The sequence below is a fragment of the Rosa rugosa genome, chromosome 3 (genome assembly GCF_958449725.1).
Source record: "Rosa rugosa chromosome 3, drRosRugo1.1, whole genome shotgun sequence".
NCBI classification, from domain to species: Eukaryota; Viridiplantae; Streptophyta; class Magnoliopsida; order Rosales; family Rosaceae; genus Rosa; species Rosa rugosa.
This window is the reverse complement of record NC_084822.1, coordinates 16727798-16797844: the sequence shown is the minus strand read 5'-3', so window position 1 is coordinate 16797844 and position 70047 is coordinate 16727798. Positions and strand designations below refer to the sequence as shown.

The window sequence follows — 70047 nt, the reverse complement described above, 5'->3', positions numbered from 1 at the left end:
CGTCATCCTCAACTCCTTCTGATTGAAATTATGGAAAAATTAAAACAGAGACTATTTAGGCCCAAAAACCCTAGATTTGGTCCTGCAGTGACAAATTTTGATTTTGGACCCATTTCAAAAATTTCGGTCCCAATCCCGGCCTTAGTGAAAAAGAGGTTGGGTCAAGCTCGTCCCCAGCCCTAGTTCCAGCACCCACATCCCCCTCCCCCCACACTAGGGTCAGAAGCTCGAGTAACCAAGCTTGGCAAAAACTCGAGATTTTGGTCATATTTAAGAACAAGGATGTCTAGATAATCATATAGAACTGGAAATTCTAAGATTTCATCTAAAGCTAAGAACTATTTCGTAACTAATGAGTAGTTATATAGTTACATAAGTTTTGTATTCCAATAGTACCAACTGGGACCTAACATAGATAAATTGCCATGTTCAGTTTTTAGAAAAACCTACTCATAAATGTATCCTATAATAAGAGATGGTTTGCTTAATAACCAAGTTATCAGAATGATGATAATTCAATTTAGTCAGAGTCTTCAAACATTCTTGCTAAAGGTTTGAGCGTGCCTCACATTATATGCTGCATACACAATCTGCAACACAACTATAGCATGAGAAGCAGGGCAACTCAATGAAGGTGCCAGTTTGATCCGTTCCACTTTCTACATAGCTAATTTACTGTACATTGTAATCCGGATCCGGCTCCTCTAAAGTGAGGAGAGTGTGAATTTACTTCAATTTCATAAAATCTGGACTCTCCGTCTAATCTAAAGGTCCTGGAAATTGACACATCACTCTTCCACCAATTTTTGATTTTTCGTCTAAACCACCGTTAACTTGCCGTTAGCCAAAAAAGAAAAAAAAAATTAGGGATTTGGCTTGGGGTTGCTGCGCGCGTTTGCTTCTCTGTTCTTCCATGGCAACTCATCCATGGTTGAAGAAAAGAAAGAAAGAAAAAATCGTGCTAGCTGTTATTGACTTACCATTCAATTGTTCATTCTTTCTAGAAAGCAAGAAGACATTAAAATAGTAGTTGACAAGGTCCTTATGTGCTCGCAAAGAAAGAGCCAGTGAGAGATTATGTAAGCATCTTTAGCAGACTCTCTATTTTGGCTCCTTAGCTATTTTGGAGAGCATGTTTAGCTTTTTATCTATTTTAGCAGCTGCACCAGACTCCTAAGTGGCTCTCTATATTATAACTTTTAGCTATCTCGCTCCTAAATATAGAGAGCGGGATGAGGCTCTCTATAATTTAAAACATTCCTTTTAAGTTATTTTATGTAATTTATAAATACATTTAAACTATTTAATCTTCATTTAAAAAATAATATAATTTCAAAACTAGCTAAAATAGAGAGCATTGATGCAGATGTAATTCTAAAGTGGCTAGCTAAAATAACTTTTTAGCTACTTTAGCTAAAATTTGACTCAAAAATGGCTAGCATTGCTAAAGATGCTCTAATGATGCCAACATTAAGCATATGCACAAGAACACGCCTATCTTTGAAATCGAATGAAACCTGCTAGATTTCTCATTGGCTGAAAGAAACTCTGTAAGAAGATGAAACTCAATAAAGCTTGAGATACAACAAGAAACTCAAGAATAGGTTAGCCCCAATAAAAAAAAAAAATAATAATAATAATAATAATGTGTGTTGAGCAATATTAAAGGAGCTTAAAGTGAACTAGTACATAGCTCTTTCGATCTGCAGATACTAGCACTTGATTCAGAAAGCGGATTTACAAACCAATGTTAGAAACCGGGGCTGGGGTTAAATGATATTCGTTAATCATTATGGGGTTATTTTAATCTGTCAAATATATTAGCATCCATAAACTAATTGCAATAGCACTAGAAAACTGCTTTAAATTGATCAGATCGACTTTATCAGTCTATCATTACCACCTTAATTCCATTACTCTCTTTGACTTCAACTGCAGGCTTCTGCAAGCATGGAAAAGATGCATCCACTAATGAATCTGCTGCGGGCGATTCAAGAGCATCACAACCAAGCCTGATCAAGTCGAACTCATCCTCATAGAAGTCTAATTTCTCAAAGCCGATGAGTTTCATATAATCGAAGTCATCACTGATCCCTAGAGTATGACTGTTATGAGTATCATCATATATCCTCTCTTGATCATTAGCTCCATGCTGCATTTGACTATCAATGCTGCAATCCAATAATGAGGATTCTATCATTTCTGGACCAGGTTGAACATCATTGTTGCCCTTAACACTGCTCTCTTTATCTTTATTAGTGGACTGAATCGTCTGTACTGTTGTAAAGGACTTCTGCAGTACTGAATTGGCTTCATCATCATCATCATCATCCTCAAGATTGATCACGCTGCACACTTCGTCGTCGTTATCATCATCATCATCATCAAGAAGATTGATCACGCTGATCACATTGTTGTCAAACTTGGTTGAGCTGAGCCCATCGTTCAGGAAAAAGTCAGCGAGTTCCTTTATGTCCAAGCCATAATCAAGTTGGGTTTCATCAAGAACAGGTTCGATGTCATTCTTCCACTCAACGAGAGCTGTTGGGTTTGTAAGGAAATGTGGTTGAACGAGAGTAGTAGCAATAGAAATAACAACATTATCTTCATCGGATGATGGCAACGGTGCCGAGCTGCTATCATGGTCACTACTGATTTCATCAAAAGATGAGAAATCAAACAAGAAGGTCTCAACAAGATGTAATTGGTTTTGATCTTGTACGGTTAGATTGTCATCGAGCTCAAGATAACTTGCAGCATGAGTGAGATTAGTTGGGTCTCTAACAACCTGTTGACTGAGACTAGTCTCTGTTACTTCAGACATGGAACAAAACTCCTCATGCTCTACTCTTTGAACCTTGTTTTGGGAGTACAGAGGAGTATCATCATGATCACTCAGCTTTCTCTTTTTGTAACCCACCGCAAGATCAAGGACAGGAGCACAAGCCGCCATAGATAGAATCTCTGAAGTCACTGGTTTTCTTGAGAAAGATAAAGAATGACTGATGAAATGCGTCTTCGACTCGGTCTGTTGAAGAGAATCAAAAGTAGAGATCAACCGTGAGAGGAGGAAGTGATGGGTTTGTTGATGATCAATATAATGGAGACTTGATGAAATCAGTCAAGAAAGAGGTGAAATCTTCTTAGAATCAAGATCGGGAAGTGAAGAAAAATTCAGGGAAAGTAAAGTGAATAGACGAAGAAACTTTTTTGCAAGAACGTAGAGGAGGTAGGAGTTCCAAATAGAAAGTTTTGGGGCTTTCGAAGATTTCTTGAAAACAAACACACGCAGCTTGTTTAGGGATTTCAAAGAATTAACTTTTGAGAAACAAAGACGTAAAGTCTCAGATTTTCAGGGATGTCGAAGAACGGGAGAGAAGCAAAGACTCGATCAGGAGAACTTTGGATGTGGTGGAGAGATTGTTGGGGTTTTGACGAGTGAAAGCAATTTCTATTTGCTATCGGCAGTCTGCGTCTTACAACCTCAGTTTTAATTTTTACTTCTCACGCACGCAATATATAGCGAATGGTTTCAACTTCAAAGTCCTATACTAATTGGGTATGGACTCTTACCTTTGTGGTTTCTTAACTAAAGTGGGTTCTGTTTTCCCTGGGTTACAATATTGAATCCGAGTTTTTATGTTTTGTGATTTTTCTTTTTCTCACACTCTAGGCAGCTCTGTTGTTCTCCATTTCTTTTGCCAGTTTTTTCCCGTTGGACCAACGTCATTGTAGACGAATGTCCCTAGCTCATGGAACATACAAATGGCCTTCAGACACGCATACAAGTTTAGCTATTTCTTTGTGGCAAAATGAATATGATAAAAATTACTTGCCAAACTAGCTCAATGAATATTAATACTGAAAGCCTCTACAAAGGATTGAAAGCAACCACCGTGTCCGCCCTCTTAACTTATTTTTGTACATCTCGCGGAACTTAATGTCTTATATGTTCCTCATTCTACAAGAACTGAAGGATGTTTCTAGTTGAAAGTACAGGAAGAACTGAAACGTGATACTTGCCTATCTAAAGACAAAATCTGGCAGAAGCTATCCCCTAGCTGCCAATGCACACTGATTTTCCAGTTCTTTTGCCAAAACCAACTATAACCACGCGCTGTCATTGTACTTGAGAAAGTACGATCCATTTATATAACTTTTCCATCTTCTATTGTTGCCTTCTCCACAACAATAACAATTCCCTCACGGATGTAGAACCCCTCTTCTGGCCTGTCTGCTTCTTGAACGCCCTGCACAGCCAAGATGGATTGTAAGATTGAATGTGACACTATATACTTCATTGAAAACTTTGTCCAGAAAAAGATTTGTTAATAGATCAAAGGAAATGATGAATGCATCCAAGTTAGACCATGGATAGCCATGCTTACATCTTTGTTCATTATCATCACGTCCTTTCCAATCTTTGCATTCTTGTCGATTACACACTTCCTTCAATGATGAATAATGAAGATAGAATTAGACAACTTAACATTCTAGTTATTTTATCAGAAATGAAGAACTGTTTCTCAAATCACGAGCATACCTGATCTTTGTATTCCTTCCAATACCAATTGGGACCTTCCCACGTGCAAGCAAAGCTGCAATCTCAGGTTCAGTTTGGTAACTGTCTGCACCCATCATTATGGTATCCTGTAACAAAACGTGGCTGCTCAGTAAACCATGTCACCATAGAGAAGTATATGAAAAAGTCCGGTCTTCAAAGTATTCATTTTGAAAGTTATGATAATTCACCTTGAGCTCAACACCATAATTTAACCGTGAGCGTTCACCCACTATTGAACGTTGGACAAGACATTCTTGCAAGAAACATCCATGTGAGATTATTGCATCCACAACCTGCAAAATAAACACAAAGCATGAGAACCAACATGCTTGATGAAGCTGCCAATACACCTAAGTACATTAGCATACCCGGCACTTGTCAATCTTGGTTGGTGGTAAGAACCGAGGAGAGGTGAAGAAAGGTGTCTTTGGGTCATAAAACTGAAACTTCGGAAACTGCAATTTTGCAGACATTAATCACATATCAAGGAAACAAAAGGCACTTATAGTCTGTTTACAAAAATTATTAGTAAGATAGTCTTTAAGATTCTAAACCTTTACAGGGATTCATTTCTCCTGTGTGCGGTTTGAATAGACTGGATGCCCAACAAAACAGAACGGAAAGGCATGCTTATTTCATAACAAGCGTAAGTAATATCCAATTTACCCTTTCTTGGTCTACATGATTCTGTTTTGAACTAATAGTATATGCATATCAAACTCAAGGAATCAATGAAACCTACCTCTTCAGTGAGGGCCAAGTTAGCATCATAAAAAGACTTTATACGTCCAATGTCCTCCCAGTAGTCTCTGAATATATATGCCTGTAGGAGCAAAAGACAGCATATAATTTCACTTCTTCACTATGATCTCTAATTATAAACAGATGAGTACGCAAGTAGAGAACACGAAAAATTTATGAACCATTCATGCAAATAGCTGCAATTCAATTGTCTAATAGTTTAGCCTTCACTCTTCTTCTTTTTCATCCCAAAATTGGGTTAGTCAAGCTCTAATGGTAGAAAAACCCACCTCCTACCAAAATAGGGGGAAACTGAGAATAAGTAAATGAAGACACTTAAACTGTGCTATTTTTCTTACTTGGACATTGCGCTCTTTCACTGCTGCAGGAATTATTTCAGATCCAAAGTCGTTCGATGTTGGATATCTCGTTTTCAGAAGCTCTAGTAAAATTTCCGTCTTAAATACATACACTCCCATCGATGCAACATATGGGGATTTTAGAGCATCTTGTGGAGACAGTCCAAGAAGTGTTGTATCTGCTTGCTGTATAACATCAACCAAGGGTAAAAATTGTAACTAATATAAATGTTCATAAATTCATGTAATCTTGCAAGTCTAACTGCATGGGTAAATGCTTGAAAATAGGAACATCCAAACAAGATGAATATGATAAGAGAATTTCATATGCATAACTTCATGATGCCATTTTCATCCCTGTAATCAGAGTTTACTTCCAAATCATCAGCCCGTTATGCTCGTGACAATGCTACAATTATGCACTTCAATAGCACAATGCAAAATTTATTTTCAAAAGGGCAGAAAAAGTATCAGTGCATGGTACCTCACTAAAAGTGAGAAAAATAAATGGGCTTAGCATAAAATCGCTGGTTCTTGCTCACCATTGCTCTTAGATTAGCTCCCCTTGGTTTTTCAGCAAACTGGATGATTCTACCTCTGCTGTCTATCTTCACCAATCCATAATCAGATGCACGGCTGGAAAATGTGGATTCCAGTTTAGAACAATTTGATAGATCTAATTAGGACAGCATAAAAAGGGATTGGGTGGAATGTGAATTAACAAAACCTCTACCCATTTTAGTTCTTGGTGCCAATAGTTAGCTTTAAAAAGTATAGCATGTACAAGGAAACTGCTACAAATGTTTGATGTTCCATAGTCTTGAAATACCAATTGTTAGGACTTAGGACACACCCTCATAATTGTATGTCAACATCCCAACAAGAACAACTTAACACGAAATAAACATGGGAGATCCTGAGGAACATCCAACTTATGTTGAATATGACATATGGACTCTAATTTCTGAACTGATATTTTGAATTACATCCCAACAGTTTATACTTTTGGAAGTAGTATAAAAGTTGAAAAACATTTTTGTCAACAAATAGAACAAACAGCGACTTACAAAGTTCAAAAGTTTTATGAAGATTATCAGTAGCCAAAACACACCTGTCACCCACAGCTGCACATGAAAGTGTGATATCTGCATTGCTATCAACGTGACTCTGTTACATAATAGAGAAAATGTAAGCAAAGTTCAACAACAATCACAACAATAAGAAGTCCTTTAAGAAGCGAAATGGTTACCTGCACAAAGTCCATATAGTCCATTCGATAAAGATGATCACCAGACAAAATCAGTATATTTTCAACATTGCTATTCTTAGCATCCTACAGGAACCAGTGTCATTTAGAAAACAGCTCAAGTGCAAATCAAAAGAACCAAAGATGCATTCCTATAATTTATATCTCTTCCCTCCCCTGTTTAACTTAACGCATATCTAGATTGAAAACTTCTTTACCCACCTCAAATAACCATACAAATTGCCTCACAGCATCTGCTGTTCCTTGGAACCAATTCATTCCCGCTTCCCCAGGTGTTTGAGTGGCTGCCAGAACCTGCTCATGAGGTGTTCTTTCAGTCATGAAGAATCAAGGACTTGAAACATAAAGACTAAACAGATATGCGTTGGAATGGATGTAACTTTTTACTTTAATCCTTTGAGAGGTAAATTATTATTATTATTATTATTATTATTATTATTATTATTATAGCATGAGAAATAATTCATTTAACTAGAAAAGAAGATGAAGCTTCCTTATATCAGAGACTAATTTGTCAGCTCTAAACTTCATAGTTGCATTTAGCCCAAAAAGAAATTTAAATATAACTTCATAGTTTCTGTAATCATTAACTGGGAACTAAATAGTTCTTCCTTGTATAACTGGAAAACTTCAATCTCGAACAATATAAACTCACAAAATTATACATGTATTCATTACCTCCACAAATCCATCCCCGAAGTTGATACCATGTCCAAAATAGGTGCGAGCAAGGTGTCGATTGAGAGAAGCGGAATTAAACTGGGTTAGCACGAAAATTTTATTTATGTTGCTGTTGATGCAATTGCTCATCGGAATGTCTATAAGCCGGTAGCATCCACCAACCGGAACCTGCAATAGGTATTCAACATAAATTTAAAAAATTTGATAAATTAACAAATTTGGAACCAGTACAAGCCCAATATGATAACTATTCTTACTGCGGGTGTTGCTGCTCTGCTGGTAAGAGGAAAGAGTTGAGTCCCTGCCCCTCCTCCTAATATGATCGAAGCAACATTCTTGGGGTCTACTCTTCGTCTGTGGTAAGTCTGGACTTTCAGGGTCTGATCCAACCCAAGATCAACGATAACAGTGTTTTAGAAAACAGAGTCACAAAAATATCAAACAAAACTCTAAAATTTATGATTACCATACACAAATGGCAATGATCATAACAATTTCATAACTCAGGTGATTGATGCAGAGGAAATGGGAATTTCAAGTTATATCAAATGGATCATAGAAACGATTTAACTCACCATAGCCTCCTCCAGGTCCTTCGATGTCAGAACAGAACGAACAACACCAGGTCTTGCCTTGTTGACACTCTTCTCAGTTCTCAAAGCCTTGGACACCCGATTTTCCCAAACCCTGTTACTAAAACTCTCTCTGATCCTCTCACCCAAAAAACCATTAGCCCCATTACAAAGACCACCCTGAGTTGGTTTTCTCAAATGGGTGTTTGGTTTCAAGGTCACACACAAAGAATCCATTTCAAAGTTGTCTCACTGATACGGCTTGTAACTGATCAGTAATTAACTACTCAAACACAAACACAAACACACCTGTAAACCCAAATCCCCGTAAAGTGAGAACTGTAATTCAAAGTCACCCGGTAAAGTGTAGATCACACAAAGATATGATTAAGTGACACTTAATCACATGCTCAAGTCATCAACCTTAGGAAATGTGGTAAAGGGTTTTCGGCAAATTGAGAGACTCTGGATAATGATCCAAGTAGCCAGATGTCGAAGAACCAATATTGGTTTTAGAGTGAGAAAGCCAATCAGAGTAGATAAGCAGAACAAAAGTGGTATTTTTTGAGGTTTTGGAGTTGGAAGTACCGAAATTTTGGGAGTTGGAGTGAAGATTAGAAATGGTTTAGTGAGTCTGTTAGATTGTTCAAAAGGGAAGTGGGAAGACGAGTGAAATGCGTGAGTGATCTTGAAAGAAAGTTTCGAGCTTTATTGGCTGGTGAGAGCCCCTACACGAGAAAACCTGCAAATCTAGTATTTATAGTTACGATATGTGAGATAATAAATGGTACAGTATCCTTCAAAAAAAAAAAATGGTATAGTATCCATAATGTTGTTATTGTCCTATAGTTAATAAATTAATAAAAGAAAAAATATAATGGACGGTTATGCCCGAGTCCGAGTTTCTAGGCTACTCCTGCATGATTATCAGCCGCACACCTGCACATTTTAAATTTAAAATATGCTTAAGAGATCGTATATTTTATTATAGTGTCAACTTTGCTATCTTAAATTTTATTTCTACCGATTTATTTTCTTATGTTTTCATGGTTAGTAAGTTTGTTAGTATTAACTATGCTAATTTGCTACTCTATATTTTCAAACCATTTCGTCATATTAATTCCTCCATTTCTTCATTCCTCCATCTAAATATTGATTACTTTTAACAATTTGGGGTAGCAAATGACTAATCTTAAAAGTTTAGAGAATTTGAAAGTCTTGAGTAGCAAAGTAGGATAGCAAATTGGCTAAAATAAAATCTAACGTAGCAAATTGTCTAATTTTGAAAACTTAGGCTAGTAAATTGTCTAATTTTAAAAATCTAGAGTAGCAAATTAGCTGAAATAAAATCTAGAATATCAAATTGACACTAAGATGAAACATAGGGTGGCAAACTGGCAATTAAGCCTTAAAAACGTGGATCTTGCGGTGCATGTTACTTGGCTCGACCCATCCCCATAATTTCCAAACAAGATGCTTCTTCTTACCAAAATGGGAAAGTAATGAAGGGACCTTTGTGCTTGGAATGTATACGTCTCAATATTTAAGCAACACACGCCACATGCATGTTTCATGAGCTGCAGATACACACAGACTTGCTGTGTAATAATCCCCCAACAAATTCATGAGCCAAGAGCCAAAACTCTCACGTGGACGCCTTGGAAATTTTAGAGATACATGTTGAGAACCGATGACAATATCCGGTGGGTGCATCCATGACACAATTTTAACAACAGAAAATCATCTTTTTTTAGTCATTTAGTTGTCTGCTGTTATGTATATATAAACGAAGAAGAGGTTCAATAAGGTGGCAGCTCTTGCACCAATTCAGGATCGGCCTTGATCGACGAATTTATATTAGCTTTGTATTTATCCGATTCAGGCTCTATGACGAGGAATAATTGTACTATCAATTTAGAGATATTTACTTTGCTTTTGTTTTCAACCAAATGACAATGGTTTTTCTTTGAGAAATGACACATTGATCGAACTTCACAACTATTCACAACTATAATGTAAGGAGAGAAAATTCAATGAATTATATATAGGTTCCGTCAGATACTAGCATTACTTTGCATAATTATGTCATCTCTTGTAGTCTTGTGTGATATTTTGCAAGGAGCTAGGTCAATTGTTGCTTGGGGGAGCCATGAGCCAATATTCCAAACAAGTTGATCGATATGATTCAATCATGGAGGAGTTGCATGCGGTCAGCTGCTTGTGTTCAATTGTTTTTGGACGCACACCCACCTAACCCCATGGTTCATGGACGGTTCTTATTGCATGCATGTATAATGCCACAGAGGCCCTACTCAGGTTGGAGCAAGTGGCCCGTATCTGTCTAGCTAAAAGTCTTGTGGTTGGTGGACCCTCCACTGATCGGACCTCTGTGTGTGTGTCACGTACGGTCAGTCTGTTCCCGAAGCCACGGAGGAGGAGGAGCTGGCTGTCAACTTCTAGACATGTAAATATAGAAGAAAAGAGAAGGTAGATTACTGGTGGAGTGCTCATCCCGAAACTTGAAGGGAATGAAGGATCCAAAACATTTTGCAATTTTCTATTGGCGTTCATTCACGAGATGAGATGAGAATCATTAGATGGTGTTTATGAAAGGGAATGTATGACGTTCTCTTGTGTTCTGTTCTGCACGATCGAAGATATTTTCTAGTACTCTCAATAAACTATCACAAGTACATCTACAAATTCCACAAATTTAATCATTATTTTTTGCGGCAAAAGATTTGTGACAAATCTATTGTAGTGTAAAACCATATGCTCAAATTTAATTAAGGCAGTAATTTTTCTCTCTCATAAATATTACTCGGGCTTTCTTTGAGTAATAATTTAAGATTCTAGGAGGATCTGCAACGAGCTCTTTATTTGAGCTCTATAGACAACATTTAGGACGAAATTAACTACATACTCCCAATCACACTACTAAATTAGGAGAATCGCTATGACTTCCTAAACTCTTAAGTCTCCTTGTCTTATTTTTTCTCAACAAATATTGCTTTTAAAACAACATAGTGTTTATGGCTCCATAGAGTGTTGAGCATGCTCAAAGCAACATTTGCTAGACTCCCTAGAAGTGTTATTCCTTTTTTTTTTTTTAAGTCAAATAAGTTGTCCATGTTCAAAAAAAAAAAAAATTTCCATATTACATATGCACAATAATGATCTACCTCTAAAAGACCGCCAGAAACACACACCTCTTTGAATAAATTCCAAAATAAAGAGAGCTAGAAATTCTGAATGGAACTAAAAAACTTTTTAAAGCAATTTTTATTTTTTCTTGTGATCCTCCTAACAAAAAGCCATATTATCCCTTCCACAATAAAGAATGAAGGCCCTAACACTAAATGAAAATGTAAAATCCATGGCAACTGTAAAGGCCCAACTAGCTAGGAAAAACCCTAGTTTGAACGTTGGAGGTTTCGCCCTTTCCTAGCATAGTCGTCGACACCGTAAAGCAACCGCCACCATATCTCTCGCTAACCCATGAAGACCAGCTAAGCAAAACCCTCAATGGAGCTGACTCCATCTTCGTCAAACACCGACAAGGGAAGACGAGCACCACTATCAGCAACGCTATCCCCAGCCGCATCGATCTAGACTAATAACCAAATCAGTTAGCCGAGCAACAACAACCCCTCCAGTGAATCACTAGGTCACCACCGATCACCATATTCCAGTCAAAGAGCGAGCCCATGTGAACACCACAGAGCGAGGAGACTCCACCACAATAGCGTCCCCTAAACCAGAAACCAAAAGCATCACTAAGAGAAGATAAGTGAAAGGTGGAGTCAGACAGATTGACATCAAATCAGCCATTAGATGATGTCGGATGTATAGTAGAGTGGCTGCACCGTCTACAAACCCTAGCAGAGCACGCTAGCTAGGTCAGTTTTTGTTGGTTAAACGTGTAATGTCAAATTATAGTTATAATTAACCAAAATGATATCCTAAAACTTTTAGCTATGTAATCTTTTTAATTAATTTGTTGATGATATTTATTGAGGATACCCTAATTATTAGGCTACTCTTTGTCAAGAATCTTGTATACTATGTATAGAATACAAGATATATAATTCGGAACTCATGAGGCACAACGATGTCATTTAAAAGAGGGGATGAAATCTGCTGTCCCCAAAAACCATGTGCCAAGCCTGTCTCTATATTCTGATTGGTCCATTAAGATTAGAAAATGAAAGAAAGATTAAGATAATGATTTTTTTAATCATTCTAAGCCAATCAAAACATGGGGATAGTGTTGGGAGAGGGTTTTTGGGACAGCAGATTGAGTATCCTAGTGTATGCAATTTCGGAAATTCCAACCAACGAAAGGAGTAGCGACCTGAATTAATCCAAAACAATTAATTAATTGCTTAGGAGAGCGTCCTCATGGATTTAATAATCATCAGAGGAAACCAAACGAAACCTAATCAGTACCGCCTACGCACCAACTTCTCCCAAACCTACAACTCCTGGATAAGTTTCATGTTTCATTGTGGTTTGATGAAAAAAAAAAACATAAATACATAAAAAATAATTGTTATGGCCATGTGCTTGAGTTTACGCCATTTATCCCCTAAAACAATTTTACACCATCTTAAAGAACGATTTGTGATGATCCTATATCTTGCCTGTCCTGAGAACCAAATTTGGAAAGTAGGAGCAAAAAGAAGGAAATACTTGTAATCATATTGCATGCCAAAGTTATATTTGTTTTCTTTTTGGACCTTCAAATTTTCAGCCTTATATTTTTACTCATTGATTTCCTTAAACACTTGAATGTTTGTAGATTTTGATAGAACTGGGAACACCACAAGGATCAAATATCATATCTCAGATGCGATCACATATATTTCGCAACATCTTATATATTCTTTTTTTTTTTTAATTTGTATTCTCTCATTTTTATTTTATAGTTCTCTTGATGCAGTGCTCTCACGATGGGGCATGTCCTTTGGAGAAAGCAGGTAAATATTGTCATTTTGTTCAATGTTTGGAGAGAACTTCTACACAGCTTGCATACAAGGTTCTTTCTTAATTCATATGTTGTATTATCTTTTGAAAGATTTATCTAGTTACCATATTATTTGAACCTAAGCAGTTAGTATTGGCATTAGAGGCAGACATCAAATTGTTGGACATATCCAATTGCTAGATACTTGTACAAGGGGAACCTCATGGGACCAGAGTCTGCAGGAGGTTAATATAATAATTCCAGTGCCTGCTGGAACTAAGTCAAGGTATATTGTTTATGAGGCAAAGAAGAACAGTGTGAAGTTTGGACTGGACTGAAGGGTCGGTCTCTTATAATTGATGTAAGTCTGCTGCTTTATTATTCATATTATTAGTCGGCCGTATATCACAAACAACAAGATATGATATGAATGCATAGAGTAGTTTACTACATGGTAACATTTCAAGCAGAACAGTAGATATAGTTAGAGATCCTACACATAATAAAAAATAGTGGCAGATGAGAATGTGTGCGCATGAATTGTACTAAAATGATGATGGTTCAGGTATATACCCCTTCCATTTATTTCTTTAATTTTGATCCTTCTTAATGGTACAGATGCATAGACTGCATGTAGCTGCATTATGCATTAGTGAAAGTACTTGACACCATGAAAAAAACTTGCCTTTCTAATTTAAATGGTGTTTAGTAAACTTGGTGCAACTTTTATAACCTACTTTCCTTCGCTTCGCTCAATCATTGGTTTGTAGAGTTTGCTGCATGGTGGCTTGCAAGGAATATATTTATGCTTGAGTAATCACTCACTTGCGATACTGACTAAAAGTTTTGGATCGTTAGCAGTTAATGTTTTGATTATACCTTGGTGTTAGCAGGATGTAAAAAGATTTTAAATGTTCTGTATCTATGCAGAATTTGTTCAGTTAATCTGAAATGCAATTTTTATTTTCTGTTGTGTTTTCTTTGCACCTAAAGAGATTCTTGACATTTTATATTATGTTTTGGGCAAGTAAAAGCTGCATTACTGAGGCTTTAAATTCCCAAATAGTTTGAGGGTATCATACTGGCAATAAATGACAGGAACATCTATTGAGATTGTGAAGACATCAGATGAAAGAAAGAGCGGTATAAAATTCATTTTTATTAGTGTAATGAGTAACAAAATAATGCGAGCGAGATTGTTTCTATGCCTGCAATTTAACGAAGTCAGATATCAGTTTCCATGCGAATTTGGATAGGACAATCATAGTATGAATTGGTTTCTATTGTTTCTTTTCTTTCAGTTTTGTCAACATCTTCATTCATTTTTTCTGTACTATATGCAGCAAAAAAATACTCTTATCAAGTGCAGGGAAGAAAACGGTGGAGTACACAGTGCCATTAGCAGAGAAGACTAAAGACATGGCCATGTTTGCAGGTAAGACCACTCTGCATTATGTTGGTCATGTTGCGGTGGATTTGAAGGACAAGGCCACTGTGGTAGGTTGGACTGCAGCGCACTACGCAACTGAGGCAGCAGTGGAGGGAACCAAAGCAGCTGCAAGGTTGGAGCTCAAATGCACAGCAAGGAGGGCAAGAATGGAGCTCAAATGCACAGCAAGGGAGGCAGGGGGGATACTAGAACATGATCTACTTAGTGTTTAGTTGTAGAACAGACTAAATCTTTTGTTAATACAATGATCATTTCAACTATATTTTCTATGCTTTTGAATTTAGTACTTAAATAATGTTGTGTTAGTTCCAAAACCGCAGCAAAACTTTCTAGTGTATAATAGTTTTTATCTTTGCATGTTCTTAGAATGAAAATATGGTGCAATTAGCACCATATTTTTTTTTATAAAAAAAATTCCTTTTTTGCTATTGCCGTCGCAAATACCTCCACATTGATTATCCTGAAACAAACAATGCGACGGAAGTCACCGTAGCAAATGGACCGTCGCAAAACAATAAATTTGCGACGACAAGAGAAAACCGTCGCAAAAAAGTATTTGCGACGGAAAATTGCAGTAGCAATTGGATTTTGTGACGCCACCTATTGCAACGCCTATGTTGCTGTCGCAAAAAGCTCAATTTGCCGTCGCAAAAGCAATTTTTTTTAGTAGTGCGTCCGCACTTTAGCGAAAGTACGGACGTCCTTTTTGGAACAGCTTCGATATACAGGCCCATTCCAAAGCGGACGTCCGCACTTCTCTAAAGTGCGGACGGCGGCGCGCGGCTTGCAGGAGGGAGGCCGGAGGCATCTCGGACGGTTCTGGGCAGCGTTCGAGGTCGGAGGAGGTCCGAGTTGCAGGTTCTGGGCAGCAACCCGACCTGTAACTGCAGGTTTTCTGGGTAGCGCTGCAACGACGTCGCCGGCGACTCCACCGACTGCAGACCTCTCTGCCCGACCCCTGGCGTCCTTCCAGCAACCCCCGCCGCTTCGTCGCGCCCCGAGCCGAGCTGCAGCGTCGCCGTCCGCACTTTAGTGAAAGTGCGGACGTCCTCTTTGGAACGGCTCCGTATATATATATATATATATATATATGAGCATATGGGAACTACTTACCATGTTTTCTGTTAGAACGTCCTGCACATCCTTGTGATGCCACAATCTGCTTCGCTTACCGGGCTCTGTAGACTCTTGCCGATCTATATCTTTTCTCATCTCTTCTAGCAAATCATGCATGCAAATACGACCAGATCCACCACCATATATGAGCGCCTTTTCTTCAAGAACTTCAATACTATGCTTGGGGTTGTTGCGGTCACTACCTTCTAGTATCTGTATCACATTAATTGTATGCTTACCTTTGAAGAAACAAGCAATGTCGAGGAAAACTTCTTTCTCTGTTTCTTCCAGTCCATCGTAACTGACTTTGAGAATATCTCGAATGTCTTTGGGAAGATTTCTTTTATAACCATCTAACATAGCTTGCCATTCACGTATAGGTCTACCATATAGATGTGAACCCAAAATTACCAGGGCTAATGGAAGGCCTTGAGCATATTTAACAACAGTACTAACTAAGAGCTTCTCATTGTCATCTAAATTTCTCTTATTCTTGAAGGCATTTGAACTGAAGAGCTTACAACCTTCATTATGATTTAGTTCCCTGGCCTTGTATATAAGGACATTGCCAACAGACGCATATCTCTTGTTGTTATGATAATCCTGCTGCCACGACCAAACCAATCTGAATTTCCAGCTAATGTCTGTAGCTGGTCTGATTTATTCACATCATCAAGAACTAAGAGAATCCCTTTAGATCTCAACGTTTTACGCGACAAAGTGATTCCTTCATGAACACTGTTTATTTTCGATTCTTTCTGCCGCACAATGGTAGAGAGAAGAGTATTTTGTAGGTGGACTAAACCTCCATGTTTCTCTTAACCTTCTCTAACATTTGCCAAAAAGCAGCTACCATCAAACTCATGGGCAATTGTATTGCAAACAGCTTTAGCAATTGTCGTCTTCCCTATTCCGCCAATTCCCCATATTCCTACCACGCGTACATCATTTCTGCCAACACCTAACATTTCAAGTATATGTTGTACCCGAGAGTCTAACCCAACTTGGCACTTTGGCATATCCAAATTGGTAGGTTCTTTTACTTGTGTGGAAATCTCTTCAACAATTGTATCAATAAATTCATATTCATATCTGCGTTTAAAATCAAATGAAGCATTTAATAAAATAAACCTTGTTACTTCGAAAAAGAACAGTATTGTATAATAATCACACACCAATAGAAGAACATAAAACTTATGCTATATTAAAATGAGTAAAATTAAGTGCATGATATACCCGGTGCCCGAGAAATGCCACCCAGCTAAATTTGCTGCTTCTGAAAGAGCTGCTCTCCATCTTGACACCTCTTGGAACCTGCGTTCATGCTGTGCAAATGCCTCACCAAATTTACCTCGTTGGTTTCTTACGTCCGAGGGATCCACTTTGTAAAAGATCGGCCGAACCATTTGGTTCTTTGATCTTTTACATCCAAGGATATGAATCAGTTCCTCCAAACACCACTTGGAGGATGCATAGTTTTCGGAAAAGATAATGAGGGAGAGCTTTGATCCTTCAATGGCTTGGAGAAGTGCTTGTGATATTTCCTCTCCTCTTGTAAGCTCATCATCTATGAAGGTGTTGATTCCCTTCTGAAGCAAATTCCAGTACAAATGACCTGTGAAAGCGGAGCGGGTATCCTCGCCTCTGAAACTCAGAAACACATCGTGTGTGTATGAACCGGTGGAAAAAGGAACAGAAGATAATGAGGAAGAAGCTCTCAATTGGATGGCCATTGAATCTGGCTTTTTGTTTGATTTCATGCACAGCTCGGTGATGGAATGAAGAAGGAGCAGAAGAGGAAGAGGAAGAGGCTCTCAAAAATAGGTACACTGATCACAGTTCCCTGCTAACTTTCAACGTCAATCAGTGGCGGAAGCAAATGGTAGGCTCTATGGGCTGCAGCCTAGACGATATTTTGGGACAAAAACCCTTAAGTATATATATATTTACCTCCAGCCCATACTAGCCCAAAGAAAAAAGAAAAATATTTGTAGGTCGCGTACTCCACAGCAGCTCACTACTCAGTAGGTCAGTGGCTGGCGCTGCTTGATTACTCCCACAAACCGCCGCCAGAAATCGCCGTGAACGGTGAACCCACAATCCGATTTGGTGACCCCTACTTCACAGGTATAGATACTCTATCTTTCATCTTCAATTCTTGTCGATTTGGGGAAATCTCATGAATCTACTCTAAATTTCGATTTGTGCGTTTCGATGGAGGTCAGTGGCTGACTTGCTGGCGGTTTTTGGCTTGCTGCTGCGTGGGATTGTTTGATTTGGATAATTGGATTTGCTGCTGTACGTGATTCTAGGTATTGAGTTTCTTGATTTTTCTTGCCGACTTGACCACATGTTTTGAATTCCTTCGTATATCTCTGTGGCTTTGTGCTCTTCTTATTTGCTCTATCATTGTCTGTACATTAATCAAGCTAAGCACTTCCCCTAGGTCCCGAAATTTAATTATGAAACTATGAAATAATAAAATGAAAATTGTTGTATTTAAGAGCAGGTTCAAAGAGAACAACTTTTTAACAAACTTGTGTGTGCTTTTTCTTGGTTGGTTTTGCTTCAATTTCAATTTCCAACATTGGTAGAATACCGGCTTTCACTAATGGGTTCCTTATTGATTGCAACATGTTCATATGTGTTCTTAGCAAGACTTTACTTTTGGTAATTCTGTTTTCATGTGGGTAGCTGAGAGCATGTTCAAAGTTTGATTGATCAATTACAGAGTTAGAGAAGTTGAAGGGACTCAAGGGAGAGTCCAGGTTTGAACTACTTGCCATTTGTGAGTTGGTGTAGAAGATCATCATATTTCGTGTTCCAAACCTCAAAAAAAATAATAAAAATAAAAAATAATATATATATATATATATATAGAACCTTGCTCAGGTGCGGATATAGCAAAAACGTACGGATTTTGTGTTTTTCCCCACTTTTCGATCACACATTCACATCTTAACCGTTCAGTTTTTAGGTCCTAATGTATAGATCATCTCTGCAAAATTTCAGCCAATTTGGTGATCGTTAAGGCATCCAAAACTGCAATTTACACGAACGAACCGAATCTGTCGAACCGGAACCGTTCGTATATATTGTTGTAATTTGCAGTTTTGAATGCCTTAATGATCACCAAATTGGCTGAAATTTTGCAGAGGTGATCTATACATTAGGACCTAAAAACTGAACGGTTAAGATGTGAAAATGTGATCGGAAAGTGGGTACAAACCGGAAATCCGCACCTAAGCAAAAAGTGCGGACGTCCGCAGCCAAGAAGGGCTGTATATATATATAGTGTACTTCTAATTAGCCAAGATAAGTCTCGGATCCTGAATCCGCCACTGACGTCAATGTAAAGTCTAAGGGCGTATAATTAAGATGAAACGAAACTACCAAGAAAAGGAGAAAAAGAAAAGGTAAAGTGGAAAAAGCAGGAACACATTGTATGTGTATGAACGGGTGGAAAAAGCAGGAACAGTTGTTGTTTGATTGCTGGTGAAATGAAGAAGGTGCACTGATCACAGTTTTTCATGTAAGATGAAGCGAAACTACCAAGAAAAGAAGAAACGGTAAAGGTAGATACCGATCAGTACGTCCAGCCACCCCCGAGAGAGCATCTTATAATGCATGAGTGGAGATATTTAATTTGCCAATGTAATTATTGGTTTGGTTTTTTTTCGAAGAGAATATTGGTTTGGTTGATAGGTAGATGCAATTGCCAGTTTCTCACCGACTGGCTCTTGATTTAGAAGCACATCCTGTAATGAACATGCATGAGTACATGACAACTAAGTGAGACTGGTTATTGAGAGTTTGGTAAAATGAGAGACGACATATACGTATATCAACTGGTGGAAGCAACTGCAATTGACTTCATGCATTGTTTCTTGGACTGAATTGGAAAACTACACTAATTTCATCGATCATCAGAACCATTTGTTTTTTCCTTCAAAAAGGATTATGGGTTGCAGAAGTAGGACTCAATTCCATTCTTCTTTTTCAAGAAACTAGTTAATAATGTCTCCAAAAACATGACACAAGTAGTTTTATCTTTTATTATTTCTATACCTAACTTTAGTTCCATGTGGATTTAAAATTACTTGCTCAGTTATTGATTCTAAAATTAAAAAACTAACTTTATTGTTGATTACTTATGCCACACTTTCAGAAAATTAAGTTCACTGCTGTCTATTGGTTATGTAGATCTAACTTCACGATTGTCACACTACAAGAAATCAGGAAATTAGCGAGGAAAGTATTTGAGAGGATTGATAATTCCTCGCCCAAAATGACAAATTGCGAGGAATAAATGGTCGTCGCTTAGTTAAAGATCTGCGAGGAAAAATTCCTCACAAATAATCATAGTTTGCGAGGAATGTTATGATTCCTTGGTTATGCCAAAAATATCCTTGCAAATAATTTGGAAATTTGTCCCAATCTATTGGGCGGGACAAGATGGCGCCATCCCAAATTTATCAGTGAGGAAATTTAAGAACTCCTCACACCCTAAACACATTAAAGTACCTACCAATATATGAGCACTCTCTACACCTGTTCTCTCTCTCGGCTCGTCCCTTCGTCTCCCGACTTAGGGTATCTCTCGTCACAGATAACTACGGCGGACGGCTGGCCAACCTCGTGCGACTAGCTATCCCTCCTAATTCGATCTTCTCATCCTCCCCAAAACCCCGCATAAACTACATGCTTTGGTTTAATTTTTTCTTCCACTCATCTGAAATTTCATTCGCACTTTTCTGAATGACTGGGTAGTCCATTGCTGAATGACATCGCCGATGCTTTCTTGAAGAGCGCAACCGTATGTTTTCTCTTTCTTCTTTTCCACCCAATGTAAATGTCGCTTTTTGTTTTTCTGGGTTTTCATTTGTGTTGTTTTGTTCAGATCGGAGCTGCCAAAGTTGCTGCAGAGGATTCTTACTATGCCGTCAAAAGGGGTATTCTCATTACTTTTGATTTTAGAAATACCCAGAAAAATTTGACACTGAAAATTGTTGACTAGGATACCAATGCCAAATGATACTCTTGCAGGGAGCGTTTCAAGTCAGGACTTTGAGTACACTGTGAGCAAACCAGAACAGAATTTCAGCATTTCAGTGTTTGATTCAATGGATTCAGAATTTTATTGTTTTCCGAATTTTATGATTTTATTGAAACTAGTGTCTAGTGGATACTTTAAATTATGGTTTCAGTATCTCAATTGGTTTTATACAATATGAGTTTTCGATATTGCTAATCTAGAATACTGTTTCTGTAGTTGAAGAGCATGTGTAAAGAAGGTGCATATTATGGTAAGTCGGGTCATTTCACTGTAAGAAAACTTTTATGTATGGATGAAGTTACTGGTTTGGTATGGTGCAGTTGCTGATTACATTTTTGTCTTTGGGTGTTTATAGGTGGTTTTCTTGTGCTGCCAATTGAAATACTCCCTCATATCCAGGTATAATTTTGAATATCATCTTCGTCTTTTATAGTTTTGGTTATGATTGAATTGGATTTTGGCTGTTACGAGTCTGAATATGATAATTCTGTTTGGGTAATGGTTGATTGATTATGTGAAACCAGGGACAGAACCACAAAATTAAATTGAGGGGGGATAAATCTTAGGTTGCCAAATTCTTCCTCAAGTTTTTATTTTTTTTATTTCATGCTAAGCAGTTTTATGTCAGAAATATCAATCGACTTTGGAGGCTTATATTTCTCACCTCAGGAGAGCATAAGCTCTGAAATTTTGTGGGATTGTATTTCTCTATGTCTAGTATTTTCCTGTAAAAGGATTTTTCATTTGGAATCGTAAAACTTATGGAATATTGATTGGAATACTGGAGAGTCAGAACAGAAAAAGTTATTGTAGATTGACTTTGGAAGGCTATAGTTCCTAAACCAGTGGGAATAAGGAGCTTAAAATTTGCAGGAAGTTAGACCTGCATGTCTCACATATGCCTGAGAAACAGTTTTTAATTTTGTGCCCTTTAGCTTACACAATAGCCAACCAAGTACACCAATATCAGAATCAGCTTACAGGAGAATCTGCATAATAGAACGGTGAACTTGCAGGCCTATAGTTTTCTATTCAGATTTAATTGGAGTGTGAATTTTTATGGGAAGAAGGGGAAATGTGTCTAGTTTCTGTTCCAGATGGTTTCATCCTTTTCAATCTTCTGGATTTGGAGAAATAGCAGTTTGAGTGACTATAGGTCTGCAGCAGTTTGCAGAACAGTTTATCAACTTTGACAAGCTACCATTTTCACTTGAGTGGAAATTGGGTGACCTACTTTATATGGATGGAAAGCTTTATGAGTGTATTTTCTAGTTTAAGTGGAATCACTCCATTCGAACTTTTTTATCTCAGGCTGTGAGCATTTGAAGAGGGAATGGTCAATGCTGAAAATTTCTGATCTCATCATTTCTTGTCTAGCTTGAAATTCTTTTCCAAAAAACTGGGGTGGGCTGCAGCACAACCCAGCCCCCTCTAGTTCCGTCCCTGTGTGAAACTATATTGTGTATCTTTGTGTATATAAAAGTGGTTTGATTGAATTCATCCCCTTGTTCCTCTCTAAATATATGTATGATACACCATATATGTATAATTCTCTTGCTCTTCTTTTATTGGCGTTTCTGCCTTTGCTTTTTAAACTTTATACCTTTTTTCTTTCTTGTGCAAAGGAAAAGCCAGAGGACATCAATGCCAATCTAAAAGTCCTGTCAAGGTAAACTTAGTTAAACTTGAATTCACAAGCTTTTAATAGGAATTGGTTCCATTGCGAGGAGTTTTGTGATTTCTTTGCAAGTTGAAGCAGTTTGATAAGTTCTCTTGCAAAGGAAATTGGAGTTAAGTAGATGAATACAGAGACAAGAGAAAAAAATGATTATGTTTCTGAATTGATGAACAAGGTATGGGTTTAGTTGTAGATTTGTAGCTACTTGGATTATTTTTAACTTATCTACAATCAACATTTAATGTTGCTCTGCAATCTTCTGCTTGATAGTCATTGAGTCATTAAGCTTGAGTGAGTTAGTTATGTAGCTAATGTTCTATGCTTAGGTGTTTCTCTGTAAAACTAACTTAATTTTTGTTTTTTTGGTATCTTAAGTAATACACACACACAAAAACATTTTGGTTGGTAATGATGTTTAATTGTATTCTTACTTTTCGTGATTTTATAGAGCAAATGAAACCTCAATGGGAAAAAGACTAGGTTCAGATTGTCTCCAAACTCAGATACAATTCTAGCTCCTAAACTCTCTGTAAAACTAACTTTATTTATATATATTTTTTTGTCTGTTAAGTAACACACACACACACACAAAAACATTTTGTTGGTATAACCAAGTATTGGTAATACTGCAACGAAGTTACTTTGGAAAAAAATATAAACTATAAAATAAATCTGCTTTCACAGGATGACTTTACTCAAAATTGTATTAGACTATTAGTACCCTTAGACTAATTAGTTGGTAGAAAATCTGTAATTTGATGGCCAACCACAAAGATTTCAGCATAATTTGATCTAATATGGGATCCAAGTTCTGCCAAAATGAAAGTATAAATTTCCCCTAGTTGAGGGACGGTACAACCCCCAACTTTAATCATACTGACACAATTAACACCACTAACATCACCAAATAGAAAGAAATCAATTGGTTTAACAAGCTTGTTGAAAAGTGAAATTTTTTATCCCTAGACAAAACCGTCTTGGAGAATGACGTCCTCACATGTTGTCTTGGCAAAAACAACAAATCTTGAAGATCAATAAATTATAACTGCTCGCTAAATTGGGTTGCATCCACATGATTTAAATTTTTGTCTTGGCAAAACTAGGATTTTAAACGGGCAGAGCATATATGTAAGAAACAGATTAAGGATCGATAATTTCATTTGAGAATGATGAAATAATTTCATATTGATAATGCTACAAAATTTGAAACGAAAATAGTCTTGTATTGGCCTTTTCAGTAACAAAACTACTAAATCTCCATGACCAAAATGTTCTCTGCTAATTTATTTGCCTCTGACATAAAATGAGGTACATTCATGCTTAAAAATTGCCCAGTAGACCAAACAAAGGTACAGGACCTGGTCAAATCTATCACCAGATTGCACCCAAACAACTCCTGTAAAGTTACAGGAGTTATTCTGCCTCTTTTTTTTTTCTTTTTTTTTTTTCAAGAGGCAGAAGAAGCACTATTTCGGAAACATGAAGATTGAATATGTTAAAAAGCTAGAATATTGAAATATCTAACTGTGTTAAGTTGTTTCTGTTAGGAAAAGTATATGGTATGTTGACAATACCTCTGACTTTAATGCTGCATTAGTAACAATTATGCCTTTTGGTTCTCCAGTTGTTCCATGTGTATACATTATTGTGCAACAGCAGTCCTATGTTTTGGAGGTACTTCACAATCTGAATTTCTCTGAAGATGAAAGATGATAGAATTTTTATATTGCTCTAGTTAATGGGCAATGCTTTACTGAAAACAAGATCTTATATGAGATAAACAGTGTTAAGAGATTACCAACTGAAAGAATTCCTCCCACGAAGAGCAAGATAACCCCCAGTTCTTCTGCCTTTGAGTGCTAGAAACATTGGTGAAGCTGATAGTTGCTGAACAACACGGATGTATACCTTAGATACAATCCCAACAACTTGGACCTCGTATTTAGAGTATCTAAGGAAATAGTATATGACCTACTTTTTACATGCGCAGAACAGTTTGGAAAGCATGATAAAATCTGCAGAAAAAATTACCACCTAAGGATCTTAGAAAACATGAAAAGGAGAGTATTCCTATAAACGGAGTGCCATAATAGGAAGAAGCCAAGATAACAATCAAAGGGTCAAAATATACAAGGCAAGTTGGTCTTTGTATTTATATCATGTTTACTACAACAAAATTGGATTATGAAGGTTCTAGTACCGAAATATAAGACATCAATGGCTTCAAACATATATCTAGTTATGATAATGACATTATAGTTTGGAAAATAACTCACAGCAGGGATTTTGTTCTCTTGAACAAAAGCTATTGAAACTGCAGCATGGTTGAGATGAACTCAACTGCATTAGCACCTGCAACATAAGCAAGAAAAGTTGGTCAAATAAATTTCAAGGGAAACTGAAAATGCATTGTCCAATATTCTCCCTGGACCCACCACAAGTTAACTCCTATAGAATTGAAACATTGTTTGGCAAGTTTGGTGGTTCGCTACTGAACTTTCGTTGTGGCTGGCTTTCAAACACTAGGTACTATTCAGTAGTTTCCAAACTTAAGTTGTTGCCAAGAGTTCGATATGCAACTATCAAGCATTGAGTAGCCAGCCACTAAGTTCGATTTACAAAAGAAGGTGAGTTGGCATATTTTGGAAAGGTAAAAGTCAAGACCATTTAGAATTCCCTTCATTTACTCAAAAGAAAGCACCACCACTGAAGTTCACTAACCGTAACTGGAAAGTAATACATGCATGATGCACTAAGAATTATTGAAAAAGAAAAGGAAGCGTACTTGAGAGTGACATAAACTGGGAATATATGTAATGGCATGGCTGTTACAGACCTGTAAACATCAAACATTGAGCATAAGACTAAGAGGTCACATTCTTTCTAGTAAGATTCAGCCCCAATATATTCAGTTTGAGTTATTCAATACTTCAACCAGTCACAAAATCTGCTCTCAACAATACCTCTTCTCCATTCAAGTGTCTCGCATAATATGCTCAAATATGAAACAAAGAAAAGAAATACAGTATTATTATTACCTCCATTGGAGGCAATTTGGTTGGGGACTTGACTTACAAGATTGAGACCGCGGTTTCTGATTGCTGAACCTCCTTAAATGAAAATGGTGGTACCTTCTTACCACCACTTTCACACTCACCGACAGAGCTTCTTCATTCAAGTGTCTTGCATGATATGCATATATCTGAAACTCAGAGATACACTATTACCTCCATTGCAATAAGCCACTGTCGGAAATTTGATTTATGTATACCACAATGAGGTCCCTGCAAACGTTGAAACATATCAAAATCCAATTGTTTGCCGTATGCACATCTGGTAATAATGGATGAGGGAATAGAACGTTGTATAAAATTGATAGATAGCCCATAAAATGTGCTTTATTTTGGAAGAAAATTAGTTCTAGTCTATGGTTGGTGGTGGAGCGAAAAATTATTGCCTTATGTAAATCAACAAGCACCTCAATGTTCTTCATAATTTACATAATCTGTAGAAGAGCTCAATCACACGAAAATATTGTCCTTCAATTCTCGACAAATTTAGATCATTATTTCATTAACTCATTAAGTAGCTAGAGATCTGAGTTTCATTATACTTCAGAACACTCTAATCACCATCATCACTCAGTTTCCTCTATTTGAGAATCTTGATTGAAATTAAGTAGTCTTAGATTTGATCATAGTTCAGGACTAGTAACACATTATTACAATACAAGTACAAAGGTCCAGTAAGGACCTATTATGATCAATAGCATCTGCATCTTTGATATGGCCATATACAGAGTACAAGTGAATAATAGATGCATTTGTTCTATTGTAAACCATACATAGCATCAAAGCAATTCCCTCTACTCATAGTTTCCAATACCTGCTTTTCTGAAGGGAAAGTTTTTGGTTTCTGAGGTAAAGTTGGAAGAGGCTGGTTGCTTTGAAAATACACTTGACCACAAGGACAAATAATATGCAAAGCAACAAATCCATTTTGTCACTACTAGAATAATGTCATTAGACATCGTCACTATTAAATCGGTCAGGATTGCATCTGATGTTAAAAAACATGTTAACATCAGTTTGTGAAAAAACCGATTTCCGTTTGTATTATAGACATCAGTCACCAAAGAAAACGATGAGAAAAGTTTCGTTCCAAAATTTAAAAAACACGCGGAGGGACTAAGTTTCAAAGTTTGAGAAACGCGGGGACCAATTATTTCATTTCCCCCCACACACTTGGTATTTTTTTCCGCTTTCTCTAAAACTGTCGAGAACCCTAGCTAATGACTTCAGCAGCTCATTCACCTCAACTGTCGACCTCATCGTTCTCCAAGCTGACCTGCGTCGAGTCCCCGTCCTCCTTCTCCAAGCTGACGTGCTCCAAGTCCCTCTCCGACCCAAGCCGACTGGAGCCGCCTCCGACCTAACCCCAAGTCCTCGACCTCGCTCTCTGACCCCGTGTTCCCCTGCCTCGCTCTCTCACCCCGAGTTCCCGATCTCGTTCTCCATACCTCGAGCTTGAGACCCGATCTAACCTCGAGCTTATCAGCGGACCTGAGCTTGTCATTCTCCAACTTGAGCCAGCTCTAGCTAGTTCTCCAACGTCTAGTCTCGTAGGTCCTCTCTCTCTCTTCTCTTCGTGACCACCAATACTGATTCCCTGTCCGGTTTTGATCTAAAGTGCAGTTTTTTTTGTTTAATTCTTGTGTATTTGAGTTGGGTTTGTCTTTGAATGGCTTAAATCTGTGGTATTTTGAGCTGGTGCCTATTGATTGTGTTTGATTTTAGTTCTTGCACATGTTGGCCGTCAATCTGCAGAGGAAGATCCTAGATTGGAACATGAACTGTGTAGCAACAACTGCGAGAGCTTTTGTGACTGTGAAAGCCTCCAACCCCAATTTCAGAACTTTCCTTCTTCCTCTTCACTCTCGCAGGTAAACAGACAATTGAGCTTTTAATTTCATTAGGAAAATTGGAATTTCTGAAATTTATTTGGTCTGCCGCTTTGCCTTTTAATAGACCTATAATCTTCATCTAGGTATCTGCTAAATCATCTTGAAATTTAGGATGAGGGAAAATGACCTTGCCAGAAGCCTTCTGTCAATTTAGTTACTGTTGAAGTAGTCTTGGACATTAGGGGAATTGTTTGGCTTTACAAGAGTTATGGACTTTGTTCTTCTTATTGAGTTTGGCATGTTTGAATTGTCTCCTGTAGCAAATACAGCTTCCTTTCAATAAGAATTGTTGGCTGCTTAAGATCCAAGTCACAGTTAGTCTGTAGAGATGAGAGGGTGTTTATTTCACTACTCTAGTGCAGAGTAGAAAGTATGATATTCAAGTGGTCAATTAGGTGATCTGTTATTGAAGAAATATTTCTTTTTCATATGATGTTAGTTGGATGGCCTTGTAGTTGCTTTAGTTACTGTAGAGTCTAATTCTAATGGTTTTTAAGCTTCCTGGCATGTGATTATGAGTTATGAGTTACATATGGTTCTTAGGTCCCTGTGTCGTGTTAGCGCTACAAACAATGAAGAGGCTGCTGCCAAGGTAGCTGCAGCAAATGCTGACAGAGGAGCTCCAACAATGTATCGTCCTTCACATATTAAAACTGGTTTGATCTCACTTTCAATATCAGGGCATAGTTTTCCATTTAGAGTATTCTATTTTACTGTTAAGTTTTGATCAATTAAAACATTGAAACTCGGTGCCGGTTCCGATTTAAGGAAAGTATCCAGAGAGAAAAATTAGAATAACTTTTCTATAGTTAACTTTTGAAGGACCACTTGCAGAAGATTAGAATAGCAATACAAATAATCTTCTACCACATGTTCGAAACCGCATTGTCATGGACAACAGATTGAGTTAATATGAGCTTAATAATTACAGTAAACAACTATTTTGCAGCAAATTTCATAGAGAAGCAAATGACAAATATACAAATGCTTGTTCTAATAGTTTTTGATAGATTAGAATCCTGTTGCAAATGATCAAAGATGATAAAGGAGATATGAGTAAGAGGTTCATTAAATCTAATTCAATGGATTTCAGTATATAACTTATGGGGTCATGCATATAGAAAAGATAAAGTACCTTGTCAAGATAATTGCTTCTTCTTTTTTCTTTTTCTGTTTAAACCGGTATGTTATTTACATTACCCTGAAATTGGTAAGGGCTAAACGGAACTGAAGTACATCTTATGACAGTGATAATATCATCCAAATTGACAATCATCTTATGAATTCCTTCTTCCCCTATATTCAGATTTGACAAGATCATAGCAAAGGAAATCCCATCGACCATTGTATACGAGGATGATAAGGTCCTGGCATTTCGGGATATCAACCCACAGGCTCCTGTGCATGTTGTTATCATCCCAAAGAATAGGGATGGGTTAACAGAGCTGGGAAAGGTAACATCTGGCCATTTTTCTACCAAACCTGCTTATTCTTACATTAATCATTAATTCAATGAAACCAATCCCATTTCTGTATTAGGATTTGTTGAGGAAATTATCTTGTCATATACGTTATGTATATCAGTCTGCAGAAGAAAAAAGGCTTTCTTTTGATCTATGCATTCTGTCATTGCAGGCTGAATCTAGGCATGTGGAAATATTGGGTCAACTTCTATATGCTGCAAAAAAAGTTGCTGAGAAAGAAGGTATTCTTCACGGGCAGAGCAAATACAAAAGACAGAGCAAATACGATGGTGAGAATTTGTTTTTGGAGTACTTTATGTTTCTGCTGCTACGTACTAAGATTTGATATGGCTTTCAGGGTATGTGGCATGGTTCTTATGATAAATTGGATAATGATTTGCACATCCTGTAAGTACATGGAAATTTGTTTACTTTCTTACCTGGTACCTTAAACTATATTTTCTTTTCGTGGTATGGTTTTGCTTTTCGTTCGAAATTTCTCATCTTTTTGTGAATTGACTGAAGATAAATTGTTTCTTGGGATTAATGGAAGCGTTTTAATGGGATTTGCAGGTTATATTACAAGACTACTGGGAGAAGCGGAGGATTTGGGTTTGCGACCATGTCTAGTGATCAGGAAGTAGAAGCAGCTGCTCGATAGTTTAATAGCTATGTAAGTCACCATATTATATCATTTGTTTGTATATATGCGAAAATTTGAAACAAATTCTAGATATGAGATAGTTGGATTAGTGTAAAATTGAGTTAACATTTCCAGGTGGTGAAACATTTGAGTTAATATTTCTAGTCAGAGTAAAATTGCACTGAGTTTCTTTTCAGATTGCTTAATTTGGAAGCGTAATTGGTTCATACAAGAGAAGAGCTGTAAGATACTTGCTTTAATTTGTGCGTATTTAGTAGTCGGGGGACTCTGTATGGTCATTTTGTATTCTTCTGATGTTAAATAACCATTGAGAAATGGTGGGAGTGAATGACCTATTGGTTATTGGGCCAGGAGTACTTGGGCATTTAGTTGCAAAGAAATGGCGGGAGGTACTTATCTTTGTCTACATTTTGATTAGTTTTAGTGACAAAATAGTCAAATTTAGTTCAATTCTGTAATGGTTAAGCAATTGAGCTTATAGGAGCATACGGGTTGTGAAATATATGGGCAAACGGTGATCGTTGGTCACCATGAGGAGTTGATCGAGGTGGTATTAATTCATGTTTGAAGGGGGACCATAAATTTCCTAATGTCATTTTCTGTGCTCCACCATCTAGAACCTCCGATTATCCCAATGATGTTTGGTGAGTATGTGAGTTGTTTTGAGTTAATTGAATTGAAATGTATGTGGAAGCCAATCTTTGTTTCTTTTTACTAGATTTTTAACATGCTTTAGAATGCTATATATGCACCATGCTGCATGTCTTCTCAGTTATCTTTTCTTTGTTAGAATCTATCCGAAACTTTGTGGTCTGGAGGTAGATTTGAATCAATTACCCCACATGAAAATATTCAATTCAGTTTCAACCATTTGAACCTTTGGGCATTTCTATAGGTTTGATTGCTTAAAGCTCTTCATATCTACTGCATATATTGCAAGCCCCCTCAACTTGTCCTTGGCATGTCTACGTAAGTTAATCCTTCAGTTATCATTTTCTTTTTTAAAACCTACCCGAAAGTTTGCTATCCAAGATATAGTTTTGATTAATAATAAACTTGCATATATATTATATTCTATTCAGTTTCAACAATTTCAACCTTTGTGGGTTGTTGTATTGTGCTCTTGTATTCCTATCAGTTTTATAGTATATGAGATATTAAGATCTTGTTGGCTGGCACAGAGGTGACTAATTAGTTTTCTTTATGGACTCCACAATTTTAGGGTATTCATGCCCTTTGATTGTTGTTCTATGCATTCTTTTTTTCAGACCTAACACGATAATATTAATTTTGTGTCTTTTCATGAGGCCTGATTATTCCACTGAACTGGTTAGCCTTGCTTGTAGGAGCCTTTCAGCAATTGCATCATCAACAGGTGAGTGATCCTAGACTTTCTATTTGCAGTCGGTTCTATTATAGGGTGGCACTACAGGTGAACCTTTGTTCTCAGTTATCAAATGTGAGAGGTGTCCTTTTTATTCTATTATATGCATCTAATTGCACATTAGTTTGTTACTAAACTTCCTTGTATACTTGAGTAGTTTATGACCTCCCTTGCTGCTTGTATCCCTTCACTGAAATATTTTTATTGTTAGTGATCTCATAAGTGAATGAGAAAACCAAGTCCACCAAGCCATAAACATGTGATACTACAGAATTCCAGTTTACTACTTAATTACCATCAATGGATTGGCAGTGGATTCGGGTTGGACTTCATTTTGACTAGTACTATATATGTTTAAATAGGAATTGCTTTATTAAACTTTTGCTGATAGAACAGTCTCTAGGTATTAAATAAATTGTTTAAAGTCAATTACTTCTTTTGTTTTTCTTTTGCACTAGTGCATAGCTTTCATACATCTTCTTATTGTTTAAATTCAGATTCATGGAGGATGCAGTGGAATTGGCATATTTGCTATTCATATGGCTAAGTACCAGGGAGCAACTGTATCTGCAATAGCAGGTACTGATGCAAAGATAGCTAGGCGGTAAAGGATCGGAAAGGGTATACCCAACAACAACTTGACGAGGTCCGCATTGAAGTAGCCGACTACTTACAGACTCTGCTGTAGGTTCTGACCAGTTACTTGATTTTGAGTTAGGCTAGCTTTTAATTAACTTTTTTGTAGCAATTATGAACAAACATGAATACTAATTGCTAGGCTAGCCTTGTAGTATATAGGTGCATGAAATGGGGTTTTATTTTGCCCATTTTGTAAACTGTTAAGGATGATGAATGTCGGATATAATACCCCAATTTGCAATTTATAATCACAGTTCTATTTTGTGGACATCATCCTCTTTATAGAATGTGATGTTTAGATATAAAGTTGAAATAAGTTTTAGCCATAAAAACTGATGTCCAGTAATACAGATATATCAGTTCCAAAATGAAAATCGATGTTACTAAAATATCCAGACATCGGTTCATTGTCAAAAACGATATACTACCGAGTGCCAGACATCGGTTCCGGAATGAAAATCGATGTTACTAAAATATCCAGACATCGGTTCATTGTCAAAAACGATATACTACCGAGTGCCAGACATCGGTTCCGGAATGAAAATCGATGTTACTAAAATATCCAGACATCGGTTCATTGTCAAAAACGATATACTACCGAGTGCCAGACATCAGTTCCGGAATGAAAATCGATGTTACTAAAATATCCAGACATCGATTTTTAAATAGAAACGATGTGCAATAGATTATTAACATCGTTTTCTCGTTACACACTGATGTTAATATAAGTAAATATATCGGTATATGTGGTATATTACGTTTCAAAATCATGAAGAACAAGAAATGTTTATGGGAACCGATGTCTGTAACAGTATTACTCATCGGTTCTTAAATCAATAACGATGTTAAAACGCAAACTTGTGTTATATAATCTATATTTCTTTAAGCTTTAAATACAATAAAATGTGGGTTTAACAATAGTAAAGCATGCAAATTTGTTATCATTTAAACCTATTTACATCGGTTTATAATAAGGAACCGATGTCTACACGAATACTAGACATCGGCTAAAAACCGATGTCTGCATTTTCCGGATCTTTCTCATCACCCACAAAGACATCGGTTGGGTTTTTGTTTCTCATCGGTTTTTGGCCGATGTCTGGGGCCTTAATTCTAGTAGTGTGTGTAGATTGTGATTGATATTTTGAGATGCAGGCAAGCAAATTAGTAAACAAATACGACAATTGGGACACCACATTCTCAGTTTCTATATTTCTTGTAGTGAGTGTTCTTAAAAAAAGAAAGCAACACATTGTTTGAATGTAAAACCAGCTACTTCAAATAATGGAATGATGAAGGATAGAATTACTGACCTTTGTAAAGTCAAGCTTGTGCAGGCAAGGCGGTGCTTCGTCTTTTGGAAGACCTTTCTTCTGATATCCCAGCTTCTTGTTATTTAAACCTTTCAGTATCTTAGAATAAGACTGCCAATGAACATGCAAATGCAAAATTTCAACTGATGAGCTGGCATTGGAACAGTGAATGGTTCCACCAGAGGAAACTATATTTACCTGCAGGAACAAATTAAGGCATGCATAAATTTTGCAATAACAAAAACAAAGGACAGATATTTCTCAAGTTCAATGTAATGTAGTGGTGAGTGGTAACTGAACAAGAAACTGATAAAATGAAAGAAAAAAATCATTGCAATTACACTGCATTAATTGGACAATGCATGTGAATAGACTTGATTTCCATATCTTAAATCATGCCTTCAAGTAAATATCAAATCAGACACCGTAAATATATGTTTGGCATTGTGATCGATTGAAACAATCATGATCTAAACTCTTTACTTCTTGAATGAGGAAATAAATTCAGAAAATGATGCTATAAACTCAGAAAATAGAAAGACCTTGAGATTGGCTATTAGAAGAGAAAACGTCTACAAGTTCATCGATGAGTTTAGCGAAGTAGATTTAGTGCACTAGATCAAGCTTCTAAATTACAAATTTAATCTTCCTTTCACTGATGCAATTTTGCATTTTTTAGTTACATGGAACCGGGCTTGGTAAACTAGTTCAACTCTATCCACACATATGGAGAATGCCAACAAAGAGTTGATATTACAAACCAATTTTGAAACTCCAAAGATACCAAAGAAAGGGAGAATTTGAAAATGTAAACCTGTATTCGTCACACTGGTCCATAGACAATGCTATGCTGCATTAGTAATATTTACAGCTTTCCGTTTTCCAGTTGTGCATCAGTGTATAATTCTTTGCAGTCGGTCAGTCCTCCGAGAGGTCCTGCAATAGCATTTTTGTTCAGATGTCAGTCCTCCGCTTTGCTACAAATGTCAGTTATCATCTCTGAAATGAGGAAATTTTCACAAAAGGAAATGATACCTGATGAGGTTCAAGTTCATCATCAGAAAGATCAACTTCATCATCAGAAAGATCAACTTCATCATCAGAAAGTTCAAGTTCATCATCAGAAAGTTCACTGGTGAGGTTCTCTGCACGGATTAGCTTCATACAAACGTCTTCATTGGGTGGCATTACAAGGTGGACACCACAGCTTTTTATGGAGGAGCCAGAGTCCCAATCTTGATAAATAACGACTCGACACGTAAAAGGGGGCAATGGACGCATATAACCAACTGGCCACATTTCAAGGAAGGGAACATAGTGCAGCCACACATTATCCGACTTTGTTGAATGCTCTGAGTCGAGAATATAGACCTCATTGATCTGAATATAGACCTCAAAATAAGCGTCTAATTGCCCCTTTTGATCAACAGCAACAGCGAGAGCCAATCCTGTGTTGTCCCATCTGAAATTTGCAAGTGTTTCAATCCAAAATTCAAACCGACAATGCCCCTTGAAATCCATTTGACAGCTGAACCACTTTGGAACCTCGCTTCTTGGAACTGGAAATGTAATTCTGAATTTGGATTGCGGAGAAGATAGGAGTCGAGAGAAGAGATCAGCGTGCACCTCATCATCATCATCCTTGTTTGCCATCTGAACCAAATTCTGACAGAGTCTCCAGCAATTAGTCAAGTCCATCATCTCAATCATTATTTGTGATTCTTTACGCTCCACAATGTTTGACAACTTCGAAATTCTTTCCAATGATACGCAATCCCTCACAACCAACCATTCAATCCTTGGTGGAAGCTCTGGAATTTCTACGAGACTCGTGCAGCCACTCAAAAAGAGACGCCTCAAGTTGACAACTTTGTTGATGCATTCGGGAAGAATAACAATGGGGCTTCCTGATAAATCAAGTTTATCTAAATTAAGGGACGCGAGGAAATCAAAATTAGACAAATTGGAATCAATCGCCAAGAATTGATGTAGCCAAGGAAGCGCCGAATTGAATTCAGTGTCTGGCTCTGGCTCCAATGAACTGCCTTCACTCCGTCTCATTCTTTTCGATAAATTGAATTCACCTTCACTCCGTCTCTTTCTTTTCGATAAAGAGTCACGGTTGTCATGTGAAACCTTTGAGTAAGTTGGAAGCACTTCAGAGTCCTCCTTATTTGGGAATGTTACTAGTTTTCGGCACCCGTCCAAACAAACCACCTTCAGATTTTGCAATTCATAAATGCTGCAAGGTAGATCTGTGAGGTTTTCACAATAAAATAAACCCAACGATTCAAGGTTAATTAGATATCGAATGGATGAAGGCAATGCTTTGATGCCAGTGTGCTTTAGAAGCAAGGATGTCATGTATTTCATCTCTCCCATAATTTCAGGAAAACTCTTCAGCCTTCTACAACAGTCAAGATCAATCTCACGGAGGGATCTCCAGTTAACTTTTTCAGGAAGCGTCACGAGGTTTGAGCATCCTGCAAGATTCAGCCTAATAAGCTTTTGGAGGGATCCAACCGAAGGGTGAATCTTCTTTAAACTTGTACAGCTTAGATCCAGCGACTCTAAGTTTGGGCTTCCAGACAGGTCTGGGCTTTGTGCTAGGAATTTACATTCCTTCAAATTTAAAGATTTCAGATTTTTCATGCTCTGTCATACCAAAGAAGAAGAAAAAATCAAATGGAAAATTGGTAAGGTGTAAAGATTTTAATAAAGTAAACTCCTGAAAATTTATAAATACCTTGAATTCTTTTCCAAAACGTGAGATGCGGCTGCAAGGCATACTAAGTTGAACCAGATTCTTCATATTAAAATCGGAGGGCAAAAATTTCAGCGGACAATTAGGCCAATCAAGAAACCGCAACTGCTTCGGAAAATAATCAATCCTTCCACAAAACCGTCCGTTGACGTTTATAAAAAATTTAAGATTTCCCATGTTTTTGAAGCATTTAGGACTCAAGCGTATCACATCTGCGGTTGGCATCTTTACCATTATGCCTTCAATGGTCCTTGTTCCCTAATGAAAAAGGCAATAGTATTAGCAAAACAATTACTTTATATAATACAATATAATAAAGTGTTTTGGAATTTCATTTTTCTATTCAAAAAGAAAATTATATTATATATATTATTCATATATTAGTTGCCAAAATGGATAGGAGTATAGAACTGCACACTTACCGTGTTCTCTGTTAGAACTTGGAGAACATCATTGTGATACCACAATCTGCTGCGCCGACCAGGCTCTTTAGGCGACTCTTCATGAACTATTTTTTTTCCCATTTCTTCTAGCAAATCATGCATGAAAATATAAGAATGTTCAACATTTAGGAGGGCCTTTTCTTCAAGAACTTCAATACTAGACATAGGGTTGCTGTAACCACAACCTTCTAATATTGATATCACATCGTTCTTATTTTTATATTTGAAGAAGCATGCAATGTGAAGGAAAATTTCTTTCTCTGGTTCTTCCAGTGCATCGTAACTGATTTTGAGAATCTTTTGAATGCCTTGAAGAGGACTTCTTCTATGACCATCTAATAAAGCTTGCCACCGATGTATAGGTTTACTGCACAGATGTGAACCTAAAACTTTCAGCGCTAATGGAAGGCCTTGAGCATATTCAACAGTAGTGTTAACTGCGAGTCTTTCATCATCATCCATATTTCTATTAGTCATCAAGGCATTTTCAAGGAATAGCTCACAAGCTTCATGACGATTAAGTCCCCGGGCCTTGTATATTTGACTCACTCGATGAGCAATCAACAAATGCCTATCTCTTGTTGTTATGATAACTCTACTACCGCTGTGAAACCAATCTGGTCTCCCAGCTAATTTCTCTAACTGGTCCGATTGATCCACATCATCAAGAACTAAAAGAATCCTTTTATATCTCAACCTCTCCCGCAACAAAGTAATTCCTTCATCAACATTGATTACTTTCAGTTCTTTGCCCCCTGGAATCTTTGAAAGAATGATGTTTTGTAGGTTGACTAAACCTCCATATTGCTCTGAACCTTCTCTAACATTTGCCAAAAAGCAGCTACCATCAAACTCATGGGCAACTGTATTGTAAACAGCTTTAGCAATTGTTGTCTTCCCTATTCCACCACTTCCCCATATCCCTACCATACGTATATGATCACCTCCCCTAACATCTAAAATTTCAAGCATGTCTTGTAGGCGAGAGTTTATCCCAACCGGACACTTTGCCACATCCAAATTGGTACGATCTTTTAGTTGTGTAGAGACCTCTTCAACAATTATATCAATAAATTTAGATTCATACCTGTCATGTTAGAATCAAATGAAACATTTAATAAAATAAAACATTGCTACTTCTGAAAAGAGCATGGTATTGTATAATAATCAAACAACAATAAAGGAACAGAAAAATTTGCTATAAGTAAGATTAAGTGCTTGATGTACCCGCTCGAGAAATGCCACCCAGACAAATTAGCCGCTTCTAAAAGAGCTGCTCTCCATCTTAACACCTTGTCATCTTCGAATCTGCGCTCATGCTCTGCAAGTGCCTTACCAAATGTACCTCGTTGCTGTCCTACGTCCGATGGATCCACTTTGTAAAAGATTGGCCGAACCATTTGGTTCTTTGATCTTCTACATTCAAGGATATGAACTAGTTCATCCAAACAATACTCTGAGGATGCATAGTCTTCAGAGAACACAATGAGAGAGAGCTTTGATACTTCAATGGCTCGGAGAAGTGCTTCTGATATTTCCTCTCCTCTTGGAAGATCATCATCATCTTTGAAAGTGTTGATCCCCCTTTGAACCAAATTTCTGTGTAAATGACCTGTAAAATTGTAGCGTGTATCCTCGCCTCTGAAACTCAGAAACACATCGTGTGTGTATGAACGGGTAGAAAAAGGAACAGAAGATAATGAGGAAGAAGCTCTCAATTGGGTGGCCATCGAATCTAGCTTTTTGTTTGATTTCACGCTCAGCTCGCTGATGGAATGAAGAAGGAGCAGAAGAGGAAGAGGAAAAGGAAAGGAGCACAGCTCGAAAATAGGTACACCGCTTGATCACAGTTTCCTGGTAGCTTCGATCAACGCCAATGTGAAGTCAAGAGCGTGTAAGATGAAACGAAACTACCAAGAAAAGGAGATGAAGATAAGGTAAAGTGGAAAAACCGCGCAGGAACACATTGTATGTGTGAACGGGTGGAAAAAGCAGGAACAATTGTTGTTTGATTGCTGGTGAAATGAAGAAGGGGCAGAAGAGGACAAGGCTCTCAGAGTTTTTCGTGTAAGATGAAGCGAAACTACGTGCCAAGAAAAGAAGAAAAGGTCAAGGTAGAGGACCACCGAAAGAGCATCTTATAATGAGTGGAGATATTTTGCCAACGTAATTATTGGTTTGGTTTTTTTCTAACCGAATTATTGGTTTGGTTTTTTTCTAACCGAATTATTGGTTTGGTTGACATGTAGATGCAATTTCCAGTTTGTCACCGACTGGCTCTTGATTTCGTGGTAAAACTGTAAAAGAATGAAGAAATAAAGTTGTTTAGAAGCACACCCTGTAAGGTTTGTTTAGAGTGCATGACAACCACAAGTGAGATAGGTTTATTGAGAGTTTGGTAAAATGAGAGACGACACATTTGCATATCAACTGGTGAAAGCAACTGCAATTGACTTCAAGCATTGTTTCTTGGACTGAATGAGAAAATTAATTTGGAGACATGACAAAAGTACTTTTATTTTTTAGGGTTCTTGGCCCAAAGCACCAAAATCAACAAAAAATGTCTCACTTACCCCAATAACAAATTTTTATTCTCACTAACCCAAAATGAAGCAAAATGACAATTTTAGCCTTAATCTAATTAATAAATTACACTTGATGCCACTCTCCACTCTCCCCTGCACAACTCTCTCTCCCCGTTCTCTATCGGTCTCTCTCTCTCTCTCTCTCCCTCCCCCCTTCAAAATCCGATTCCGGTCTCTGCCCTCCAAAATCCGATTCCGATTCCGATTCCACCTCCTCGAACAGCGCCTCCTCTCTAATTCGAATCAGATCTGGTGAGTCGAGGAGTGCCGCTGGAATTTTGATCCTCCGATCTCCGGTGAGTCGAGGAGCTGCATTAGACGGCTTCAAAGCCTTCCCCGCCGGCGGCGACCGCAATGTTGACGTAGTTGACTCCGCAGCAGCACGGCTCTTATGTTCGTCGCCGGTCTGGGATCCGAGCCTTGCGTCCGAGTTCTGGCAGAGGCCGGAGCTAACCTCGATCACAGGGACAAGCCTCTTTCGCCTCAATTCCATGGCAGCCCACCGCGAGATTTGGGTCCGATTTCAGGAAATTTCGAAGCGGGGATCCCTAGTCACTTCATGTCCGGCCAGCTCGACCATGGGCTAGTGGTGTGGTTTAGATATTCCCCGAACTAGTCTCCTCCTTGAACAGCGAGAAGTTGTGCTCGGCTCCGAGAATCTGTTCGGAAGGAGAAGAAGGAGAAAGAGAAGCTGCAGCCGCCCAAATCATTTTTTTTTACAGGTGAGAGACATCGACGGCCGGTTGTTTTGGTCCGGCTCTTAACTTGGGTGCCCAGAGTATTTTCTGGGTGCCCAAATCAGTTTTTTAATTTTTTTTTTTTTTTTTTTAAGTATTGGGACAGAAGGAATGAAAAAAATTTGAATGTCTATTGAGGAGCAATAGGCAATAGACGTTTTAAAATTGATATAATATCTTCGTTTTTTTTCTTTGAACAAAGTTTTATTTATCTAAATTTAGGGAGATTAGTTCATATTCTGGCAACCAAAAGTTTTATTGGGGATAATAGACATCTATTGAAGGGCAATAGACGTCTATTGGGGGGCAATACATGGCTGATAGACGTCTATTGGGGGGCGATAGACGTCTATTGGTCTATTGCCCCTCTATTGAGAGGCAATAGATGTCTATTAGGGGCAATAAACCTTTCCGGTGAGGTTTTCAGAAAAGTCCGGTGGGCGGCGGCCGGTGACCGGAATCAGGCGATCGGTGACCGGAATCCGGCGAAAGTTGACCGGATTCTAGCGGCCAGTGACTGGAATCAGGCTCCGGCAAAGTCTCTTATGGTTTTTTTCTCTCTCTCTAAGTAACAAAGGAGTAAGGGTAAAATAGTATTAAAAAAAATTAAAAAACAAAAAAAAAATCTTAATGAGGTATTGAGGAAGACCTCCTTAGAGTGTTTTCAGTAGGAGGAAATTAAAAAAACTTAATGGAGTAAGTGGGAAAAAAATATCTAAAAATGGGGTAAATGGACAAAAACCCTATTTTTTATTATTTCTAAATCTAATTTTAGTTCGGTGTGGATTTAAAAATATTTACTCAGTTATCGATTCTTAAATTAAAAAACTAACTTTATTGTTGATTACTTATAACATACTTTTAGAAAATTTAGTTCACTGCTGCCTGTTGGGTAAATCCCAGCTAGATAATCTTTACTTCACTTCAGTAAAGATCTTAAGATCTTTACTTATTTATACACAAACTTAGAACAAAGGTCAATATGGGTGAATCCCTGTGAGATATTCTTTACAGTCATAAGTAGTTTTTCATCAACAAAAGAGCAGGCAATCGAAATTTTGGGAAAGTGATGTAGCTAGATTTATCCAATAGTTGCTTCCAGCTCTGTTCTTATACTTTTCCACCCTTTGCTTCACTATAAAGTTTTTCAACTCGGTCCTGCAGATGATGTAATTCAACATACATATTTCGGATTAACTTATGAAAGTTCCAACCTTTTCTTATCCAAGTAGAAAATCATACCTTGTAATATTTGAGTAATTGCGGTCTTTTCAGTTTGAAAGTTGGAGTCATGAGATCCCTCTCTATGCAAAGGGGTTTGGTTCCAAATGAACTGCTTTTAACAACTCAAACCCTCGAAGCTGCAACATAAATGTCTTTTAAGTCAGATGAATAAACTTAAGCAACATAGCGTGAATCAGGAAGGAGCACATACTTGTTGTTTCTGACCCGTACTATTGAGCTCATCCAAAATGTATTTGCCTTTCAGGTTTTGACACAATGATTTGTAGTCATCAGTCAGATGATGCTCAGCTGCCCAGTCCTCCAAGGCCTTTCTGTCAGGAACAACCACAGCAACAAGAAATTACTCGAAGCTGTTCCCATAAACCCAAATCTGCCGACAAGATGGAAGTTTAGATGTTAAGATATCCGTCTGTAACTTCAGAAAACATGAAAGAAGGTGGAGGACGCTAGCACAAAATTCAAATGTAGCACAAAGACGAACACAAACTCATTTATTGATGAAATAAAGGTAAGTCCTGTCATTCATCATACAAGTAGAATACAAAAGTTAGCGACATACCGATGTGATAAGGGGGCATTGCAAGTATTTGCTTTCAATGCTTTCCACAGCAACGTATTCACCTTGAGACAGTTTAAATATGTTATTTTTCCTGTCTATAACTTTCATTGCTCCATTAGGCTGCCATTCTCCAATATCACCTGTGATCCATCCGTTCAAAATTAATCATCAACAAAAATTTTGAAGGCGCCCTCTTGAAAAGAAACCAAAAGAATGAGCATCAACCAAGAAAGTACTTCATTTCTAGTATTCTAGACATTTACCTGTATGGAACCACCCATCAATATAAACTTCTTCAGTGAGATCTTGTCGATTGTGAATCTTTACTATGATTTAACCGATTATATGTTATATTCATTATGATATGCAGTCAACCATACCATATCCTTGTGATAAAGTGCTGCAGCTGGTAACCCTAAAAAATTCCTCCACATGTCTGGGCAAAGGCGCAGCACCAGACAACATTATACGAACTCGTCCTCCTAATGCTTGTTATATCTACCGCAAGTAACACAGTTTGTTAGAATGTAACGCATAAAATAGAGGTAATGCATTGTTCAAATGTAAAACCAGATATTTCAAGAATGAAAAGGTGAAGGATAGAATGACTGACCTTGTTAAACACAAGCTTGTCCAAGAGAGGTGCCGCTTTTTCTTGTGGTAGACCCTTCTCCAGATTCGCCAACTTGCTGCCATACAAATATTAATTAGTTTATGGTAGGAATACTAATGCAAACAAAAAAGGAGGTCTTAGTGAGACATACTAGTTATATGCATACTGGAAAAGGGTCTTCCTCAGCACACCACCAGATGAAACTTTACTAGCAATACCTTCGGAAACAATATTTAAGCCAAATATTAACAACAAAGAAATTCAAGGACATACATGTATACAGTTCAAATTGATGAATCTGTTTTACCAGTGTATATACAGTCATAAACTCGAGGAACCCCACAAAACATAGTAGGCTTTAGCTCCTGAAGGTCATCCAGTAAAAACCTGACATCCTGCAAGTCCAACGGCAATCACATTGGCAGATGTTGAAGTTGGTAAGTAAGGAAGAGAATACCAATCAAGTTTAATAAGGAAACTAAAGAAAAAGAACATAGCAAGAATGGCACATATACTTACGCCTCGCCAGAAGCCTATTGAAGATCCCTTGTAGATGCAATAGCTCTCGATTATTTGGTCATATATATGGGCCACGGGAGAAACAAAAAATATGAATCTTCTTCTGTACACTGTAATACAAATTATTTTATGTCAGTAGTCAATATTATTGCCATCAGGGAAATGTCAAATTGTTAATTGAGTTCAGTAACTGAACTTTATAAAAAATATAATCCTTAACCATCTATTGGTAATACTTCAACAGAGTTGCTTTGGAAAAATATGAACTATAAAATAAATTGGCAAATAAGCACCATTCAGAGCTTGACTTTACTCAAAATTGTATTAGTATCCTTAGTTTAATTAGTTGGTAGAAAATCTGTAATTTGATGGCCAACCACAAAGCTTTCAGCATAATTTCATCTAATATGGATCCAACTTCTGTCAAAATGAAATTTCCCCTAGTTGAGGGTTACGGTACACCCCCGAACTTTTATCAATGATGTCTTGGAAATAGCAACACATCTTGAAGATGTTACAATAAACTATAACTGATCGCTAAATTGGATTCTACATGATTTAAATTTTTGTCTGCAAAAATAGCATTTTAAACAGGCACCGCATATATGTATGGAAACAGAATAAGGATTGCAATTTTCATTTAAGCATGAGGAAATAATTTCATATTGATAATGCTACAAAATTCAAAACAAAAATGAACTTGTATTGCCCTTTTCAGTGACAAAACTATTGAATCCCTATGACCAAAACATGTTCTCTGCAAGTTTATTTGCCTCTGACATATAAATGAGGTCCATTTATGCTTGAAAACTGTGCAATAGACCAAACGTAGGTACAGGACCAGGTGAAAATTAATCACCAGATTGCACCCAAAACAACTCATGACAAGTTACAGGAGCTATTCTGCCTCATTGAAGTTCACTAGCTGCCACTGGAAAATGATACATGCACTTAAAATTCTAGGAAAGGAAACAAGCATACCAAGGGTGTCGTAAAGTGGAACATATGTAATGGCATGGCTGTTACAGGCCTGTAAAAAGAAAAACAAAAAACACACAAGCATAAGGTTAAAATGTCGCAATCTTTCTAATAAGATTCAGTCCCCAATATCAGATTCAGTTGTTCAATACTTCAACCAGTCACAAAAATGGGCTCTCAACAGTCAACATAGCATTTCTTCATTCTAGTGTCTTGCAATATATGCACATATATGAATAACAGTATTATTACCTCCATTGCAATAATTCATATTAAGGCAAATACAGGAGAGTCCTTATTAACGCATACTATATGTATCATTTGTACTGGTTAAAAAATAGTAAAATACCTCATAAAAGTTATCAGAAAGTTCACAGTTCAGGTTTTCTGCATGGATTAGCTTCATACAAACGTCATCATGGGTGGCATTACAAGGTGGACACCACAGCTTTTTAAGGGCGCACCAGATTAACTAGATTGAAAAATAGTGACTCAACACGTAAAAGGTGGGAACAGCGCATATAACCAAATCGCCACATTTGAGGGAAGGGTATGTATTGCAGCTACACTTCTAACAAGCTGTGTGCAGAGACGTGAAATAACTACTTCATTTAAGTGAATAAAGACCTGGAAAGAGCAACCAGTAGAAGAATCGACAGGAACACAAAGAGCCAATTTTGTTCTCCCATTTGAAATTTTGAAGAATTTGAATAGAGAATCCAAACAGTCGAAACCCCTTGAAATCCATTTGACAGTCGAACCACTTCAAAATTTATAGAAGTCAGGTTTCTGAAAATCTGTATGGAAGTTAAAAAAGAACAATATGAATCAAAGTATTATGATTAAAAAAAAAAAAGTACTGTGAAAATGACCGTGATGCAATATTTCAGAATACCTTGAATCCCTCCACTCGTCGTGACATAACTTCCATGCATACTGATTTTAGACCAGAATTCAGCCAACTCAGTAGTACTGAATGGTATCTCATGTGGTTTAGACCACTTCTTCATGATGTCTTTAGCTATACGTACTGCCTAATATGCAAAACCAATAACATTAAGAAAGCAAGTTCTAAGTTATATAAAACTTAAAGTTTTCCAAATTCTAACTTTTTTCCAAATATACTTGCAGAGTATTTCGGAAGATAAACGCAAAAATCCCTGAGGATCCAAAATTTGCTATCCCAAAGCTTATTTGCAGACTTTTGTCTGACTAACTCTGTAGCCATTTCTTTTAGCAATTCATGCGTGATGGGTACATGACTTGCTCCAATATTTATGAAGGCCTTCTCTGTCAGAACTTGGATACCATGCATAAGATTAGGGACAAAATGTGCTAGTTCCTTCATCAGATTTATCTGTTTTTGTCCATCAAAAGAACATGCAATTTGAAGGAAAACTTCTTTCACCAAATCTTCTAATGCATTATAACATATTTTGAGAATTTCTTGAGTAACTTGTTTACGATCAACTACTCTTTTTAAATCATCTAATACATCTGTCCAATCATACCAACTTTCACCATACAGACATGAACCTAAAACCACCAAAGCTAATGGAATGCCTTGAGCATGATGTACCGCAACTTGTGCCAGCAGCAAATACATACCATCCAAACGTCCTGTGAAGGCATTCCAACAGAAGAGCTGCATTGCTTCATCTCGATTTAGTTTGTTGACCGTGTATATTCGATTAACCCGATGAGCATGCAACAAGCAAATTCCTATATTCGATTAACTCTGCTACCCGAACCAAACCTCCAACTAAGTTGTTTAACTGGTCTGGATGATTCACATTATCAAGAATTAAGACGACCCTTTTATTCCTTGGTCAAACATCAGTTACGTTTACTTTGCTACCTAGAATCTTAGAAAGAAGAAGAATGGTTTGTAGGATTGATAGGACTACATTAAGAAATTTCGTCCTAACATATTTTTGGTGCCATGATCATTTGGTTTAATTTCCAATACTAAATATTTATATTTTTAGGCCACAAAATGAGTATATGGAATTTAATCTAGTAATTTGGGAAAGAAGAAATTAGGTGTATGGAAAATACCCGCTTTTGCGTGTCCCTCTGGATCCTGAATGCGATGATTGAAGGTGTTCATCCCCTTCCCAACCAGATTTCTGTGTAATACTCAAGAACACATCGTATGTCAATGAATGGGAGGAAGAAGGAGAAGAGGAAGAAGAAACAGAATCCATACTGAGTAACCTTCTTCTTTTTAGGGGCGGAGAATTGCTGATTAACCTTCTTCCATACTGGGTAGTTTGATTATCTTTTCTCTTCTTCTTTTGGTTCCCAGGATCCATATATGGCGGACTATAAAACAGGAACAGGGGGATGAAATGAAGATTTGTGACTTGATGGAAAGGTGATTGATCCAAGTATAAGACCAGCTCTTGTTACGTCGGGCGGACGGACTTAGAAGGCTATATGGGCTCAAGCTTAGACAAGATTTTGGGCTAAAAACCCTTAGGTATATATATACCTTTCAGCCAATACCAGCCCAAAGAAAAAAAAAAATTATCCATCAAAGTCGCGTGTATTTCCAGTCTCCCACAGCACTGACAGCAGCTCACAGGCTCACAGCCTCACACAGTCACACTACCTTTCGCCTTCTCGTAAACGAGGTATGAAGCTCTATCGATCTCCCCTGTTTTGAATTTTTGATACATCTATGTTCTTCAGTTCTTCTTCCTGCTCTGTTTTTTCCCAATGGGGTTTTCTCAAAGAAATCCCAGATCTCCTCTCGCCGATTCCATTTGCTATCAGTGGCGGATGTAATTGACTAATTGTGAGTTGGGCTTTTCTGTATAAGTTGAGGATTGGGGGAGAGAGAGAGAGAGAGATTCCATGTTAGCTGAGGATCTTGATCATGGTCGGTCAGTCGGTGGATAGCCTATGAGGCTATGAGCCTATGATGATTGTATTTTTAGTTAGAATTACCGACTGATGTCTTTGATGATAAATTACTGGCTAAAAAATAATAATAATCAAGTAACAATAAGTGAATGAGCTTTTGTTGGGATTTGGGATTTCTTGATGCTTTCTTTGGCTTCTGATTATGTTGTGATTATTTTTTATTTAAAGATGTGCATTTTGTGTTGCAGATTGGAGAATTTTTATTTGAGAGTTTTGGTGATAGTGTTTGGGTTTATGCATAATACCGAGATTGCTGTTGATGCCCTTTACATCTGGTTAGTGTTACTAACTTTATATTCTTTAGCCTGTCTTATTTAAACAGTGAGTGTTCCTTTCACAAACCCATTAGAATTATATATATGTTAAGGAGGCACATATTAAATCCATTAGACATTAAAGTCTGCTGCTAGTTAGTAACTAATAGTAATGTATAATTAGTTGTAGTTGTGTTATGTCTGAAATATATATATATATATATATATATATATATATATATATATATATATATATATATATATATATATATATATATATAATTCTAATGGTGGTATCTATATAATATTATAGGTATTGAATATAATGACAGATCACCGTAAACCCAAGAAGTACAAAAATATTTTGTCATGGTTTACAAGTGGTACTCCATCAAGTGATAGTGTCGATGAGATTAGAAGTGGGAGTGGGAGTAGAAATGTGACTGAGAATTCTGTTAATGATGTCCCTTTAAACCCTTCTTCATCTATTCCACTAGAAGAGTGTCATAATGAAAGAATTGAGAGAGAAGAAAGTTTTGATGTTAGTTCTCTTGAACGTGATCCAGGAATACGGCGTCCAATATACGTAGTCAGCAGTGACCTTTTCCTATCTCTCACCAAAAAATAGATAGACTCGACACTGGCATGCTTACAGTGGGTGGAAAAGCTTAAAACAAACAACCACTACAAGATGTATGTTGATACAGATGTCGAAGACAATGCAACGAATAAGCGAATGACCCAGGCAGATAACAACTCGTTTGTCCTAGGCTACAATTCAGAAACAGACGAGAACATGTGAAGCAGCAGGTGTAGAAAACACCGAAAGTACTTTTGGACTCTTCCCAAAAGCTACTTTTGCTTTTCAAAAAGAAGAAGGTGAAAAACATTTCACCTAAAGGAATCTGCTTTTCCCCGTCCGACCTCTACCAGCAGGAGCACTCAGGAAAGCAGGAAATCACTGAGTTGTGCTGTACATTTTTCTGTTTTGAATTCTAGTTTGAGTTCCGCTCCCTATATAAGGAGCTTTAGTTTCATTTGTAAGGCATTCGAAAATTGAGAAAGAATCAGATTCTCTCAAACAAGAAAGCCATAGTAGCAAGTGTGCTCTTCCTTCCTGTTTAGTGTGAAGTAGTGTGCTTTCCTTACAAGTAACAACTGTAATCATTCTTATAAATAGCTAAACAGCCAAACCTGAGAATGAGGCTCTGAATTCTTAGCTTGTAATTATGTTTAAATAAATATTTTCAGTGTGTTTCCCCACTTCATCAAATTTTAAATTAGCAAGTTATCTTATATTTCTATCAATTATGTTAAGCCATTATCTTATACTATCTTTAAGTTCAGATTTTCTAGTTTTTAGGAGAATTTGCCTCAGCTTAGGATAGAAACAAGCAGCAGTGATTCTGCCTGTTAAAGTAACCGTTAGGTGAAAAACTTGGGCATGTTAAATGCTAGTTTTGTTTTTCTCAGAAGTTTAAACAGGTTTTTCTAAAAAAAAAAATGAATTTTGGACCCAAAAGTCAGCATATGATACACTTGGTACTACTTTAGAAAGGACTACCCTTATGAGTCTCTTTCTTCACTCAAGGTTTATCCCATTAGTACCCTTTCCTCTCTCCAATTCTTGCTTTTACTATTAATTTGGTTCCTTTTTTTTTTCCTTTTGATGAAACGTGGTGGGCCCATCTTGAATTTATTTGTCTAAATTATAATTGCAGCTAAATTTCATCCTCTATATTCGACGGTAAACAGTATTTTACTATTCATAATTTCGATCATCGACAGACTTGAGTTAAATATTATTTGTCAGAATACTACAAAAGAATTGAAGAAAGAAAGAGAAACATTGAGAAAATTAAAAGACTATAGAGAAAGTCTTAATAGAGAAATTCCCAATTACTGGGATCTCATCTTTAGCATCCAAACTAGGATCTATAAAGTTGAGCAGAATATTGAAAATCTCTTATATACTCTTAAAGAGGAACAAAAACCTCTTGATTACCTGAGCATTGGTTAGATCCGCTTCTTCATCATCAGAATAGGCTATTTCGTAGCCCTTCATGTTTGCTGATTCTACTATATGCTCATATTCTTCAAAGAGAGCTTTAGTAGATCTTTTACCCTTTTCCGGGCATTCATTGGCATAGTGCCCTTCAGCTTTACATAACCAACATCTGCAAGCTTTCTTGCTTGGTTGTTTATGCTAATGAGTATTCTTCTTTTTCTTGAAGAATTTCTTTTTAGGATCTTCATCCTGTTGTTTCTTGAGGTTGGAACTTTTCTTGAATTTCCAATCATTTTTCTTATTACCCTTTTCAAATCTTTTGGGGTAATATTTTTCTTTCTTTTTTATGTGGAACTTGGATTTATGACATCCCCAGTTGGTTAACATATCCAGTATTCCATAACAGAAATTTTCAACTCCTTTGAGTCGTTTCTTGGCCATCTTAGCTCTAAGATTGGCTTTGCATTGTTCTTTTAGTAATTGCCGGATTCTGTCGGCAATTCCTCCAACCGAAAATCTTTCAATTGGTTTTTCAGCTATGCTTTCTCTCACAGCTGTTCTCCATGGTTCAGGGAGTTTCCTGTGCAACAGGTTGACTAGATCAGTATTCTCTAGTTCCCCAATCGTACAGTAATATTCTTGAAATTCATTCAAGTATTCTTCAAAATATCTCATGTCACAGATTTTGAGTGCATAGATATTTGATTTGGCCGTTTCTTTAGCCTTTTCACTCAAATTTGAGAGATCTCCACAGAACTGATCGTACAGGGGTACTGCAAAATCATACGGAGATTTCGAAGTTTTGATTTCTTCCAGCCATTCTTTTCCTCTGGCTGTCTCTTTAAAAGAGAAGTAATACTTTTTTGCTACTCCGGTGAGAGTAGTTTCAAAGTACATCTGAAGATCAGGAGCTTCAAATTTTCCAAGGGTAAGAGCAGAGGCCATCATCAGGCTGTCTACCCATTGGTCAAGAGTTTTTCTCTTGTCTAGAGCTTTGTCTAGATCTAGCCAGATACCATAATTCAAAGAGAGCTTTAGTAGATCTTTTACCCTTTTCCGGGCATTCATTGGCATAGTGCCCTTCAGCTTTACATAACCAACATCTGCAAGCTTTCTTGCTTGGTTGTTTATGCTAATGAGTATTCTTCTTTTTCTTGAAGAATTTCTTTTTAGGATCTTCATCCTGTTGTTTCTTGAGGTTGGAACTTTTCTTGAATTTCCAATCATTTTTCTTATTACCCTTTTCAAATCTTTTGGGGTAATATTTTTCTTTCTTTTTTATGTGGAACTTGGATTTATGACATCCCCAGTTGGTTAACATATCCAGTATTCCATAACAGAAATTTTCAACTCCTTTGAGTCGTTTCTTGGCCATCTTAGCTCTAAGATTGGCTTTGCATTGTTCTTTTAGTAATTGCCGGATTCTGTCGGCAATTCCTCCAACCGAAAATCTTTCAATTGGTTTTTCAGCTATGCTTTCTCTCACAGCTGTTCTCCATGGTTCAGGGAGTTTCCTGTGCAACAGGTTGACTAGATCAGTATTCTCTAGTTCCCCAATCGTACAGTAATATTCTTGAAATTCATTCAAGTATTCTTCAAAATATCTCATGTCACAGATTTTGAGTGCATAGATATTTGATTTGGCCGTTTCTTTAGCCTTTTCACTCAAATTTGAGAGATCTCCACAGAACTGATCGTACAGGGGTACTGCAAAATCATACGGAGATTTCGAAGTTTTGATTTCTTCCAGCCATTCTTTTCCTCTGGCTGTCTCTTTAAAAGAGAAGTAATACTTTTTTGCTACTCCGGTGAGAGTAGTTTCAAAGTACATCTGAAGATCAGGAGCTTCAAATTTTCCAAGGGTAAGAGCAGAGGCCATCATCAGGCTGTCTACCCATTGGTCAAGAGTTTTTCTCTTGTCTAGAGCTTTGTCTAGATCTAGCCAGATACCATAATTCAAAGAGAGCTTTAGTAGATCTTTTACCCTTTTCCGGGCATTCATTGGCATAGTGCCCTTCAGCTTTACATAACCAACATCTGCAAGCTTTCTTGCTTGGTTGTTTATGCTAATGAGTATTCTTCTTTTTCTTGAAGAATTTCTTTTTAGGATCTTCATCCTGTTGTTTCTTGAGGTTGGAACTTTTCTTGAATTTCCAATCATTTTTCTTATTACCCTTTTCAAATCTTTTGGGGTAATATTTTTCTTTCTTTTTTATGTGGAACTTGGATTTATGACATCCCCAGTTGGTTAACATATCCAGTATTCCATAACAGAAATTTTCAACTCCTTTGAGTCGTTTCTTGGCCATCTTAGCTCTAAGATTGGCTTTGCATTGTTCTTTTAGTAATTGCCGGATTCTGTCGGCAATTCCTCCAACCGAAAATCTTTCAATTGGTTTTTCAGCTATGCTTTCTCTCACAGCTGTTCTCCATGGTTCAGGGAGTTTCCTGTGCAACAGGTTGACTAGATCAGTATTCTCTAGTTCCCCAATCGTACAGTAATATTCTTGAAATTCATTCAAGTATTCTTCAAAATATCTCATGTCACAGATTTTGAGTGCATAGATATTTGATTTGGCCGTTTCTTTAGCCTTTTCACTCAAATTTGAGAGATCTCCACAGAACTGATCGTACAGGGGTACTGCAAAATCATACGGAGATTTCGAAGTTTTGATTTCTTCCAGCCATTCTTTTCCTCTGGCTGTCTCTTTAAAAGAGAAGTAATACTTTTTTGCTACTCCGGTGAGAGTAGTTTCAAAGTACATCTGAAGATCAGGAGCTTCAAATTTTCCAAGGGTAAGAGCAGAGGCCATCATCAGGCTGTCTACCCATTGGTCAAGAGTTTTTCTCTTGTCTAGAGCTTTGTCTAGATCTAGCCAGATACCATAATTCAAAGAGAGCTTTAGTAGATCTTTTACCCTTTTCCGGGCATTCATTGGCATAGTGCCCTTCAGCTTTACATAACCAACATCTGCAAGCTTTCTTGCTTGGTTGTTTATGCTAATGAGTATTCTTCTTTTTCTTGAAGAATTTCTTTTTAGGATCTTCATCCTGTTGTTTCTTGAGGTTGGAACTTTTCTTGAATTTCCAATCATTTTTCTTATTACCCTTTTCAAATCTTTTGGGGTAATATTTTTCTTTCTTTTTTATGTGGAACTTGGATTTATGACATCCCCAGTTGGTTAACATATCCAGTATTCCATAACAGAAATTTTCAACTCCTTTGAGTCGTTTCTTGGCCATCTTAGCTCTAAGATTGGCTTTGCATTGTTCTTTTAGTAATTGCCGGATTCTGTCGGCAATTCCTCCAACCGAAAATCTTTCAATTGGTTTTTCAGCTATGCTTTCTCTCACAGCTGTTCTCCATGGTTCAGGGAGTTTCCTGTGCAACAGGTTGACTAGATCAGTATTCTCTAGTTCCCCAATCGTACAGTAATATTCTTGAAATTCATTCAAGTATTCTTCAAAATATCTCATGTCACAGATTTTGAGTGCATAGATATTTGATTTGGCCGTTTCTTTAGCCTTTTCACTCAAATTTGAGAGATCTCCACAGAACTGATCGTACAGGGGTACTGCAAAATCATACGGAGATTTCGAAGTTTTGATTTCTTCCAGCCATTCTTTTCCTCTGGCTGTCTCTTTAAAAGAGAAGTAATACTTTTTTGCTACTCCGGTGAGAGTAGTTTCAAAGTACATCTGAAGATCAGGAGCTTCAAATTTTCCAAGGGTAAGAGCAGAGGCCATCATCAGGCTGTCTACCCATTGGTCAAGAGTTTTTCTCTTGTCTAGAGCTTTGTCTAGATCTAGCCAGATACCATAATTCAAAGAGAGCTTTAGTAGATCTTTTACCCTTTTCCGGGCATTCATTGGCATAGTGCCCTTCAGCTTTACATAACCAACATCTGCAAGCTTTCTTGCTTGGTTGTTTATGCTAATGAGTATTCTTCTTTTTCTTGAAGAATTTCTTTTTAGGATCTTCATCCTGTTGTTTCTTGAGGTTGGAACTTTTCTTGAATTTCCAATCATTTTTCTTATTACCCTTTTCAAATCTTTTGGGGTAATATTTTTCTTTCTTTTTTATGTGGAACTTGGATTTATGACATCCCCAGTTGGTTAACATATCCAGTATTCCATAACAGAAATTTTCAACTCCTTTGAGTCGTTTCTTGGCCATCTTAGCTCTAAGATTGGCTTTGCATTGTTCTTTTAGTAATTGCCGGATTCTGTCGGCAATTCCTCCAACCGAAAATCTTTCAATTGGTTTTTCAGCTATGCTTTCTCTCACAGCTGTTCTCCATGGTTCAGGGAGTTTCCTGTGCAACAGGTTGACTAGATCAGTATTCTCTAGTTCCCCAATCGTACAGTAATATTCTTGAAATTCATTCAAGTATTCTTCAAAATATCTCATGTCACAGATTTTGAGTGCATAGATATTTGATTTGGCCGTTTCTTTAGCCTTTTCACTCAAATTTGAGAGATCTCCACAGAACTGATCGTACAGGGGTACTGCAAAATCATACGGAGATTTCGAAGTTTTGATTTCTTCCAGCCATTCTTTTCCTCTGGCTGTCTCTTTAAAAGAGAAGTAATACTTTTTTGCTACTCCGGTGAGAGTAGTTTCAAAGTACATCTGAAGATCAGGAGCTTCAAATTTTCCAAGGGTAAGAGCAGAGGCCATCATCAGGCTGTCTACCCATTGGTCAAGAGTTTTTCTCTTGTCTAGAGCTTTGTCTAGATCTAGCCAGATACCATAATTCAAAGAGAGCTTTAGTAGATCTTTTACCCTTTTCCGGGCATTCATTGGCATAGTGCCCTTCAGCTTTACATAACCAACATCTGCAAGCTTTCTTGCTTGGTTGTTTATGCTAATGAGTATTCTTCTTTTTCTTGAAGAATTTCTTTTTAGGATCTTCATCCTGTTGTTTCTTGAGGTTGGAACTTTTCTTGAATTTCCAATCATTTTTCTTATTACCCTTTTCAAATCTTTTGGGGTAATATTTTTCTTTCTTTTTTATGTGGAACTTGGATTTATGACATCCCCAGTTGGTTAACATATCCAGTATTCCATAACAGAAATTTTCAACTCCTTTGAGTCGTTTCTTGGCCATCTTAGCTCTAAGATTGGCTTTGCATTGTTCTTTTAGTAATTGCCGGATTCTGTCGGCAATTCCTCCAACCGAAAATCTTTCAATTGGTTTTTCAGCTATGCTTTCTCTCACAGCTGTTCTCCATGGTTCAGGGAGTTTCCTGTGCAACAGGTTGACTAGATCAGTATTCTCTAGTTCCCCAATCGTACAGTAATATTCTTGAAATTCATTCAAGTATTCTTCAAAATATCTCATGTCACAGATTTTGAGTGCATAGATATTTGATTTGGCCGTTTCTTTAGCCTTTTCACTCAAATTTGAGAGATCTCCACAGAACTGATCGTACAGGGGTACTGCAAAATCATACGGAGATTTCGAAGTTTTGATTTCTTCCAGCCATTCTTTTCCTCTGGCTGTCTCTTTAAAAGAGAAGTAATACTTTTTTGCTACTCCGGTGAGAGTAGTTTCAAAGTACATCTGAAGATCAGGAGCTTCAAATTTTCCAAGGGTAAGAGCAGAGGCCATCATCAGGCTGTCTACCCATTGGTCAAGAGTTTTTCTCTTGTCTAGAGCTTTGTCTAGATCTAGCCAGATACCATAATTCAAAGAGAGCTTTAGTAGATCTTTTACCCTTTTCCGGGCATTCATTGGCATAGTGCCCTTCAGCTTTACATAACCAACATCTGCAAGCTTTCTTGCTTGGTTGTTTATGCTAATGAGTATTCTTCTTTTTCTTGAAGAATTTCTTTTTAGGATCTTCATCCTGTTGTTTCTTGAGGTTGGAACTTTTCTTGAATTTCCAATCATTTTTCTTATTACCCTTTTCAAATCTTTTGGGGTAATATTTTTCTTTCTTTTTTATGTGGAACTTGGATTTATGACATCCCCAGTTGGTTAACATATCCAGTATTCCATAACAGAAATTTTCAACTCCTTTGAGTCGTTTCTTGGCCATCTTAGCTCTAAGATTGGCTTTGCATTGTTCTTTTAGTAATTGCCGGATTCTGTCGGCAATTCCTCCAACCGAAAATCTTTCAATTGGTTTTTCAGCTATGCTTTCTCTCACAGCTGTTCTCCATGGTTCAGGGAGTTTCCTGTGCAACAGGTTGACTAGATCAGTATTCTCTAGTTCCCCAATCGTACAGTAATATTCTTGAAATTCATTCAAGTATTCTTCAAAATATCTCATGTCACAGATTTTGAGTGCATAGATATTTGATTTGGCCGTTTCTTTAGCCTTTTCACTCAAATTTGAGAGATCTCCACAGAACTGATCGTACAGGGGTACTGCAAAATCATACGGAGATTTCGAAGTTTTGATTTCTTCCAGCCATTCTTTTCCTCTGGCTGTCTCTTTAAAAGAGAAGTAATACTTTTTTGCTACTCCGGTGAGAGTAGTTTCAAAGTACATCTGAAGATCAGGAGCTTCAAATTTTCCAAGGGTAAGAGCAGAGGCCATCATCAGGCTGTCTACCCATTGGTCAAGAGTTTTTCTCTTGTCTAGAGCTTTGTCTAGATCTAGCCAGATACCATAATTGGAAATTGGTACTCTGGGTATCTTGTCCTCTGGGACAAACCTTTGAGAATATCTTTCTCCATTTCTGCCCGTAGGGGCTTTCTGTATGGGAAGTTTTAGCTTTCCATTTTCTCTAATTATGAAAGTTTTGGAGCTTTCTCCTTCTTCCATTTCAATATCCTGATAGGGAAGGAGTTTTCTTTCCTTTCCTGGATTGAAATCTTTCATTTCTTCGATTAGTTTTTCTAATCATTCAGGATGTTCGCAGAATTCTGCTTCTTTATAGAGATCATAGAGCTTTTGTGCTCTAAGCATATTAACTGGTCTGTTCAGATCAGCTTCTAATTCTTCTTCAGTGATCGACTCTGATGGTTCTTCAGAGTTTTTTGTACCACTAACACTAGCTTCTCTAGTGTTGTAGCTTCTTCTGAGAAGATTTTTATTTATCCTGATGTTCTCAGGACAGACATCACTTTTCCTGTGATTGTCAAAATTTAGACTGATTTCTCCAGTCTTTCTACTTTCATAAATTTTAGCTTTTGCACTTTCTGTCGGTAGCTTCGGACCAGATAATTTCCATTCAATAGGAAAAGTTACTTCATTCCAAGTAACCTTGTGAATCTGTTGAGAATGGTTCTTCTGACTGGTGAGGAATCCAGTAGTAAGACCTGGGATATTGCATATCACTATGCCAAAAACTGCATCACACTACACTTTTTAGACAACGAAAAAAAAATTTCCGTTGTGTGATCACTGAAACTGCTTCACACAACAGGTTTAATGAGATTGGCGTTGTATAAGGAGATCGTACATCAATTTTTTTGGGTCCAAGATTATTGTACAACAGTTTTAAGGATTTTTCTGTTGTCTGAATGTAAAAAAAAATTTCCCCTCACCTTGCTCAAATTTGGGTCGAAATTTGAACTGACCTTGTACAACAGTATAGTTGTATCTGTTGTATGAGAGTAAGTTGCAAAATATTTCCCTCCATTCTCCCATTTCCCTCCCATCCAGGCAACAAGAGGAGGCAAATTGAAAATTTAAAAGTTGCATTCAAACAACACATAAGTGAAAAACCATGGTCTGATGCCTCGTACGTGCATCCATCAACTAATGGCTTATCTAGCCATGTGTCCTGGACCACTACACATTCCGACCAACTTGGAAAAAAAAAAAAAAAAAAGCCTACAAAATCATTCACTTCACAACTACCAGCCCTAGACACACTGACTCCAAAACTTCACGGTCAGACTCAGACCCCGACTCTTTCTTTCCAAAACTCCACTGCGACTACCAGCCCGACCCCAACTCTCTCCGACACTGAAGCCCTCGACCCTAAATCCTCCGCCTCCAAAGCCCTCGACCTTAAATCCACTGCCTCCGAAGCCCTCAAGCCTTGAACCCCAACTCTCTGGTACCAATCTGAAGCCCTAAATCTGAGATTTGTCTTCGAATCTGGTAAGCCCTAAAATTTGGGGGTTTCTGGTTTATCGTCTTCTCGTCCTCACTATGCACGAGTTTCGATTTCACAAATCACAAATCACGGTCTTGATTTCTGATTCTTCACTTTTGATTTCTGGTTTTGATTAACCGGAGGATTTCGGGTTCTTCACAAATCACAAATGACACTTTTGATTTCGGGTTCTTCACTTTTTATTTCAGAGTTTTGATCAACTGGAAGGTTTCGGGTTCTTCACTTTTGGGAAGATGGAGTATTGTGGTGGAGATGTTCTCAGCTCCGCCCCCGATATGTTAGAAGCAGAAGTATGGGAAGATGGAGATTGTGGTGGAGCAGAATTCGAGGATGTAAGCCACGCTCCCAAAGGCTCTGTCAAGAAGTTTAGAATGTAAGCTTCGTTTTGATTAAGTTTTGCTTGCTAAAGTCTTCACATTAGGGTTCGTTGAATGAAATTTGGTGTTGGGTAGTGAGTAAATTGCTCGTATGAAGTGTTTTCGTATTTCAAAACAACCATTACTTCTTAATTTCCAGTGGTCGATTTCCTTTCCAGGATATATTCAATCAAATCCTTGGCCTGCACTTTCGGGTGTCATAGTTTCAGTAGATATTCTAAGTTTACAATGACATAGGATTTTGGCATGCAATTTTTCACCATGGCATGATATTCTTAGATATACGGGCATAAAACCACCAGAACAGGTTGAGATCCTGCCTTAAACTTAAGCAACGTTTTAAGCAAGTATATTGAGCGGTACAGAGTGCGCCACAGCAGATCTTAATCTTACTCTGCCACTGTAGGGGGATTGTATGTTTTGAACCTTTTTTTGTCTTCAAGTTGGTGCTCGACCTTTACTCCACATTTAATCCAAATTAGGTATTGTTTAGTTTCTTTTTTCCTTGGCTCTAGTTAAGTACACCTTACACATAACTGATGTTGGTCTAACTTCAAGGCCCAAAATCTTCTTTATGGTATTACTATAAAAGAAACCAATTTTGGCTCCCTGATCTTCTCCTTGGCATGAATAAATATAGAAAATGCTACTCCGATGTAAGTATCTTTGGATTTTGTTGGACTTTGTTTGTGCTCGTCCAATTCCTGTTACTGTGGTGGGTGAACAAAGCATGGATCTTTCATTTCTCTGGAACTTTAATTTACTGACATTGCAGTAATGTGCCAAATTTTCTGTCGATTCTCTTTTTGTGGTGCATATTTTGAGGTGGTTATGTAGTCCAGTTTCGTTTGATATTGCATTTTATCACAGCTTGCTTGAAGTGAATGCACTTTTTATAATATTTTCATTTTGGAGTTTCTCACTGCGAGAGTTGTTGCTTGCAATTAATTCTGCATTGTTTTGAGGAAGTTGATATATCTCGAACGGAAAATGCTCATGGTTTGCTCATTGAATTTGTTTCAGACTGTTCATGAAGGGCGCATATATCAACTAAAACTGTTCTATGACAAAGATTATCCAGAGAAGCCACCAAGTGTACAATTTCATACACGCATCAAGATGACTTGTGTCAATCATGAAACTGGAGTGGTAATGTTGTCTCATAACCTGGATTTTAGGATGTTATTCAACTGCTTGGTTTTGACAATTATTGGCTTTGCTCTTGGTTTTAATTTCTGTTCCCTGTTTTCATAATTGTTGGCTGATCGAGGACTGCATGGCATGTGTTGATCTTCTTGAAGTCATGCTGGTGGAACATTTGCAGAGGTTACTATTAATACACATAAAGTTATGTTTGAAATATAGATGTTTATCATCATGTGAAGAGTAGTTTTTACCCAAATGAATTTAAGACCTTGCATTTCTGTCATTTCAGGTTAAGCATGATGAACTTTTTACCCCTCTTTTTACTGACTTATTACTAGCATATGGGAAACTTTGGATGCTATATGTAACCCAGTTTACGTAACTTATTCTAGTTAACAAGTTTCTAACTGAATTTTACATAAATTTTTATTCCTCTTCTAGTTCACGTGAGATTCACTTCTCTTTTTAAATTTCCTGAGTTTGGTTGCGTACTTGCGTCCTTCTTGATATGTCTGTTCAGAGTTTGAAGTCTAATATATTCTACATTGGGTATTAGCTTGTAATTTCTTTCATACTATTTTGCAAATATTGTAGTCATGTACTCTTAGCCTCTTTAAATTATTGTTTCAGGAATATTGTGCAACAATGTGAATATTCAAATGTTAAAGCTACTGAACTGATTCTCCCACAGTTTGTGTTTTGAAAGATCACCTGCCTTCCAAAGTGGGGTTTGCATTAAGAGATGTAGATGCAAGTCTTTTTCTTTTTTCTTTTTCTGCAACTTCTTGCGTGTAGCAACTCATGTGTAGTGTGGCTTTTGATGTGGGAATATTGCATGCTGCCTCTTGAAATAAGTTGTTGTTTTTTGTTTGTGGTTGTAGATTATTCAATTGCAGAGAAGTTAATTTATTCTCTCAAGTCAATTTTTTAAAGGTTTCCTTCCCTTGGCTTGTGTTAACGTTAGTGATCCGTGGGGATCTCTAGTTAGCTATAAATAAAGAAAGAGAGACAGAGAGAGAGAGATTTGACACAAGATGTATAGTGGTTCGCCTCCGCATGAGCGGGAGACTACGTCCACTTGAAAGCTTATACTAGTGTGTCGAGCCTTGCGGCCTAACAAGATTACAAAGTATGTAATGGGATGGATGAATGTGGAATGTGTTGAGTTGTGGGAGGAGGCATTCCTTTTATAGATGAATGAATGCTTCTCTTTTACTTGTTCTTCGATGTGGGACAAGCAAAGTTACTATTCTAGTCTATTTAACATGCAGAAAGCTATGTTATGGAGGCATCTTGGCAAGGGCGGGAAGGTGGCTTCCCGGTGGCGGATTTGTGACTTCCGGATACCGCCGCGTAGCCTGAACATAGGGCTACACGATGTATGTCTTGGTTGGGCCATGCCATGTCTTGTGGATGTCCCAAAGTGGGTGTTACTTATGCTTGGTGACGTAGTAAATACTCCATATTATTGGAGGTATGTACAAGTCCCCGAAGTCCCCAAGTAAGAGGAGCTTCTTGGTTGGGGAGTTCAAATCATGAAGTCATCAAGCATAAGTAACCGGGCGATACGGAGCCCCTACAAGTCCCCGAACTCCGTAAGCAAGAAGGGACTCGTTTAATCCTGCACAATGAGACAAAAAACACGCATATGTAGAATGCTTGTTGTATTGGTTACCGTTCGTATTAATGGAATGCGAAAAGAATTCGATTTGTAGCGGGCAACAAATGGCAGAAGAATTCAATATTCTATTAATGTGTATGAACATGTAAAATATTGGTAGTTGTATATGTGGATCTTATGGCCATTAATACGCACAATAGATAGTGGCAAGTGTAATGGGTGTCCATAGTAATTTTGTGGGAGTAGTCCCCGTGACATAGAACGAAGCGTTTGTGAACTTGAGGCTTAAGTAAAACATGTTGGACATGACCGAGCAAGTTGGGTTGTCCGAGCAAGTTGGGTGTAGTTGAGTGTGTAGGCGCTGTGCGAGCATGCGAGGCGTGGCCCAAGCGCAAGTCGTGGCCCAAGCGCAAGTCGTGGCCGTACTCGATACCCAAGCAAGTCGTAACCCGAGCAAGTCGTTTATCCGAGCATGTTTTAACTAAGTCGTAAGTGGCACAAGCTTGTAGATGAATGTCACATATTTATTTAATTGAGTTGCAAATAAGTAGTAGCATGGCATATGTGTATAGCATGTACTTGTAGTAAAGTTGCTAATAACATTGTGTAGGCATGCTTAAGGGTTATAGAGACATGTATAGTCATGGCATCGGCGGTAGCTCAAATTGCAAGAGCGTAAGAGATAAGATGAAGCTACTTATCTTGTGCCAATTAGGGGGCTAGCGAAGTTTGACGGAGGGTGGCGGTCCATCGCTTGTGGCGGAAAAAATACGCCGACAATATCCGTCAACTCGTAGTTGCAGTTTGAATGCTTGATGGAAATAGTTGAATTTCCTCGAAACAAAAGAGGTGATTAGTACATGTGTACGGAAAAGCAATACTAATAAACAATTAATGTGCTTGTGTACCAACAAAGCAGAGTGTGCAAGTAGTGCGTTTGAAGACAAAGCCATGGACTACTTACAATTGAGCCTTTGAAGAAGTAATTAATAACAACAATAGATATTTGCTGTGCGTTTCAATGGGCTTGTCATTTATGCATGGACAAGTAACCGCCGACATACACATAGATATGGATATAATATGTAATACCATGCATCACAACCAATTAACAATGTATAAAGGGTGTGCTCTCAGTGTAATGAATGATCATACTGGTGCCACATGTGTGCATAGCAGACAAGAATACACATGACATAGCAGGTTAGCTGTGTCTCTGTTGACTTTTACGCTGAGCATGAGCAAGTGGTAGACATGTGTCGTGCATACCACATAACAGAAGACCTTAAAGACTTATCTTGTTGGCCTCGCTGCTGCAAGCGGCATGGGATCAATGGAGAAAGAAGACCGCTGCCATTGTTGGCGGAGGAAGCTTGTCCAAGTTGATAAGTCCGGCGGAGGAAACTAAGTCCGGCGGAGGAAGGTAACAGCAGTGCAGTCCCCGACCTGCAGTGGGCGGAGGAGGTGGGCGGTGATTCCTCAGCGGTGGTACCTCAGCGGATGGAGCCTGGCGGTGGTTGCGTGCGGTCCGGAGCAAAGGTTGGGCGGCGGAGGTTTGGGAAACTGCAGCAGTGGGCGGAGGCCGCAGTGACGTTAGCGGTCCGACAGTGGGGCGGAGCTCGTGCCGGCGACCAACGCTGGCGGATTCGCAACGGTGGTTGTTGTCTGGCGGAGACCACGGAGCTCAGCGGGGAACTGGGTTCGGCGGATGAGGTTGGGCGGAGCTATTCCCGGCGGAGCGGTGGAGCACCGGGCGGAGGAGTTCGAGGGAGACCTGGCACCTCGAGTCTGCTGACGAAGCTCGGCGGAGGATCTCAGTCCGGCGGAAGATCGCAGTCCGGCGGGGACTCGTGCCGGCTGGGCCGAGCAGTCAACTTGGAGCACTGGGCAGTGAAGTGTGGGGGAGCGGACTCGTCCAGCGGAGAAGTCCGGCGGAGATGGAAGTTGCAGCTGATCGGAGCGACTGGGGGTCGGGCGGCGAAGTTGCAGCTGGCGGATCAAAGTCTGGCGGGAAATTTGAAAACTGGATGGGTGCCCAGAGAAGATTTCTGGGTGTCCAGAGAAAATTTGGCCGCCCAGATTTTTTTTTTTTTTTTTTTTTGGTGGTGCCAGCGTTGACTTTCATGGGTTGGGCGTTGACCAACCCCGTCGGGCGTTGACCAAGCATTGACCGCCCCACATGTTGGTGTTCTGAGTAGTTTCTGCAAGTTTTGACCACTCCATGGGCGTTGACTAACTCCGCTGGGCGTTGACCACGTGTTGACCAGCCCGCAAGGTGCAAATTTCTGCACACCTCTGCTCTAGTTGTACCGCTGGAGTGATGTTTGATCATGCTTTGGCAAAAGTTGCCGCCAAGAAACACAAATTTAAACATGAACTCACTGGGAACCAATGAGTTTGAACTTGCTCAAAGAAGGGAGGGAAGAGTTTCTTTGAGTTCCGCTAGGCAGACTTAGCTCATGGAAGGTGACGAAGCCAATTGTTGGCTTCCCACAGACGGCGCCAATGTTAACGTTAGTGATCCGTGGGGATCTCTAGTTAGCTATAAATAAAGAAAGAGAGACAGAGAGAGAGAGATTTGACACAAGATGTATAGTGGTTCGCCTCCGCATGAGCGGGAGACTACGTCCACTTGAAAGCTTATACTAGTGTGTCGAGCCTTGCGGCCTAACAAGATTACAAAGTATGTAATGGGATGGATGAATGTGGAATGTGTTGAGTTGTGGGAGGAGGCATTCCTTTTATAGATGAATGAATGCTTCTCTTTTACTTGTTCTTCGATGTGGGACAAGCAAAGTTACTATTCTAGTCTATTTAACATGCAGAAAGCTATGTTATGGAGGCATCTTGGCAAGGGCGGGAAGGTGGCTTCCCGGTGGCGGATTTGCGACTTCCGGATACCGCCGCGTAGCCTGAACATAGGGCTACACTATGTATGTCTCGGTTGGGCCATGCCATGTCTTGTGGATGTCCCAAAGTGGGTGTTACTTATGCTTGGTGACGTAGTAAATACTCCATATTATTGGAGGTATGTACAGCTTGTTAACTAACATTACATCAGTGGTGGCAGAAGTAGAAGAAAGAAGAGAAGAGCAGCAGGAGCAGGCATATTACATCAGTGGTGGCAGAAGTAGAAGAAAGAAAAGAGGGGCAGCAGGAGCAAGCATTAGTAGTGGGCGAAGTGGGCAAGCAATCATAAATAGTCTAATAATCACTGTATCCATTTCTAGCAAACTTATGTTTTTGTCTCTGATGCAATGTAAGACAATAAATTGTCACTGATTCATGACTTTGTGGAACAATGACTAATACGAATGTATATATCTTGGTGGATCCAATGTATTTTGAAGTTTAAAGTATGGGTTAAAGTACTGCTAGTTCATTTGATGGTTTGCATCAAATTTTATTTCCATTTGATCACTATTGTTCATTAGGTAAATGGATGTTTAAATGATCATACAATAGATTTCTCATACATCAGACAATGGTTTTTTGAAAAAATAAAGTCTTCTAATTAACTCTCACACAACAGAAAACACTAGAGCTCCGTTGTCTGAAAAGCTTAACAAACAACGGACTTAAACAAGTTCTGTTGTCTGAAGGCAGCACCGCAGCTGCTAGGCCTGGCATGTGAGCCCGTGACCCGCAAACCCGCCCGAAACCCGCACGGTTAAAGCCCGCACTAACCCGCCCATTTATTAAATTCGTGCTAAGAAAGCCCGCACGCAAAAAGCCCGCAAATTAACGGGCCTTGCGTGCTAAACCCACTGGAACCCATTGGAACCCGTTTACTTCCAAACAAACCCACTTCGACCCTTTCCTCTCTGGAACGTAACCCTGAAGCCTGAATGATTCAGGCTGAATCTGAGCACAGCAGCCTCCCATTCATTTCCGTCACCCAAATCCGAACTCTCTCTCTCTGCGCGCCCAATTTCTCAAGGTATTGGATCTGTCTTTTGCTTTGGGTTTTCTTCGATTCCTTGCAGTTTTTGTATCTGGGTATTGCATTTTTTATAATATGAAATCTGAGTGTGTTCTGGGTTTGAATGATGGAGTTTTTGTTGTGATAGATTTCTGGGTTTTTGTTGTGATTTCTGGGTTTTTGGTGAGCTCTCACTCTACTCTACTCTAACTCTCTTTTTGGTGATTGAAAAGTTTGAATCTTTGAGTGAATTTGATCGAAGATCATTGCTAAATATGATTCATTTGATGATAAAGTTTATAAATCTTTATCGAACAATCAATATATTGGGTGTGGACTGTAAACCTGAGTTGGTTATTTTAAAAAAAAATTGATTAATGGTGGTGGAAGGTAGCAGGGCTAAATCGATTACAAGTTGGAGATAGAAGAAGGTAAATGGCTATGTGTTCTGTTGAATCAGTTTGGGTTCAGTGACCCTAAAACTGCTGTAATTGGTTTGGTCAGTTTATTGAATTGATGGTAATATTGGTTTGTTGTTGGAATGGTTTCAGCTACAGTTTGGGTGGTGTTATGCTTATGCAAAGTTATTAAGTGATGAGTTGGTTATTATTGTGGAAATGTCTTAAGAAGTGATAATTAGTTGACCAATAAATTTGGGAAATGAGCAGATTGTATCTTTTGCCCAACTATCGGTGATTATAAACTGTGACTTTATATCCAGAAATTGTGATTACTTGAAATCTATGCAACAGTTATTTGAAGCATCTGTTTGACATTCTTCATGGTGTCTTAGTGATGGATCCGCTTGAATCCTCAAATATGATAAGAATGTGACAGCCAAGGGAAGATACTTGTACGTGAGAGGTGTGAAATGAACAAGAAAGCATTATCAGATCCGAGAGATACTCAGTAGTGATGTACCGAGGGTTGGAGTCTTGCTTGGACAGTTTTGGACATTGTAAGTTGATAATGGTAGTCTTCTGTCCAGTGATTGAGAGACAAGGTTGCTTCCTTTCTGTGAACTTGAGGACTGCCAAACCTCAGAAATGGTATTAGATGAGTTTGACAAAAAGTCTTATAAGAATGTGCTAGATCTGTTAATATGCTGTATGGACTTCAAGGTTTGAAGCTAATTGAAATAAGAGCACCTTGTAGCTGTCCTTGTAGGATACTCAAATCGAAGTTTTTGTTTCATTTGAAAAGGTAGCTGTCCTTGTAGCTGTCCTGCGCATAGCATCTGCCGAGCCATCTGTCGAGTCATCTGTCGAGTATCACACAACACGTTTAACACATACACGTTGTCTGTGTGTTTCTCAGACAACTGTGTTCCACCGTTGTCTGAATTTTCATCAGACAGCGGCTCGGTCTACAACGGTGGCTCTCCATATCCCACAACAGTTTCCATCTGTCGTCTGATAATGTTTTTGGCATAGTGTATCCTTGTCTTAGGTTCTACTGTGGTACTCATCAGTTTATAGTATATTCTGTATACTATTGCGAGTTCTTGCATATCATTTTTCATGGATATGCCATCTGTCTTGACTCTCAGTCTGAGACAGTGAGCTGCATCTTTCAAGCTGGTTGAGAAATTTGGGAAGCAGTTGAAATATGCCACTTGATTGCATAAGGATGCTTCAAGGGTTCCCAACAGACTAGCTTGAAAATCTGTTAGTCTATTGTCTTGTAAGACACATAGAACTGAACAGTTTATACCTTCTCGAGCAAGTAGTTTTATGCCAACTTGGACTGCTCCAATGTGCATAAATTGGTACTTTTTTGTTCTTGCTCTGGCAACTTCTTCAGGAGTGATCAATAAGAGATCTGTTTCTCCTGTTGTGGAAGGGGTTATGAATTCCAGTAATTTGAAATGATGGCTATCCATCAGATCAAACGTTCCCCTTTTGCAGATTTGTTTAAAATCTAGCTTTGGAATTGAGGCGTTTTTTACCTCTTGCTCGATTTCGTTGAATTCAAATTCTTCAGCATTTAGGAGTTGTACTCTTTTCTTTTTCCCGAAGATGCTCATCATTTTGACATCTCGAGTTTCTTTCGGATTTTCATACCGAATACTAGTTTGACTAGTAGATGGCTCGAGAAAAATCATGTTTGGAACAAGATTCTTTTCTGGCCTTTCTAATGGTTTGAATCCATTAGTCTTCTTTGTTTTTACTGTAGGTACTTTCTTGTCCTTCAGTATATTTTTCATAGAATCCAGCGTTTTTTGCTGTTCATTGATTTTTCTACTAACACTTGTTAGCTTTTCTTCTTCCGTTTTTGGAAGTTCCTTGAGATAATCCAGTTTGTTTTCCAATTTTTCTAATTGGTGGATTATAACAGGTATTTTTTCTAGATGATCTTGACATCTAGATAATTCTTTCTGCAGGATTTGATATTTTTCATCAGAAGATTTTAATAGAGAATTCAGTCTCTCTATTATTAAATCAGACATTGTCCCCATTGGGGATTCTCCTGCTGAGCTATTTTACAAGCTCTGATACCAGTGATTTGCGAATCTAACCAATGCTCAGGTAATCAAGAGGTTTTTGTTCATCTTCAAAGTCACTCTTCTCTACGTCTCAGATTCAAGAGGTACCCACATCTTTTTCTCCATCAATTTGGACTGAAATCTTCTAATATTTTTTTGTTGCTTTGATTCAATTATAGGGTAGAGGCTTCTGGGTAAGTGGGTATTAAGGCTTTGGAATCGATTAATTTGTGTTTGATTGATAGATTTATATGGTTAATTAGGTTATTTGGCTATTAGCTAGTCACGACCGTGTCTCTAATTTCCATTTATTTCCCGAAATAGATTCCTTGCTAGAGTTAAAATCTTTTGCTTCTGTGCTAAGCTTGTTTACATTTGTTGATAATTTGGTCGAAAATTGGGTCTTGAACCCTTTATTGCTTGTTTTTATTCCGAGCCCTTAAGACTGAAAAGCTTTTGATTCTGTGCTCAGCTTGTTTACGTTTTCTTGGCCTAGCCTTCTTCTCTCCAATTGCTAAATTCCTTCTCCTTTTTGTGTGAATTTGTGTTATTAAGTTGATTGGGTTCTTGGTTTCAACTGCTTTAGGCTTGAATTTGATGGAATGAATGATTATAGAATTGTATTATCTATGTGATTGCCTATAATGGAAAGTTTCTTTCTTTTAGCAATTGGGTTCATATATTAGTGGAATATTGACTTGCTTTTCTTGATGACAATGTCATATTGTATTGATTACTATCTGAGAAACGAATTTGTCAATATTGACAATTGGGTGTACGTGTTTTCACTGATGATTGATTGGCTATTTTTTTTATTCGGTTATCTGCATTTTATTTTCCCTTTGTGAAAGAAATTTTGCCTGCTAGTTGGTTTAAGTTAGATATAACTAAGCATGTTAGCACGAGGTGGCCTAATGGATAAGCCTGCACTCTACTGCAAAGGGATAAGCTTGCACTCTACTGCAAATGGTGGCCTAATGGCCGTGGCCATTGCAATTTTTTTTTTGTAGTGAAAGAAGATTAGGGTTTGGGAAAAGAAGGAGGACCAGTTCATAAGGGCTCTGTCGTCTGCCTCACCCAATTGACCTGCACCACCGTACAAATCCGCAAGTATGTACTAGCTCTCCTTTTCAAAATTTGATGCTTTTTGGTCAAATTTTAATTGATGTTAGTATCAAAGTTGACACCTTCTGACTTTATAGTATCATAATTTCTAAGGTACGTATAGTATCAAAATTATGATACGAAATTAATTTTTCTTGGCCAATGTTTGTCTTAGGCAAAACAAGGTGGACAAATTGGATGGTCACTTGTAGGTCAGTATGTTGAGCCTTATTCAGATACAGAAGAAGACAAAGCTGCAGCGTATGAGGATGTCACTTGGGAAGATTTTGCTTCAGGTATATAGTTTATGTTTTAGATGAAAAATGTAGTTGTTGGAATGTGAGTTATAGCTTGAGTTTTGCTTGATGGCTAGATGAACAACTTTCGGCATGCTTTCTGTGCTTGTTATTGTAGTTTTCTGTAGCGTGTTATTGCGGAAAAGTTGTCATGGTGAATTGTTATTAGTGGTTAACAAGGAAATTGCTTGCTTGTTTCTGATTAGGGAGATGCTATTTCAAGTAATATTTGGTTCTTTACACTACACCAATTTTTCAATCAGACAACACATATCAGACGACAGCAAACATTTTAACTGTCGTCTGAAATAATCAGACAACAGCAAAAAAATATATGTCGTCTGAATTTTCGAATCTAACGACAGTCATTACTTGACTCTTGTGCAATTACTTTTCAGACAATGGTTGATATAATAGATGTTGTCTGAATGGATCAATTCAGACAACAGTTATTATTTCAATGTTGTCCAAGGTTTATTCAGACAATGGTTGATTTTTGATGTTGTCTGAATGGATCAATTCAGACAACAGTTATTATTTCAATGTTGTCCAAGGTTTATTCAGACAATGGTTGATTTTTGATGTTGTCTGATTGTTCAATCACACAACTGTTATTCATTGTCTGTTGTGCAATAACTTTTAAGTCAATACTTGCTAAAAGATATTGTCTGATTTGGTTTCACACAACTGTTTTTATTCATCTGTTGTCACATTATCTTCAGACAATGCACCCTAAATGCTGTTGTCTGAAGTTAGATTCCCCTAGGCCTCATCATATGGCCCTTGGGAGCTAAGCCCGCCCGGCCCGGCCCTTCCATTAGGGTGGGCCGGCCCGACCCTTTTTTATTTAGGGTAGGGTATGAGTCACACAAATAAAGCCCGGCCCTACCCTACGGCCCGGCCCGATTGAGCCCGTAAGGGCTAGGCCCGGCCCTGCCCTAACCCGGCCCTAAAATTTATATTTTATTTTTGTTATTTTCTATTACATGTGTTATATGTATAAAACTATGGAAGTGTAGAAAATTATTTCAATCTGCCATATTAGGAAATGAGTCTTTTAAATTTAGCCATATTTTGAGAAGAAAAAAATAAATTTTTTTTTAAGAATTAACCGTTAATTCGGCAAAAACGCCGCCGTTTTAATATAATCTTATGGGTATTTTAATATTTACCAATAATTACTGTTAACTAATTAACTGTAATAATTACAAAGCTATTATTTCAAATTGGACAATATATTCATGTAATACCAATTTTGAAATAAATCAAGTAATCAACATAACTAAAAATAATCAATTGGTCGAGTTGAAACCTTTTTACCAATGTAATGTTAATTTCTTAATGAGCAAAATGGGGGACGAAATGGAATTTTTTAAAATGCACCGCTGGATGTTATTTGCATATGAATATATGTTAGTGGTAGAAATTTCAGCAATTTCCTCCTTCTTTTGGACCTCGATCTACCCGGTCAACTCAATACCCTAAATAGAACATAAAACAAATATGCTCTTAACCGGTCCTTGGCAATTCACTTTTTTCGATCTTTCAGCTCCCACACTCTCATGGGTAGGGGGTCTACTTATGGATGTCAAAATTCCGGAACGTTTGTCCGCGCATGGTGCCGCTCCCCTTAGGGAAGTTTGCTTGTGCAAAGCGTTGGCGGATCGGCCTAATTTCTTTACACAATACCTATCACTATTGTATAAACATATAAGAATTTTCCGATTGATCGATTTTCATTTCAAAATTTTTGGATCGTACATAATCCTTATGTCTTGTAATGTAGTATAACTAGTTTACTAGGCTTGTTACCCTCCATGAGCAAAATGGGGGACGAAATGGAATTTTTTAAAATGAACCGCTAGATGTTGTTTGCATATGAATATATGTTAGTGGTAGAAATTTCAGCAATTTCCTCCTTCTTTTGGACCTCGATCTACCCGGTCAACTCAATACCCTAAATAGAACATAAAACAAATATGCTCTTAACCGGTCCTTGGCAATTCACTTTTTTCGATCTTTCAGCTCCCACACTCTCATGGGTAGGGGGTCTACTTATGGATGTCAAAATTCCGGAACGTTTGTCCGCGCATGGTGCCGCTCCCCTTAGGGAAGTTTGCTTGTGCAAAGCGTTGACCGCTCCGTTAGGTGCCTTATTCACGGCGGATCGGCCTAATTTCTTTACACAATACCTATCACTATTGTATAAACATATAATAATTTTCCGATTGATCGATTTTCATTTCAAAATTTTTGGATCGCACATAATCCTTATGTCTTGTAATGTAGTATAACTAGTTTACTAGACTTGTTACCCTCCATGAGCAAAATGGGGGACGAAATGGAATTTTTTAAAATAAACCGCTGGATGTTGTTTTCATATGAATATATGTTAGTGGTAGAAATTTCAGCAATTTCCGCATTCAGTTGGAGGTCGATCTACCCGGTCAACTCAATACCCTAAATAGAACATAAAACAAATATGCTCTTAACCGGTCCTTGGCAAT

The 70047-nt window shown here is 37.9% G+C and overlaps 5 protein-coding genes and 2 pseudogenes across 37 annotated transcripts; 2 read left to right on the top strand and 5 right to left on the bottom strand.

The window, feature by feature from the left end:
* Positions 1 to 3819: 3819 nt before the first annotated feature.
* On the bottom strand, positions 3820 to 8930 carry LOC133736876 (glucose-1-phosphate adenylyltransferase large subunit 1-like). Its single transcript, XM_062164478.1, has 14 exons — positions 8188 to 8930; positions 7870 to 7992; positions 7610 to 7780; positions 7133 to 7225; positions 6914 to 6997; positions 6776 to 6831; positions 6207 to 6300; positions 5665 to 5850; positions 5307 to 5387; positions 4933 to 5019; positions 4753 to 4857; positions 4544 to 4650; positions 4389 to 4449; positions 3820 to 4250 (listed from the first exon to the last, which is right to left on the bottom strand). The coding sequence occupies exons 1-14, from the start codon at positions 8419 to 8421 to the stop codon at positions 4149 to 4151; spliced, it is 1584 nt and encodes a 527-aa protein (XP_062020462.1). The 5' UTR covers positions 8422 to 8930; the 3' UTR covers positions 3820 to 4148.
* A 5894-nt stretch (positions 8931 to 14824) lies between these two features.
* On the bottom strand, positions 14825 to 17449 carry LOC133737329 (TMV resistance protein N-like; annotated as a pseudogene).
* A 2947-nt stretch (positions 17450 to 20396) lies between these two features.
* On the top strand, positions 20397 to 24089 carry LOC133738798 (outer envelope pore protein 16, chloroplastic-like). Of its 3 annotated transcripts, none has more exons than XR_009860273.1 (5): positions 20397 to 20532; positions 20617 to 20668; positions 20763 to 21022; positions 21128 to 21171; positions 22398 to 22453. XR_009860273.1 is itself a non-coding variant. In XM_062166449.1 (5 exons), the coding sequence occupies exons 1-5, from the start codon at positions 20569 to 20571 to the stop codon at positions 22443 to 22445; spliced, it is 258 nt and encodes an 85-aa protein (XP_062022433.1). In that variant the 3' UTR covers positions 22446 to 24089. The 3 variants fall into 3 exon arrangements, 1 of the variants encoding a protein (XP_062022433.1); XM_062166449.1 differs by lacking the exon at positions 20397 to 20532 and having other exon boundaries at positions 20569 to 20668; positions 20763 to 20794; positions 20989 to 21022; positions 22398 to 24089; XR_009860272.1 differs by lacking the exon at positions 22398 to 22453 and having other exon boundaries at positions 21128 to 22385.
* Positions 20653 to 38185, bottom strand: LOC133738793 (disease resistance protein RPV1-like). 16 transcript variants are annotated; one of them, XM_062166430.1, is made up of 13 exons: positions 37311 to 38185; positions 36063 to 37170; positions 35623 to 35898; positions 34961 to 35531; positions 33912 to 34921; positions 33691 to 33812; positions 32877 to 33074; positions 25526 to 25734; positions 25236 to 25286; positions 24727 to 24802; positions 24249 to 24337; positions 24025 to 24146; positions 20653 to 20792 (listed from the first exon to the last, which is right to left on the bottom strand). In XM_062166430.1, the coding sequence occupies exons 1-6, from the start codon at positions 37811 to 37813 to the stop codon at positions 33795 to 33797; spliced, it is 3486 nt and encodes a 1161-aa protein (XP_062022414.1). In that variant the 5' UTR covers positions 37814 to 38185; the 3' UTR covers positions 20653 to 20792; positions 24025 to 24146; positions 24249 to 24337; positions 24727 to 24802; positions 25236 to 25286; positions 25526 to 25734; positions 32877 to 33074; positions 33691 to 33794. The 16 variants fall into 16 exon arrangements, with proteins under 16 accessions (XP_062022414.1, XP_062022402.1, XP_062022399.1 ...); XM_062166418.1 differs by having other exon boundaries at positions 25489 to 25734; positions 33912 to 35531; positions 37311 to 38184; XM_062166415.1 differs by having other exon boundaries at positions 33912 to 35531; positions 37311 to 38184.
* LOC133738796 (14 kDa zinc-binding protein-like) lies at positions 26680 to 31831 on the top strand. Of its 16 annotated transcripts, none has more exons than XM_062166445.1 (9): positions 26681 to 27071; positions 27247 to 27392; positions 27957 to 28043; positions 28720 to 28867; positions 29049 to 29166; positions 29235 to 29284; positions 29450 to 29549; positions 30887 to 30915; positions 31422 to 31831. In XM_062166445.1, exons 2-6 carry the CDS (start codon positions 27256 to 27258, stop codon positions 29255 to 29257), a joined length of 513 nt encoding a protein of 170 aa, XP_062022429.1. In that variant the 5' UTR covers positions 26681 to 27071; positions 27247 to 27255; the 3' UTR covers positions 29258 to 29284; positions 29450 to 29549; positions 30887 to 30915; positions 31422 to 31831. The 16 variants fall into 16 exon arrangements, with proteins under 16 accessions (XP_062022417.1, XP_062022429.1, XP_062022430.1 ...); XM_062166446.1 differs by having other exon boundaries at positions 30887 to 30972; XM_062166444.1 differs by having other exon boundaries at positions 30848 to 30915.
* Positions 38186 to 40293: 2108 nt separating the features above from the next.
* Positions 40294 to 46168, bottom strand: LOC133739674 (probable CoA ligase CCL6; annotated as a pseudogene).
* Positions 43735 to 45371, bottom strand: LOC133739675 (disease resistance-like protein DSC2). The gene is made up of 3 exons (XM_062167459.1): positions 44445 to 45371; positions 44215 to 44349; positions 43735 to 44116 (listed from the first exon to the last, which is right to left on the bottom strand). Exons 1-3 carry the CDS (start codon positions 44968 to 44970, stop codon positions 44085 to 44087), a joined length of 693 nt encoding a protein of 230 aa, XP_062023443.1. The 5' UTR covers positions 44971 to 45371; the 3' UTR covers positions 43735 to 44084.
* Positions 46169 to 70047: the final 23879 nt, after the last annotated feature.

Bases quoted from the DNA above. Each gene is read 5' to 3' on its own strand.
- LOC133738798 (XM_062166449.1), top strand. From the start codon at position 20,569: ATGTCGCTTTTTGTTTTTCTGGGTTTTCATTTGTGTTGTTTTGTTCAG. The intron at 20,795-20,988 runs GTGAGCAAACCA...CTGTTTCTGTAG, and splicing joins GTCAGGACTTTGAGTACACT to TTGAAGAGCATGTGTAAAGA. The intron at 21,023-21,127 runs GTAAGTCGGGTC...GGGTGTTTATAG, and splicing joins TAAAGAAGGTGCATATTATG to GTGGTTTTCTTGTGCTGCCA.
- LOC133736876 (XM_062164478.1), bottom strand. From the start codon at position 8,421: ATGGATTCTTTGTGTGTGACCTTGAAACCAAACACCCATTTGAGAAAA. The intron at 6,301-6,775 runs GTGTGTTTTGGC...CACATTTTCCAG, and splicing joins TGTGCAGCTGTGGGTGACAG to CCGTGCATCTGATTATGGAT. The intron at 5,851-6,206 runs GTGAGCAAGAAC...GATGTTATACAG, and splicing joins GAGCTAATCTAAGAGCAATG to CAAGCAGATACAACACTTCT.
- LOC133739675 (XM_062167459.1), bottom strand. From the start codon at position 44,970: ATGCAGCTCTTCTGTTGGAATGCCTTCACAGGACGTTTGGATGGTATG. The intron at 44,350-44,444 runs GTATATTTGGAA...CATATTAGGCAG, and splicing joins TCTTCCGAAATACTCTGCAA to TACGTATAGCTAAAGACATC. The intron at 44,117-44,214 runs GTATTCTGAAAT...ACTTCCATACAG, and splicing joins GACGAGTGGAGGGATTCAAG to ATTTTCAGAAACCTGACTTC.
- LOC133738796 (XM_062166433.1), top strand. From the start codon at position 27,256: ATGTTGGCCGTCAATCTGCAGAGGAAGATCCTAGATTGGAACATGAAC. The intron at 27,393-27,956 runs GTAAACAGACAA...TATGGTTCTTAG, and splicing joins CTTCCTCTTCACTCTCGCAG to GTCCCTGTGTCGTGTTAGCG. The intron at 28,868-29,048 runs GTAACATCTGGC...CTGTCATTGCAG, and splicing joins GGTTAACAGAGCTGGGAAAG to GCTGAATCTAGGCATGTGGA.
- LOC133738793 (XM_062166418.1), bottom strand. From the start codon at position 37,813: ATGGCCACCCAATTGAGAGCTTCTTCCTCATTATCTTCTGTTCCTTTT. The intron at 37,171-37,310 runs GTACATCAAGCA...CTAACATGACAG, and splicing joins GGGTGGCATTTCTCGAGCGG to GTATGAATCTAAATTTATTG. The intron at 35,532-35,622 runs GTATTTATAAAT...TTGGTATGACAG, and splicing joins GTTTTGGAAAAGAATTCAAG to AGCATGAAAAATCTGAAATC.